We start from the raw sequence: 72,089 nt of genomic DNA, 5'->3' as shown, positions 1-72,089 counted from the left end.
TAGATAGACTACTATGTACTGATCCAATATGTATCGGAACACATCATTTATAAAATGTTGGAAGGTAGCCAGGGCATTGGTCAACCCAAAAGGCATTACCAGATATTTGTAGTGGCCATACTAGATCTAGAAGGCAGTCTTCCACTCATCCTCTTTCTGACTTGCATGAGATTGTTCCCTTGTCCCTTCCCCCAAATAGGTCCAATGTGGTGAATATACAGGCAGCCCCAATGCAGTCCAACAGCTTGGGAATCAGGAGTAGTGGGTAATGATTCCTGATCGTTTTCTAATTCAATGTGTGGTAATCCATGCAGAGTCAGAGACTGCCATCTTTCTTTTTGACAAACAGGACTGGTGTGCCTGCTGCTAAGGTTGACTTGTGGATAAATCCTCAGGCCAGATTCTCCTGGAGGTATTCTCTGAGTGCTGCCATATAAGGTTCTGACATGATATAAATTCGTCCAAATGGTATTTTGGATCCTGGCTGCAGCTCTATTGGGCAGTCATAGTCCTGGTGTAGAAGTAGGATTTCCACATTCTTCTTTTCAAAAACACTGGCATAGCCTTGGTACTTCAAAGGGAGCTCAGATGTAGCTGCAATGGAAGGGTCTACTTAGATGGTCACCTCCATCTGAATCCATTGAGGTTTGGATGCAGGAACAGGATCTGCTGATCTCCAGCAGTGCTGCCACCAAAACTCTGGTGGAAAACAGATTTCCTACGCTCATCATCAAATTGGCAGGTTGTAGAGGTCTAGCTGGGAGATACTGAAGACCAGGGGAAAGTGTGGAGAATGGATCACACCAAATTGTAACACTTCTTGGTGCCGCCGAATCACAGACTTGAGGGGAATTGTTTCCTCTGTATCTGGACCAGACAATAAAAGGGAAATGTCAATAGTCTTTACAAGGGCAGGGTGACCTTGCATTGAAGGGGGATCTGCAGGAGCTGGGCTGCCCCTGTGTTTTTCAAGCAGTCAGCTGCACTTGAGTCAAGGAGGGCCAGTAGAATGGAATTTTGTACTGGTGCCCCAGGTCTGTGAAACTGGACCGGCACCTGCAAGTGGGGAGCTCTCGGAAGGGGCTCTGGACATGTTCCAGTCAAGACCAGAGTGTGTGGGAGCTCTTTTCCTGGCTTTCTTGGAGTTCGTATGGGGCAGGCAAAGATGCAGTGACCTGACTCGCTGCAGTAGATGCAGAGATAGTGCTGACATTGTAGTTCCTTTTCTGGGGGGTGAGCCGTCAATGGTCCACATACACCAGAATTGGCTCAGCGGAAGGCCGTGGTGAAAGGGTCATAGTACCTGGATTGGAGGGTTGCCAGACTCCCACTTTGCCCTTTTAGTTCCTGTAACTGGTTTTCTATACAGACAGTAAGGTCCACAAGAGTATCCAGGCTTGTGGGAGTCTCTACCCAAACTAGTTCATCTTTACTTTGTTCTCGGAGGCCATACTGAAACTGATACATCTGTGCCGCTTCATGTGATGGAGTGGGAATTATTTATAATATTTGTCGGACTGTTGTGTTTACCTGTTTCCCCTATGTGGTGCATGATTAACAAGGTGGTGGGGAAAGGGTGTTTACTCTTTGGAGAGGCCCAAAGATACAGGTGTGACTGATACCTAGCTGCCTGGAGTCTGGGGCCCCATGCCCTTGGAGAGTCCCAGAAGACAATGGCCACTCCAATTGGCAGGACACTTGGCACCTAGCAACAAATGACCATGGATAGCCCACCCTCCTTAGGAGGCCAGTGGGGTGTGACCAGCTGGAGGACAAAGGATTGGGGAGGGGCCAGATGGGGTTGTTAAATATGAGCTGCTGAAAGCAGGACAAGCTTCTGGACTGGGACTAAAGAGGGTCAGAGCGCCCTGGGCTCTGGACTGACCCAGATGGACTATGGTGCTCCACATTGTGGCCTCCTTCCAGTGTTGGATACTGGGACTCCTAGTGATAAAGTTCATCTTTCAAAGCAAAATGCTGCTCTGATCAAGATGCCCCACTGCATACATGGACCTGCAGTCTATGCATGCTGTACCTTCTGTATTAAAGAAGTGTCTGCTGTAATCTGCTTCACTTTACATAAATTAGGTGCTAACATTGGGCTCCCGGCACAGCATGGGCACCTCTTTGCTATCTTGCTTCAGACTATCCATTTGCAGACAAAACAGCGTGAAGGCAATTTTCACAACCAGGAGGGACAACGCTGCAAGAGCGTAACTTCTGCAAAACATAGCAAAGTCTGCAGAAAACTAAAATCATCTCTATTCAGCCTCCTTATAAAAATCAGCTGCTCCTGCAGTAAAATACCATCACAAATGACCCTGGAAAAGCTGTAATTTCTTGGGTGTTTGTCTGGATTCGAATGGTGCCATCACAAGATGAAACCTTGTCATGACAAAGTGAGTCTTCCTATCATAACTGATGTGTCCCTAAATGCCTCCCAGTCAAAGAGCAAGAGAACCTGACTCATTGTTCTATCCAAGTGAATGGACATGACTTCAAAAAAACTTGTATTCAGTGTACTGCTGACATTACTGTTAATCATAAATATTACCATAGCACTGAGGAGCCCTAGTGTTTGTATAGCACCCCCATTGTACTAGGTGCTGTACAAACTCAGAACAAAAAGAGCCCCTTCCCCAGGTAGCTTACAGTCCAAGTCCTTTCTGCTCTTAAAGTTCATTATAGCTCTCTGTGTGAGCACCAAAATATGTGCCATTTGGGATTTTCTGTTTGTCAAGGGTATAGTTCTTTTCTAAAGAAGTTGTGGTTGGCTGAAAGACTGAGAAATAGATAAATGCTAGAGGCCTTTACTAAGAAAATTAATGCCTCATCCTTTAAATCTGAAAGATCATCAGGGAAAATGGTAGACACACAAACAACTACAAAGTGACCATTACCATTATATCCCAGATTTTTCCATATTTTGGGCATATTTTTGTGTGCTTGAAGCATTTATGTGCCCCTCTGTAGCGGGTTATGGACAAGTTAATAGAAAAAGGTGGCTGAAAGGTAAGACTTCTGTAGACTGTTTGGAATAGTTTGTTTTGTAATTGTTTATCCCTGGAAAAATTCTGTCTGCTTCACACAGGAACATGTCCATTTCTAATCACTGATTGACCATTTCACCTTGGAAAATTAAACCATCTCTCCTCCACAGTTCATTTTAAAAAGTGAGCCCACATAACTCAGATACCTTGATTTTGATGTGTAAAATGTCAGTCTAAAGGATTATTATTCTAGCACAAGTTACTGCAACTATTTCAATACTGTTATTGTAGCAAATGTTCCCCACTTGTGGGTACATTTTTGCTAGCTTTGGAATGATTGGTAAATGTCAATAAACATCAATTTCATTGTACATACACAAACCAACATATTTTCATCAATAATACTTTGCCTATCTATACATTTCAATTAAGAAAAATGTTGCTTTGGAACTTATTAGAGTTTGATTTAAGCTTTATTTTTCTTGGTTTGACAACATGGTAAAGGGAGAGAGTCATCCAAATCACACTAAAACCTCCCAGATACAGATAGAATGTTTAGTGGGAACAATTTTCTATTGCAATTAGGTTTATCCAGACAGAGAAGCCTATTAGCTGAACTACCCACAAGAGGGAGCTCAAATGCAAAAAGTATAGTGAAATTGATAATGCGCCTGCAACAGAACAGAAAAATCGCTAAATGAATGTGCTATTAAGTGGAACTGCAAATAATAACTTGTATTTTGACTTGTTGTAGAAATAATCTTGATTTCCTCTTCAAGGTCAACTTCATTTCTGTATAGATTGTGTTTTCTTACTAATTCAATAACTATATTACAGAGGTTAAAGTTGCATTAATTTCTTCTTTAGAGAGTGATAAAACACTTTAAAATTGGATATAAAAAGTTCCCTAATTCTGGTGAAATGTGCAATATATGCTGAAAAGCAATATTGCACAATTGATGTAATCTCTATTAGTTAAAAACAAAACACTTTTCTGAAAGTTATTTCTGATTGCTTCAGTTTCTTAGTCCTCTTTAACATAACATTGAAAATACACATTTGAAAATTCAATCTTATATCTTGTAACTCAAGATATAATCTTGTAACTCAAATTTAAGTAGTTAGGTGTAAGTACCAAGACTTAAAAATTTTAAAAAATTAAAGAATGTAATCAAACATTTTTACTCTGAGGAGCTGAACAAAATTGTCCTGATTCATCCCCCTATATCCATTCTCCAAACACAAAGGAATAACTGATCTATGCAGAGTGTGTTCTCCTAATTTCCCTGGGCTAGAGGTTTGCTTATGCCTTAAGAGTTTATATCAGGTCCAAAACTCTTGTGGTGGGTTTTTGTTTTTTTTTTAAATCATTACTATTGTCATTCTGGCTGTTCTCATTATCCATACGGATAATGTCTCAATGTCCATCTATTTCTTGGCATCAAAGATCTCGTGGCAATGAGTTCCACAAGCAAACTATGCATTGTGTGGAGTAGTTCTTCTTACTGCTTTTAAATTTGCTGCCTTTTTATTTCATTAGGTTTGTCCAACTTCAAGCTGAAGGTGTGATTTTTCAGCTCTGGTAGATGTATATGCATTGGCTTTGATCAGTTTAGTGCTCTAAAAATAGAAGTGCAACCATGGTGGCATGAGTGACAGGAGAGGTAGCTGCCCAGTACCACGGTCCCAGGAAGGTTTGTACCTGAGTGGCTAACCCATCCTGCCACCCAAACTACCACAGCTTCACTTCTGTGTTTAGTGCACTAGCACAATCAAAGCTGGTGTGTGAACATCTACCTGAGCTGGAAATTGCATCTCCAGTCTGAAATGTAGACATTCACCCAGACTGTCCCCATCTGCTTGTATTATAAGTGTCCAAGTGTATTCACTGTGCCTACCTTCTTTGTGCCACTCATTTTATATATCTTTATCCTGTTCCCTCATTCATCTCCTCTCTACTGTAAACAGTCTTCTTTTCAGAAATTCTTTTCAGTTTCATCTATAGAGTATTTTTTATGCTCATAATCGTCTTAAACATCTTCACTGTCTGATTCTGAGCCCCTTATATTTGTGCTGTATCTTTTTTGAGATAGAGTGGTAAGAACTGAACCCAGTATTTGAAGTGAGGGCGCACCATTGATATGTATAATGGTATTATCATTTCAGTGTTTCTATTCCACCCTAGCTGTTTATGCATACTAACATTTTGTTTACTCTTTTGATAGCTGGGACACATTGGACATGGTCTTCAGTGAGGTCTCAATAGCGGTGCCTATTTCTTTTTCCTGTGTTACTGTTAACTTAGAACTCAGAAAGGTGTGCGGCTCATTCAAATGGTCCCTTCCAGTGTGTATTATCCTGTATTTATTAACTGAGAATTTCACTTCCATTGTATTGCTGTTCATTGAGCTTTATTAGGTCCCTCTGAAGTTCCTCACTAAAAGATCCAAAAGTTTCTGATGAAACTGATTTTTATGGAAAATTTGATTTTTTTTAAACATTTTTTACAGAAAGTAAAATTAGACTGTTAGTTGAAAAACTGAATATCAAAAATGTTTTGGTTTTGTTTTTTTGGCAAAAAATTGAAATTGTCTGTGGTAGTAGAGGAAAACTAGGGCTGTCAATTAATTGCAGTTATCTCGTGATTAACTCAAAAAAATTAATTGCAGTTTTAATTGCATTGTTAAACAACAGAATACCATTTGAAATTTATTAAATATTTTGGATGTTTTCCTACATTTTCAAATATGATTTCAATTTACAACACAGAATACAAAGTGTATAGTGCTCACTTTATATTTTTATTACAGATATTTGCACTGTAAAAATGATAAACAAAATAAATATTTTTCAATTCACCTCATACAAGTACTGTAGTGCAATCTCTTTATCATGAAAGTGTAACATACAAATGTAGATTTTTGTTGTTGTTACATAATAACATAAATCAAAACAATGTAAAACTTCAGAGCCTACAAGTCCACTCAGTCCTACTTCTTGTTCAGTCAATCACTAAGACAAACAAGTTTGTTTATATTTACAGAAGATAATGCTGCCCGCTTCTTATTTACACTGTCACCTGAAAATGAGAACAGGTGTTCACATGGCACCAGGGCATTGCTAGGTATTTATGTGCCAGATGCGCTAAAGATTCATATGTCCCTTCATGCTTTGGCCACCATTCCAGAGGACGTGCTTCCATGCCGAAGATGCTCGTTAAACAAATAATGCATTAACTGAATTTGTGACTGAACTCCTTGGGGGAGAATTGTATGTCTCCTGCTCTGTTTTACCTGCATTCTGCCATATATTTCATGTTATGGCAATCTCGGATGACGAACCAGCACATGTTGTTTGTTTTAAGAACACTTTCACTGTAGATTTGACAAAACGCAAAGAAGGTACCAATTTGAGATTTCTAATGGTAGCTACAGCACTCCACCCAAGGTTTAAGAATCTGAAGTGCCTTCCAAAATCTGAGAGGGATGAGGTGTGGAGCATGTTTTCAGAAATCTTACAAGAGCAACAGTCTGATGTGGATACTACAGAACCCAAACCACGAAAAAAGAAAATCAACCTTGTGGTGGCATCTGACTCAGATGATGAAAACGAACATGCATCGGTCCGCACTGCTTTGAATCATTATCGAGCAGAACCTGTCATCAGCATGGAAGCATGTCCTCTGGAATGGTGGCCAAAGCATGAAGGGACATATGAATCTTTAGCGCATCTGGCATGTAAATATCTTGCGACGCTGGCTACAATATGTGCCATGCAAACGCCGTTCTCATTTTCAGGTGACATTGTAAACAAGAAGCGGGCAGCATTATCTCCTGCAAATGTAAACAAACTTGTTTGTCTGAGTGATTGGCTGAACAAGAAGTAGGATTAAGTGAACTTGTAGGCTCTAAAGTTTTGCATTATTTTATTCTAAGTGCAGTTATTTTTTGTACATAACTACATTTGTAAGTTAAATTTTCATGATAAAGAGATCGCACTACAGTACTTGTATTAGGTGAATTGAAAAATACTATTTCTCTTTTCTTTTTTACAGTGCAAATATTTGTAATAAAAAAGAACTACAAAGTGAGCACTGTAGACTTTGTATTCTGTGTTCTAATTGAAATCAATATATTTGAAAATGTAGAAAAAAATCCAAAATATTTAAATAAATGGTATTGTATTATTGTTTAACAGAGCAATTGATCGCACAGTTAATCGTGATTAATTTTTTAATCATTTGACAGCCCTAGGGAAAACCCCATTTTCTAACCAGCTCTGTTTCTCAGTCTTCTCCATTCTTGATAAACCTGAATAACTGTCATCTGCAACTTTTGCCACTCTACAGTTCACATCTTTCCCTAGACAGTAAATACATTAATCAACAGAGGTCCTCCTAACGGAACCTCGTGGAACCCTGTTTTTAACCCTCTTCTATGATGAAAACTGGCTATTTATTTCTATTGTTTGTTCGCTGTCCCTTGGTCAGTTTTCTAGTCTGACAGTACTTTGACTCTTACTCAATGGCTACTTAATTTCCTTACCAGCCTCTTGTTAAGGGACTTTGTCAATGGCTTTTGAAAAAGTCCAGATGAACATTGTCAGCTGGTTCTCTTTTAGCTTCTGTTTCCTTGATGTGTTCAAGGAATTCTAGTAGATTAGTTAGGCACAATTTTCCTTTGCAGAAGACATGATAATTAGACCATATTATAGTCAGCCTGTATTTTTACAATTTTGCTTCAAGCAATTCTGTCCTCCAGAATACTTATTGCTGTCAATGAGATTTCATCTTTTTGTTAGCTGCTCAGCCACTTCATTCTTATTTCCTTCAGAACTCCTGGGTATATACAATCTAGCCATGGACACTTGATTCTCTTTACTTTATCCATTTATTCCTTTTCTGACACATGGTCTCTGCTGGTATCCCATCTTTATTACCTGACAAGAGTGAGTCCGGAGTAGGCATTTCCTCAACATCTTCTGGGCTGAAAACAGATGCAAAGAAATCACTTACCTTCTCTGCAACATTCTTATCTTTGGTGATTCAGTGAACTGACCAGCTCTCTTGCAGGCTTCCTGTCTCTGATACATTCATTAATGTCTCAAACCTTTGACAATTTGCTCTTCAATAATCCTTCTTATCCCTCCTAGTTTCCTTCTGCTGTACTGTGGGTGAGATTTTCAAAAAGCTCCTGAGGGAAGTAGGAGTACAATTTCATTGAAAATCACACTTGTGCTCCTGAATGCTTTTGAAAATGTCTCCCAGATGATCTTTTCTGTTGGCTTCACTGGGGTTGGTTTTCTAGTTTGGGAAGGATCTCTGTTTAGCCTGAATAACCTCTTGCACTTAACCACTTCACCATACTGGCCACCTCCTTGCCTCCCTGTTTTCTCTTTTCTTATTAGGGATATCCATGCCTTCCAAGACTCTGTTACTGTATCTTTAAGTAGACTTCATGCCAAATTGAAGAAGTCTGTCTTTATTTAGATCTTAGGGCCTTTCTGACTAGTTTCTCCTCCTTTATTTTTAAGTGCCCCTTTCTAAAGTGGACTGTCAGCATGCTAGTTTTTGGTACTGTTCCTTCCTTTAGGATTTGAATCTGATAATACTGTGGCCACTGTTAGTGTGTCAGCTATCGTTATAATATAACCAACTCTTGTGAGTTTACTTATGATTAAGTTGAGACTAGAAACTCCTTTAATGTGCTCTAGAACCAGCTATTATTAAAAGTAGTCAGTTAAGGTGTCAAGAAATTCCTTCTCCAATCTTTGTCCTCCTGTAATATTTGAACTGTTTATTTATATGTGGGTAGTAGAGGGTGGGCCCGGGTTCCCCCCAAACCTCCCAATTGACCTGGACTGTGGGTTCTTCCAGAGGGGAAGGTCTCTGGGCTGTTCCCCAACCCACATGGTGAATCTCTGAGGCAAGAAAATCCGCCAATAAGCACAGGACCCACTAAGATAGAGGAGGAACTTTGTCACAGTAGTTGAAAGCCTCCATTATTACTATTAGATTTTGTTGCCTCTCTCTCTCTCTCTCTCTCTCAACACTGTGCACTCAATATCCTCTTCCTGAGCTGAAAGCTGGTGTAGTATAAGCCATGGATAAGTGTACCCTTGTCATAGGGCTTCAAGGGACCTTAAGAGTTCATCTAGTCCAGCCTCCTGAAGAGAGTCAGGACCAAGTATACCTTCTAGACCATCCCTGACAGGTGTTTGTCTAACTTGCTCATAAAATCCTCCAATGATGGAGATTCCACAACTTTCCTTGGAAGCCTATTCCAGAACTCAACTATCCTTATAGTTAAGAAGTTTCTCCTAATATCTAACCTAAATTTCCCTTGCTGCAGATTTAAATTGATTACTTCTTGTCCTATCTTCAGTAGATATGTAGAACAATTGATCACAGCTCTTAACATGTTTAAAGACTGCTATCCGGTCCCCCTCAGACTCCTTTTATCAAGGCGAAAAATACCAACTTTTTAAAATCTTTCCTCATAGGACAAGTTTTCTAAACCTTTTATCATATTTGTTGCTCTCCTTTGGACCCTCTCCAGTTTGTTCACATCTTTCTTACAGTGTAGCACCCAGAATTGGACACAGTACTGTAGCTAAGACCTCACCAGTGCCAAGTAAAGCGGGACAACTACCTCATGTGTCTTATACAAAACATTCTTGTTAATACACCTCAGAATATTAGCCATTTCACAACTGCATTACATTGTTGGCTTCCCTTCAATTTGTGATCCACTATAACCTCCAGATCCTTTTCAGCAGTACTACTGCCTAGCCACTTATTCCCCATTTTATGTTTGCGTGTTTTGCTTTTTTTCTTCCTAACTGAAGTACTTTGTACATGTCTGGATTGAATTTCATCATGTTGATTTCAGACCAATTTATCGAGACCGAATCCTGTCCTCCAAAGTGCTTGCAACCCTCCTCAGCTTGGTGTCATCCACACATTTTATAAGCACACTCTCCACTCCGTTTTCCAAATAATTAATGAAAATATTGACTAGCACTCGGACAGACCCCCAGAGGGCCCACTAGATATGCTCCCCTCCCCCAGTTTGACAATGATTAGACTGTTCTTTCTGGATGGTTAAACACAATGCAGTACTCCAGTAATCTCTTCAGTTAAGACACATCAGTTGGAAACATAGTTCGCTTGTAATGACTTATCTTTAGTAACCTTATGAGAGGAGGACTAGGCTCTACCTTTCCTAATGAATGAAGTCCATTTCTGCATAAAGCCAAAGTAATCCAACTCTTTGTGGGAGGTGAAGTGATGAAACCCACCCCATAACCCAAGGAGTGGGGGTGCAGCGTAGCCCTCCTGTCCCCACAGGTTCTATGCTGCAGAAGAGTTGCCAAATCCCCTCCACACTATTTGCAGCATGTTGGAGCAGCTAAATTCTCAACACTCACCACAACCCCTCACAACTGCCTTTGTAGATCTGTAAAAAGCAACAGAGGGTCCTGTGGCACCTTTAAGACTAACAGAAGTATTGGGAGCATAAGCTTTCGTAGGTAAGAACCTCACTTCTTCAGATGCAAGACTTGTGCCACAGAACCCTATGTTGCTTTTTACAGATTCAGACTAACACGGCTACCCCTCTGATACTTTGTAGATCTGGTTTGGGGACCACTTCCATAGCGTGCAGGAGATGTGGAGGTGCCCCTGAACTGCTATACTATATCTAGTCTCCCCACAAAGCCCCAGTGAAGGGGTTGTATGGTGCAGCAGGCCTTCAGCTGATCCTCCGCACAACAAATTAATGTCACCCTCTGAATCTACTGCAACTGCTGAGCTATTAATAGCTTTCTGTATGTTAAATTAGTATCTGTGTTTCTTTTATATTGCTATAATCCATGAAAAAAACATTTTAAATGAACTGGGCTGACCATAGGTCATAATGGTGCTCTAGCCACTCTAGTTGAAATGTCTTATTTTTATAATTTAACATCTTAAATTGGATTATTTCTTTTTAAACATTGAATGGATTGAAAGTTCAGTTCTGCAACAGGTTTGTCTAAAGAATTTCTAAATTTTATAACTTTTTTTTTTTTGCTCCTTCTCCCTTTCCTGCGTTTTCTTATCTCTTTTTCCTCTTGTACTTTGGTTATTTTAGACAGTTAAAGGCCTTATTCTGCCAGCTGCTAAACACCCTTAAATCCTATTCCATTCACTCAGCACTTTGCTAGATCAGGCTCTTAGTCTCCCGTAAAATGGATAAATGATCTATGATCATCCTCAAAGTAGACTGAAGAACCTTAGAAAAATAGGGCTGTGAGGGACTTCAAGAGGTCACCTGTAGTTAAAAATCTCCCTTGCTACAAACTAAACCAATTACTTCAGGGGACCTCAGAAATGGAAGATATTAAATATGCTGCTGGTCCTTGCTCAAGATTGCCTGTTAGCATCCTTGAATCCTGTGGCTGCCTGTAATGTCTGCATCAAAGCTGCTTTTATCAGAGGGTACATCTACACTACAGCGGGGAGTCGATTTAAGATACGCAAATTCGGCTACGTGAATAGTGTAGCTGAATTCGACGTATCGCAGCCGACTTACCCCGACTTCTGCGGCTTTCTGTCGGCGGCGCTTACTACCACCTCCACTGGTGGAGTAAGAGCGCCGATTTGGGGATCGATTGTCGCGTCCTGACGGGACGCGATAAATCGATCCCGGAGAGGTCGATTTCTACCCGCCGATTCAGGCGGGTAGTATAGACCTAGCCAAAGAAACAAAAATAATGTTGGAGCTATGTGGTGAGGAAATGGGATACCAGTGTGCTAAACACATAAGAGCAATATACAAATCAATTTTAGTCCTAGTATTTCTTTAAAATGTCCTTATGTGTAGAAATAGTGACATTTACTAGAAATTGGTTATTTGTTTTTCATTTACTATTTTATCACACTGTGTTATAGATGGTGACATTCATAACATATATTGTTTTGGGGTTGCAAATACTGCAGGGGAAAATTTTTTATTTTTAAATCTAGTAGTTCATTTATTTTTAATTTCATGGTAACTCCTTACCCATGTGAACTGGGGGTTAAAATCCATGACAGGATCTCTCTGAAGAAAGTTGATTTTATGAGAGTTCCTTAAAAAATAAATCAGTAGCTTTCTGTGCAATTTCAACAGGGCAAAAAGCAAAATGCTATTGTTGTCAGTTCCTCAGAAACTCTAGATTTGTCCAGTAGGTGGTACTAAGAGCCATTTTCTTCTCAAAAGGAGAAAATACTTGACCATAATTTAATTTACTATAAATAAGGTAAATTTAATCTTTCATAAAAGGCTCAAAATACATAAAATGCTAAAATATCAAACGTATACTATTCTGTGAAAGGATGGTAATTTATTTGGATTTCTGGTGCATTTCTTTCTCTTTGGCAAAAACAAATGTGCATAGGTAGTGATCATTGGTGGGGGGGGACAAGGGGTCCTGGACATGGAAACTGATAACCTACATTAAGGAAATGTATCTGAATTCATGAAACAGCTCAAATCAATGCCTATTGGGGGAGGGAAGTAGACAAGTGTTTCACCTGTGTTCTTTCCCAGATGAACTACTGCTTATATACTCTTGTGTGTGTATTTAAAACATTGCATATAGAGTCAGATTACCAGTGCAGATGCATTAGAGGGGTGTGTGTACAAGGTACTTCATGCCACTGCACCCCTGCATAGGTGCAAGAAAAAAAATCTGTCTTGTGTCTGAGGAGTTCAAGGACTGCTCAAAGCTAGTACCACCTGTCACTACCTTCTTGAAAGAGGAAAGGGAGGGGACTGGGTTAGTCACTTTAATGTGAGTTGAGTTCAGTCAGTATCTCCAGGGATCAGGCTCCCACTGAGAACTTTTGTTTCTGGTCCCTATTAATTTTTTTGAGAGCTTAATTCTTTCAGGCCAGATCAACTCTTGTTAGTGCAGACAGGTGTACAGCCTGGTCCCTTTGCCCCACTGTCTGCTTTTCCTCCAGTTTCCATCAGAGTGGAGCAGCTGCAAGTTATACTTGGGGCTCCATATTGCCCCATCGGCAGCTAGTGCTGAAGGGGTGGCCTAAAACAACACCCACCCAGGGAGTCTATGGGCCTGATTCTCTATTCCATTACACATCAGTGAAATTCCATTGATTTATATACAGTTCACTGGTGTAAAACTAATGTAGTGGAGAGGAGACTCAAGTCCCATGTGTTGATTCTAGCCCAACAAACATAGGAATTACTTGTCTACTGCTGAAATGCAGCTACCTCTGGAGTGCAGCTCTGCAACTATTTTTTGCCAGCAATAATTCCCATGACTTTTTTACGAAGGTAAGTACAGAGTAACTTCTGTAACTGTTCTGCTGAGTGTATTTTAAGAAGGAAAAGTTATTACTCAGATCTGAAATTTAAGCAGAAGCAGCTGGGTTGACACCTGCTACACTCACAAAAATATCACAGCAGATTTAATTTTCAAAAAGTAGTCAGGGCCTCTGTTCCATGTAATGATAAATGTGTGTATGAGTTTGGTTTGGTTTTCAGTCCCTGCTAATCTATATTTTCCTCTATTTGTTTTTTGTTTGGTTGGGTTTTTTAAACTAAAGCAGGATGTAGTGGTGTGTAAAATTTCTGATACTCTCCTTTTTGTCATCTCTTCACCAGTCCCTTTATTTCCTTTTTCTAAAAATATATATTTTTATTTCTCCGGAACACCTCTCAAAGTGGTTAAGGGCACCTAATGAGTAGCACCAAAACAACAACAGGACAACTTTGACTAAACAAAGGGGGCAACTTTCTACCAGCTTTGTACTGTGTCTGACTGTAGAGGGGGCAATTTGAAAGTCAACTTTTTTTTTTTTTTTTTTTTTTGTCAAGATCAGATTCTAGTCAGCAAACCCAAGTCCTACTTCTGAAACTCCCTGCATTTTCCAGGTAAGTCTATGGTGCAAGGAATGCTGATTAATCATGTTTTAAAAAAATTCAGAGTCTAGCAACATGTTGGGTACAAATGTAAAGATTTCTATACGGTTACCATGATTAAATTGTTCAGAGTTTCACCCACTGAATTGCTTCAGTATTTCGCAGCTGAAGGACAGTGCTTTCTTCATTACACTATCATCAAAGAAGATGACCAAACAGTTTAATTGGCTAAAGTCCAGTCAGGTTCTGACACACGTTGTAGCTTAATCCCTATAGTGGCTTTACTTGGATCACATTTACTTTCGTACCATTGTGTTTGCTGCTGTTGTCCATTTGCTGGGTGTCATCACCAGTGATGATAAAAATGATTGAGGAAGAGCTAAAAGTCACTTTCTTCTTTGGCCTGTCCCCAGCTTTCTGGGACATAACTATTGGTCTTATTGGCTTTTCATTTCCTAACACTGGTATTTCTTTCACGGTCCTCTGGAATCTTAGCAGGCGAAAGCACAAGAGCTGCAAAAGGCATCGTCGAAACTGCAAAGAGGAAAAATTAGACTCAAATTACACCTTTCAAAGCTCTCACTTTCACAATGCATCCAGTGATGACAAGTGTATCAAGTAGTTCTCAGTGAATTGTTATACTGGTTTCTGTAGTTGTCAACTGGTTTCGAATGACCAGGAGTAGTGCAATGAACTTACTGGCTCATTACTGGGTACCTTTCCTCCTTATGCACCCCACACATTCAAATGAGCTGGAGGGGACCAACTAGCCGGTTGAGATCACTGTTACTCAGTTAAATATGTTGCCAGTAGAGGGCTCCATAATCCTTAGAGAACAGGAAAAGGAGGTAACAGGGAGCTGGGTTTAGGAGAGACTGGGAGCTAACTGGAGAGGCTGCATGCAAGTATGAGCAGTAGGCCAGGCACAATAGCCTAGGAGCTGGCTATGGAGAGGGGGCAAGGCAGCCTGCAATGCTTGCCTCTAAGCTCTTTTCTACAGAGAACACTACCGAGGTGGTGTACCACAGCACTCCCAGAGCCACCCTATGGTGGGGTTGGTTACTGTGCATATGAGCATATGTTGCTGTAGAATAGTTCTAATATTTTTTTCATTAACTCAATATTGCCAACTTCAAATATTCAAAAATCTTCAGTCAGGCACCCCAAAAAATCATGAGTTTGGCTTAATCAAGATTTTAGAGCCTCTAGAGTTCATAATGCTAAGTTTTTACCCTACAACCATTTAAAAAAAATCTGAGTTTCTCCTGTGATTTGCATGGCTCCAGAAACTGGAACTTTATTAAACACCAAATTTTATGGACTTGCAATAACATCCCAATGGTCGGCAACAATGAACTAACTAATTTTCCCTTTGAGTAAAAATAGTAGTGGAAAGGAAAACTATAAATGCTTCCCTACATTAATGTAGTTAGATCTGGGATGTGATCTGCACTCGTCTGTCCCATTTTAACCACACTCACATATGATACATGCGATCTTACTTTACGGATATGTAGTGCAAGATACTCTGTGGCAACTCTCCTAATTAGATAAAATTTTAAGGCTTCTAAGAGTAGAACTGTGTTAAATGTGGCAAATATGGTTTTACTTTCACCATAACAACGTGTATAGTACTTCCAAATCTTCACAAACCTGAAAAACTCAAAGTGAACTTGATCCCTGAGAACTCATCAGTTTAACAAAACAAATTAATTTGGCAATATCTTGAGGGGATCTAAAGAAATCCCTGGAATTGTGGTTGGGCATTCCCACAAAAACCATGCTCTGAAAAAGCCCCAGCACCCCCGCTTCAATTTCAGGACTTGGGTGGGAGAGTCCTTGGTGGCCGACCCCTCAGCATTTTTAGGGGTTACCCTCTACGATCATTTTCCCCATCTTTGTGTCCCTGGGAAATACTGCCTGGTAGACAGCCTGCTTCCAATGATCCCTAGGGCTCTGCTGACAGCTCCTGGAGACCCAGCCCCAATTCAGGGGCTGGGAAGCCATCTGCTGTGGAGTGGGGCAAGCGAGCCTAACTGTACCTGGAAACATGACTCCAGCCAGGCTCTCTGCTATGGAGCTGCTCACGCTGCAACCCCAGCAGGTCTCCAACGGAAACATGCAGATTAGACAAAACTTTTGCCAAAACACAGGCAATAGTCTACCAAACATTTTGGGCTAGCGAATTGGCATTTTCCAATTAAACGTAGTTACGTTTTGTCAGAAAACTTCCCACCAGCTCTAGGCATTATGTCTGGGATGAATTAAGCTCATGTACAGATATCAACCCTACAGAATCTCACTCAGTTGATGGGTCCCCGTGAGCTTCAGTAGTTTATGTGGTTGCTATTGTATTGTACTGGGAATCAGTTTGTGATCTGGGGATTGAGTCAGAGCCGCTACATCAAAATTACTTAGTTCCAAATATTCTTTAAGTATATGACTGTAAAGCCCAAGTGGGAGATCCTGGAAAACTTCATCTCTAAAAGATAACCAAAAGTCAGGGAAGGCCATACAGAAAACAGGAGCGGCGCCAGGGTTTTTGCCGTCCTAGGCGGCAGCGCTCCTCCTCAGAGCATTCGGCGGCGGGGGTCCTTCCGCTCTGTGACTTTGGGGCGCTTCGGCGGCGGGTCCCGGAGCGAGTGAAGGACCCGCCGCAGAAGCGCACCAAAGACGCGGAGCGGAAGGACCCCCGCCGCCGAATTGCCGCTGAGGATGGCAAAATGCAGCCCCCCCAAATCCTGCCGCCCTAGGCGACCGCCTAGGGTCGGCTAGTGGAAGCGCCGGCCCTGACAGAAAATATTCATATTTCTCTTTTCTTTGTCATATTATGCTACTTTGTGTATATAGAGAAGTCTGTTGTATTGAAACTCTGCTTAAAGTAAACTAGGAAGGATGTTTAGATGGGCTGCAATGTGCAGGCTATTTCCAAATGATGCTTTGCTTCATAGTGGTGTTTAGCTTTATTATGATGCAAGTGATTTTTCATAGATGCCTAGCTTCCTCACAGGTGTAAATTTCCATTCCCTTTTGTCCTGTAGAAGCTTATTCAGATAAGTTGACTATTGCCACTAGTGAAATAGCCTAATGCTCAGAAGAGAGACTAGGAAAGACGCCTATAAAATTAAATCTCCATTTTCTCATACAAAGCAAGTGTTTTCTGTTTTGTTCCCCTGTTTCAATTGCTCCAAAATGCAATTCACTAAGATTCACAAATTATTCTGACTGAACATCCTTCCATTGGAAAAATACCAAACTGGCAAAGCAAACGTTCCATAGGAACATGTCACTTTTGACAAAATGTTCAGTTTGAAAATAATTGAAAATGGAATATTTTAAACATGTCAAAACATTCTGTTTCAACATTTTCAGAACAGAATGTTTTGATTTTTCATTCTGAAATTACTTTTAATTTAGAAATATTGTATTTTATTTGTAAAAAAATAAAGGTTGAAGTCAAAATGAATTTTTTTTTTTTTTTAACAAAACCTCTTGATTTCTTCAAGTTTCCTCTTGAAACTTCTGGAATAAACTTCATTAACAAAATTCAAAATTTTGACTCTTTGCCCCAATTTGTGATAAGACAAAATTTTAAAATCTAGAATGTTTAAGCCAAAAATCTGTTTTTTCCAGTCAGCTCTAGGGAACATCCTTATCTTAATATATTAATGGATATACCTTTGGTTACAATAATACTAATACAGTGGTTTGAGCATTGGCCTGCTAAACCCAGGGTTGTGAGTTCAATCCTTGAGGGGGCCACTTGGGGATCTGGGGCAAAATCAGTAGTTGGCCCTGCTAGTGAAGGCAGGGGGCTGGACTCGATGACCTTTCAAGGTCCCTTCCAGTTCTAGGAGATGGGATATCTCCATTATTATTATAACTGCCCTTAAATTAAGTGTTCAAGTTTGAAAACTGGACTCCACATCCAGTATAATCCTCACCGCTGTGCCATATGCTTCCTTTGACTGCTCAGGTACGTAAGTTTGTGATTAACCTACCTTTCTGCTCATGAAGATGTAGATGACTGGATTATATGCAGTGCTTGATTTGGCAAAGAAAGATGGGATAATAGCCACTGTTGGAGTTACAAGGTTGCCGTAGCCAGAAGCTACTAAAAGGGAGACCACTGCATAAGGCATCCAACAGATAAGGAATGTGGAGATCATTAAAAAACACATTTTAGCCACTTTCTTTTCATATCTTAGGAGTTTGATCACTTGAATGGTCTGAAAATCTTCAACACAGCGAAGCTGCAGGGGGGAAAAAGGGAAACGGCTGAAAACAAATGCAACAAATATCTTTTTAATTTTTAGTTTTTGTTAATTCTCAATTCCCTAGCCTATAGTTTTTTAGGAGCAGAGACTATTAATCCCATTTCAAGACACTCTAGTTCTCTTGCAACTGAACAGGTGTGTTTCCTGCTCATTTAGGATGTGTAGTAAATAAGGTGCAGATATATTTTGTGGAGATACGGGAAAATGAATGACATACAAATGACCTCACATTACTTTTTCTTCATTCAAATGAAAGTATTTTAGGGAAACTAACATGCACCCATCCATTAACATAGAAAGTTTCTAGTCTCTGGCTGATTTTTTTTTCTCAAATTTTGTATGAATATGAGAATTGCCAGTACAGTAGAACCTCAAAGATATGAACACCAGAGTTACAGACTTACCAGTCAACAGGACACCCTGTGGAACTGGAAGTAATCAATCAGGCAGCAGCACAGACAACCCCACTCCAGCAAATACTGTATTGCCTCTGGGCTTTAGCCCTGGGGTTCTGGGCTTCAGTCAAGGGGGGTTGGGACTGCACCCATGGAGGGAGGGGAGAGGAATCCCAGGCTCTGGGCAGGGGTGACTCTGGGCTTCTGACCTCAGGAGCACCATGACTCAGGGCTTTAGACCAGGGGGAGCACTCGGGCTCAGGGCTTCAGCCTCATGGCTCCACTCCCGGCTTCAGCCCTGCTGGGGACTCCAGGGCTCAGCACTTCAGTCCTGCAGCTCCATTGTTGGCTTCAGCCCCACGTGGGGCACCAGGGCTCAGGGCTTTAGTTATGAGGGGGGTGCCAGTTTCAGCCCCAGTGCTTGCCCCATAACTAGAGCCCCCGCATCTGCTGAAGCTGGGAACGGAGCCATGGAGCCTTTACACCCCCCAGGTCTAAAGCCCTGTGCTCTAGTACTCCCATGGGGCAGAAGCCCTGAGCCCTCTGTTGGGAACCCTGGCACCCCAAGGATCAGAAGCCCTGACTCCCTTTCCCCCCCCCCCTGCAGTTGCAGCCGCAACATCTCCCTTCCCCGTGGGTGAAATCCGTAACCTCTTGTTCAGAATTACAGAACATTTCCGTTATGGAAAACCTCCATTCCCGAGGTGTCTGTAACGGAGGTTCTACTGCACAAGATTCTCCATGCTGCCCTGCCAATTGATTTATAATCCTAACATGGTGGCACCACTTCTTGAGGGGAGATGATAGTTCATTCTCTATGCCACTTCAGCTCTCAGCATTAGCTGAGTGACTTTCAGGAGAGAAGTACGTGTGTAACACTCGTATCTCCCTAATTACTATCAATTATAGTTGTTTGATATAGATGCTGGTCCACTGTAAACTGGACTGAGACTACCAAACTCAAACAATAACAATTTCTAATTACTGCAGATTTGGACTGAATTAGAACTGCTGACCTAGATGTAGAATATTATCTGAACAAACATCCCTGATAGTAACTGTGTTTTACAAAAAGAGGTGTTTGGGCTATTGCCTCAAAAGACTGATGGCTCACAAAGTAAAAGGGATGCACTGGATATAAAAACAATGCATACCTACCCCAGGTCTCTAGATTACTGAACAATAAATCGTCAAAGGGAAATTCCTATTGTTCCAATCAATGCTAGCATTAATATTTTATGTTATTGCTTTATCAAATTTGTATTGTAGGATTATTTTTAGAGTCTCATGAGACTTTTTTTATCTCACACTCTCCTCCCATCTCAGAAGTATTATCTTTTTTATCTCTAGGTAATTTTTCTAATAGCATTCAAAATGAGATTCTGCTTTTCATGAAAGGGAACAGGAAAAAATGAGGCACATTAATGGAAAGTAAAGATACTACATGAGATAAGGAGCACTGTACTCTAGGCTGAAATTGTCAAAGTTGCCAAAGGGATTAGGATATCTTATCAATAAAACCTTGGACTATGTACATCTCCAAGACCAATTACTCCTTTACCTTTTCATTGAAATTATTCATTGCATATGCTGCTTGCTTGTTTCAACTCACCATTCTTATTGTATATAGAATATGGCCATAGCAATAGGCCATGATCCCCACAGGTGCCACTAGGCAACCAAGAAAGAAAAAGAGCACAAAGGAGGCATCACGGGGGTTTTTTGACTGCCAGTCCACTGAACAACCCAGTCCATGTATCTCCAGTGTATATCTGTTCCAGCCTAGAAGGGGCGCTCCTGTCCAAGCTAACGAGTACAACCAGATGTAGGTGATGGCCCTCCAGGACCAAGAGAAATCAATCACTTTTGCATGAACGACTCGAATGTAGCGCTCGTAGGCAAGAACGGTGAGGGTCATGATGGAAACAATTCCTGTAAGGAGAAATAAAGGAAAGAAAGCAAATTGTTATCAATAAGTAGAGAGTCATGAACATATTGTCACCCCACTAGTAGTCTGTCAGCAGGGGAAGCTTACCATCTCTAATCGACATTGCAAAATTACACGTTATGGGTCCAATTCTGACATCTTTAAGCCTATTGAGGGCACCTCCCTCTACAAATAATTCCACCAATTTCATAGGGACTATTCAAAGCGAGTAAGGGTCTCAGAATCTGATTGCTGTGCAACTTTTGAACTTCACAGCCTATGTGTGGCATATGGAAGAGGAAGAAGGGTCCAGGTTAATCTGTATAGTCCTAAATACAGCTTGGTTAAGCAGGGGTTAATGTTGCAGGTACATTTAAGGGTAAAACATTGTAAAAGAATGCTGTCGTAAACCACAGCACCTATTAGAAACCCAGGAAATTCAGAGCGAAGACTAAATTTAAAAGCAATTAAAACATTTGAATGTTCTGAAAGGCACAATTAAATCTCCCAAACAACATGAATTAGTAGAATTCCAACTTTTGACAGCTGAACTGTCACAGAAGCTACAGTGGGAGTTTCAATACCATATTTTTCTTTTGAAGTGCTGGCACATTTCAAGCCCACACTTCTAATGAATACAGCATGACAGGAGCCTTAAATTAAGGTCAGTACTGAACAGTACATCCTACCAGCACTTTTTATTGTGACTCATTCTCTTCAATGGGAGTTTTGCCTGAATTAGGACTGCAGGATTTGAATCTACATGAGTTGTGGAAATTAATGATCAGTGTCTATTTTGTTAACATAGTGAAAACTTCAGTCAACAGAAGCCCTGTGCTACCACTGCTGATTTATCAAGAGTGTCTCTTCTCTTAACAACAAAGCCTAAACACAAATGTATTTATTTCATAGCACTCAGCATGGGTTGGATGCAAATCTCTCTAATAGAATTTGCATATGTCCTTTTTAATAGGAAGAATGGATATTTTGTCATGCACATAAAATGTTTGATTTCTGCATGGAGATTTGTATTTATCAAAATCATGCTTTTATTTTGCTGTGAGACTGTTGAACATATAGGTCTTATTCCCTGAAATGGGAACATTCATTGTGCCCTGAAGAAAATCTTCAAAGTCAATCATAGACAACTGAAGCTTTTTTCACTTTGGGATGCCTTAAGGATGACAAATATAACACATGTTAACAGTAGTCGCAGTAGGCACTATATAAAAATTAATTTTAGAGGAGCAAATAAGCATGTTTGAAGGTAGATGTAATTTGTTGTCTCTGCCTTTGTGTATCCTGTGTTAAAGTATCCATCAGTAAAATATGTATAATTGGTTACCTCACAGAAGCACTGGGGGGCTTAATAAATGTTAGTAAGATGTTGTTTTAAGATCTCTGTAAGAAAGGTGCACAATCAATGCAGGTGGTGGTAGTAGAATACCTCCCTTAGAAGTAACAAGAGATTCATGAACATGAACTGTTTAAAGCATGGTGGGAAGAAGAAAGCACCAGATACTCTGTAGCTCTCTTTGATGTGAAACAAGGTAGCTCTCTTTTAGTATGAGCACTTCCTTTCTATGCTGGTATCTGCAAACTCATCATGAAGAAAATGAAGATGGTAGCTGGGACTAGACAGTCATGTCTAGCACGTAGAAAACCGGGTATGTGGCCTTGACCCTGAATCCTGCATAATTTGTTTCTTCTTCTTCTTTGCAAGAAGAGTAGCTTTTATGAGAGCAGGGGAGCGAAGTGATTCTGGAAGATACAGAAGGTTCTCTGGACAACTAGGAAGAAAGCTCTTTAATGACAGGTTCTTCAGGGCAGCGTACTTAATTTGGGATCAGGAACAAATTACACTGAAGAGCATGGGCTTCAAAAGAGCTTATCAGGAATTAGAAAGGGATTGTATGCTAATATCATATGGATTTTAGTTGCTGGGTTGAGCTTTGTAACCCTTCCCAACCAGCAGCCTATAAGCCCTGTTGCTAAGATACAGATAACATTTATAGAGTGGATACAATAGCTTCAAGTTATGCCTGTGTTCGTCATATCTGTCACAGCCTCATCTTCTGCTGATAGGACACAGCACCAAGAAGGCATAGCGGACTGTAGCGAAGCGACGACTCACCGGGACGGCACCTCCTGCAGGTTGTCTCGGGAATTAGCTCTCCAGCTCCGGAGCGCACTCTGCCGGCTGATGCCCCACTTGCCGCAGGCCCCCCATGTCCCTCCCAGACCCCGGTGCCTCTTCCCTCGTGGTCTGCCCTCTGCAATACCCCTGCAGTTTCTTGGTATCCCCTCCCAGGAGAACCCCCAACCCTCTATCCCCACCTTGCCTCAGTGGCGACTGCCAGTCATCGTCTAGCCCCCGCTCACTGGGGCAGACTGCAGTCTATAAACTACTCCTCATCGGCAAGGGGGGTTTAGACCTGCTGCCTTTCCTAACCCTGGGCTGCACCTCTGCAACCCCAGTACCTGCTTTGGGCCTTTAGCCAGGTCTGCAGCCTGGGGAATTGCTAGGCTGGAGCTCCCCCGCTCCTTTGCCTTTCCCCAGCCCTACTCTACCTCAGGCACCCAGCTCACCTCCCAGGCAGCCAAGTCCTTCTCTCTCCACCACTAGAGAGAGTCTGTCTGAGCTGCTGCCTCACAGCCCTTTTTATAGGGCCAGCTGTGGCTGTTTGCCCAATCAGCCTAGCCTTTAACCCAGTGGTGGATTAATGATTTTGCCGCCCCTAGGCCCTGAAATAATTGCCGCCCGCCCCTGGCCTTGCCTTGACTCCACCCTTTCCCCGCCCCTATTCCAACCCCTTCCCCAAAGCCCTGCCCCAGCCCCGCCTCTTCCCCCAGCGGGCCACGTTCCCCCTCCTCCCCCTTCCCTTCCTGCCCCACAAAACAGCTGTTTTGCAGCACAAGCACTGGGAGGGAGGAGAGAGAAATAGGACGCGGAAGTGGAGGCAGAGGTGAGCTGGAGCAGGGAAGGTGGGGCAGGGAGGGGTGCTTCTCCATGGGTGCTCAAATTTGCCGCCCTAGGCCTAGGCCTTGTTGGCCTAGGCGATAATACGCCGCTGCTTTAACCCCTTCAGGGCTGGAGCAGGGTAACCACCCCACTACAGGGATACACACAATTTACATCCCCAAGCAGGACCAGAGCCAGCCAAATGAAACCATGGGTGCCAGATTCTTCACTGCTTGTACATTGTGCAGCTACTCACACCAGCCCAACATGGGTGTCAATTTAAAGATTATCAAATCAGCATGGTAACTATTGGCACTCACTTTGCTGTGCTGTAAGTGATGACACAAGGTGCAGGGAAACGTGTAATAATCTGATCGCCCATGTATAGCTTGACCCTGGTGATCCGTACTCCCATTTCTGTGAAGTCTGGCATTTAGTTTTGATGAGGATGGAAAAGCCACTATCAAAACAAACAAAAATGATGGGGGGATGCTGTTCTTTAAGTGCCTTCCCCAGAAAATGTTGAAATACCTGCTGCAACTTTCTGCATTTTAGATTATTAAGTAATTCTAGAAGAGGCTTTGAGTAAAGTTTTCAAAGTCACCTAAGTGATTGAGGAGTAGATCCGGGCAACAAAAATTTGGCAAATAGTAAATTTGCTAAAAAAAATCATTTTTCAGAGCATGGAAATTATTTGGGTTGAATTTGGCAAATATTTTTGGCTGAAAAAACAAACATTTCAGAAATGTCAGAATGTTTCAAATCAACATTTGCACACAGAACCAGTTTGTTTTGTTTTGAATCTGTTTTGTTTTGAAATGAAATGTTTCAAATTAACATTCAAAAAGTTTTGTTTGACCTGGGAAAAATTTTTTTTTTCATTTTGTTGATTGGAAAAAATTAACCGAGCAAAAAAATTCAGCTTAAGGGCAAATGAACCATTTTTATTTTATTTTATTTTTTGGTTCAGCCACTGAACAGAAAATATCAATTATTCATTCAGCTCTACTTTGGAGCCTAAGGCCCATTTTCAGAAATGAATGAGGCACTTAGGAGCCTTGGACAACTAAGTCACATAGGTGTTTTTGAAAATGTTACCTCGTGTCGTTGTCGTGCTCTTCTCAGTGCTCCAATGGGGTTCCCTAACTGTGGTGGGGCAATACACGGAAGGCATATCCCTGTCTTGGCACCGGACCACCTTGCCAATGAGTATGTAAACCGGAAGGGGTACTTCTCAATGGTGCTGCTAGCACTGGTGGATCACAAGGGACGTTTCACCGACATCAACATAGGATGGCCGGGAAAGGTGCATGACGCTCGCATCTTTAGGAACTCCGGGCTGTTCGAGCAGCTGCAAGAAGGGACTTACTTCCCATACCAGAAAATTACTGTTGGGGATGTTGAAATGCCAATAGTTATCCTTGGGGACCCAGCCTATTCCTTGCTCCCATGGCTCATGAAGCCTTACACAGGCAGTCTGGACAGTAGTAAGGAGCAGTTCAACTATAGGCTGAGCAAGTGCAGAATGATGGTAGAATGTGCCTTTGGACATTTAAAAGTTCGCTGGCGCTGTTTGCTGATGAGGTCAGACCTCAGCGCAACCAACATTCCCATTGTTATTGCTGCTTGCTGTGTGCTCCATAATATCTGTGAGAGTAAGAGGGAGACGTTTATGGCAGGGTGGAAGGTTGAGGAAAATCGCCTGGCATACGATTATGAGCAACAAGACACCAGGGCGATTAGAAGTGCACAGCTAGGTGCACTGCGCATCAGAGAGGCTTTGAAAACCAATTTCCATGACTGGCCAGGCTTCGGTGTGACAGTTGTGTTTGTTTCTCCTTGATGCAAACCCGCCCCTTTTGTTGATTTTAATTCCCTGTAAGCCAACCACCCTCCCACCTTCGAAATAAAGTAGCTATTGTTTTGAAACCATGCATTCTTTCTTTAATAATTACAAAAAAAAGAAATTAGATAACGGATAAGGGAGCCCTGGTGGGGTGGGGGAGGAGGGAAGGACAAGGCCACATGGTTTATTGTAGCCACACTACAAATCAAACTGCTTGCACGACAGCCTTCTGTTGCTTGGGCCATCCTCTGGAGTGGAGTGGCTGGGTGCCCAGAGCCTCCCCCACCCCACGTTCTTGGGCGTCTGGGTGAGGAGGCTATGGAATTTGGGGAGGAGGGTTGGCGGTTATACAGTTGATGCTGTGGGGGTCTGTGCTCTTGTTGACTTTCCTGCAGCTCCAACACACGCTTCATCATGTCAGTTTGCTCCCCCAACAAATGCCTCTGCATGTCCATTTCCTACCCCATTAGCCTCAGCATCGCGTCCTGCCTCCGCTCTTCACACTCACTCAATTCTTTCCTGGCCTCTGCCACTGAATGCCTCCATGCATTGAGCTGTGCCTTATTAGTGCGGGAGGACTGCATCAGCTCAGAAAACATGTCATCGCAAGTGTGTTTTTTCCGCCTTCTAATCTGCGATAACCGCAGAGACGGAGATGATAGGGGGAGCGTAGAAACATTTGCACCTGGGGGGAGATAAAAAGGGAGAGTAAAATTGGGTTGGCTTCTTATGCCTTCATAACATAAGGGAATGTTTTCAAACTCCAGCGCCCCCCTTTCCCAGAGCAAACAATGGATTGGGTTTCATATTTAAAAGGAGGGGCTGCAGTATTCGGGTAGATGTGCAGCACACACCTACCCCCACCCCACCGCGTGGCTATTCTCTGGGATGATCCCTTCCTCCCGCCCCCTGTTGCATGGCTATTCTCCGGAATGATCCCTTTTAGCCAAAAGCAAACAGCCCAGCATGAACGGGGTCCTTTTATTGTTCCCTTACAAAAATTCCCCTATTTCAACCAGGTGACCATGAACACTATTGCTTGTAAACCTTGTACTGTAGTTACAAATGTGCACTCACCAGAGATGCCTTCTCCGGCCTCAGGGTCGGGGATCCCGCCTTGGGAAGGTATTGGCTCCAGGTTGATGAAAAGTTCCTGGCTGCCAGGGAGAATGGATTCACCACTTGCCTGCTGCTCATTCTCCTCCTCCTCTTCCTCATCCACAAAATCCTCCTCCCTGTTGCGTGAGACGCCCCCCTTGCAGGTGTCCATGGACAGTGGTGGGATAGTGGTAGGGTCCCCACCTAGAATGCCATGAGCTGGTCATAGAAGTGGCATGTGTGGGGCTCTGACCCGGAGTGACTGTTTGCCTCCTTTGTCTTTTGGTAGGCTGGCCTGAGCTCCATAACTTTCACCCGGCAGTGCTGTGTGTCTCTGGTGTAGCCTCTGTCCAACATGTCCTGTGAGATCTTGGCAAATATATTTGCATTTCTTCTTTTGGATCGTAGTTCGGCTTGCACAGATTCTTCTCCCCATACAGCAATCAGATCCAGTGTCTCCCTTTCAGTCCATGCTGGAGCTTGTTTTTGATTCTGGGACTGCATGGTCACCTGTGCTGCTGAGTGCAGCTGAGCTCACCAGGCTGACCAAACAGGAAATGAAATTCAAAAGTTCCCGGGGCTTTTCCTGTGTACCTGGCTAATGCATCAGAGTTGAAAGTGCTGTCCAGAGCGGTCACATTGGAGCACTCTGGGATAGCTCCCGGAGGCCAATATCATCAATTTGTGTCCATACTACCCCAAATTCGACCCAGCAAGGTCGATTTTAGTGCTACTCCCCTTGCCAGGGAGGAGTACAGAAGTCAATTTTAAGAGCCCTTTAGTTCGACAGAACGGGGTTGGTTGTGTGGATGCGGTCATTTTTAAATCGACCTAACACGGCTAAATTCGACCTAACCCCATAGTGTAGACCAGGGCCAAGGTATTCCCCAAGAGAGAAGAGGCTATAAAATGGCTGGGAAAACTTTCTAGTTTTTCTCCTCACTCTAGTGTAGGAGACCATAAAGCCCTAACTTGTAATATTTACTTGGCAGTTCACTTTTAACAAACTGGTCTACTTAGAACAGATTTCAGTTTTCAAGGAATGTCATTTGTATCTGCTACAGCTCAGGAATCCAATTATCTGTGAAGCTAATGAGCCATAATTTAGCTATTGCATACACTATGATCTCTCCAACAGTGTGGGGAGAATATTTTCAGTCAAATGGCTATTAAGAGCTGGACGTTTAAAATATGTTCCAATATATATCTTTACAAAAAAAAATAGCATGCTGTTAGGAAGGACATGGCTTTCCATTCATAACACTGGTCTACAATTTTTGAGAAGTCGTCTGCTTCAGAGATAAAATGTGCTATTTATTATGTATTTTGATGTGCTGAATTCAAATATGACAATTAAAACAACTGATTGGCTACTGTTTCTAAGATATTTAAGTTTTTACATTTTATGTCTATGTATATTGTGTAGATAGTAGAGTTATATTCATAAATTGTAAACCTAGGTCTTTTCATGTGTTTATGGTAGCTTTACATGATAATATTTCACCTGTCCTGTTTATGTAACACTTTAAAAATCAGCAAAAGGGTTATATAAATAAAATTTATTATGAAACAAAAGGCAAAAAACTATTATGTACATAGTTTAGTCCTATTCAGTGTCTACTCGGAGCTTCTTGGCTTGTTTCTTGTATTCATTAAATGGAGCATCTCTTATCACTGTCCAGCAATAGTCTGCAAGCATTGATGGGCTCCATTTGCCCTGATAGCGTTTCTCCATTGTTGCAATGTCCTGGTGAAATCGTTCGCCGTGCTTGTTGCTCACTGCTCTGCAGTTCGGTGGAAAAAAATCTAGATGAGAGTGCAAAAAATGTATCTTTAGTGACATGTTGCAACCAAGGCTTTTGTATGCCTTGAGGAGGTTTTCCACCAACAACCTGTAGTTGTCTGCCTTGTTGTTTCCGAGAAAATTTATTGCCACTAACTGGAAGGCTTTCCATGCCGTCTTTTCCTTGCCATGCAGTGCATGGTCAAATGCATCATCTCGAAGAAGTTCACGAGTCTGAGGACCAACAAAGACACCTTCCTTTATCTTAGCTTCACTTAACCTTGGAAATTTTCCACGGAGGTACTTGAAAGCTGCTTGTGTTTTGTCAATGGCCTTGACAAAGTTCTTCATCAGATCCAGCTTGATGTGTAAGGGTGTGTAGTGAGCCGGTGTGGCACCGCTCCGTCTCTGACAGGGCCGAGCTTCCTCCAACCTCAGCGTGGGCAGAGCCACCGGGTCCGGGGCCCGCCCCTCCAAGGTCACAGCCCCGGCCCGGAAGTATAAAAGCCCGCCAGCAGAGCTCAGTGAGGCCCAGACCGCCAGAGAGAGCAGACGTCCCGGGCCAAGCTCCCGCTTGGGAGACAGCTGCAGGCCGCGAGCCGCCTACTAACCTCCCGCGCCGGTCAAGCCTACCTCTCGCCAGGTACCCCGAGGAGGACTGGCCCAGCCTGCCCCGGACCCGTTACCCCGAGGAGGACTGGCCAAGCCTGCCCCGGACCAGCTGCCCCGAGGAGGACTGGCCAAGCCTGCCCCGGACCAGCTGCCCCGAGGAGGACTGGCCAAGCGTGCCCCGGACCAGCTGCCCCGAGGAGGACTGGCCAAGCGTGCCCCGGACCAGCTGCCCCGAGGAGGAGTCAAGCCTGCCCCGTGCCAGCTACCCTGGGGGAGAGCTGCCGGACCGGCCCCCAAGCCCCGCACCCGAGGAACCGATGCTGCTGGACTGGCCCGAACCCGGCATCGCCAACGAGGTAGGCCCCGAGGGGGAACATGGAAGTAGCCCGGGGGTAGCTGACCCCGGTCAGGCTGCAGAAGCCTGTGAGCCGATGTCAGTGTGTTTCAGTCAGGATACCCCACTGACCAGCAGCGGCAGTAACTGCTGCTAGGGCCCCGGGCTGGAACGCAGTGGAGTGGGTGGGCCTGCATTCCCCCCTGCCATCCCACACGGGTGGCAGGCTTCCCCTTCACCCAACGCTCAGGTGTAGGAGCCTGGGCTTACCTTAACTGCTTGTCTGCTCAGCCCCTGCACAAGGGGGCCTGAGCTCCTTAACTTCTTGTTTGCTCAGCTCCTGCATCCAAGGGCCTGAGCTGTGACTGTTTGTGCCCCGCCCTGATCCAGGGCCTGGGCCTGCTTAAACTGGTAATTAGCGCTCAGCCCCTGCCTAAGGGCCTGAGCTCCTGAACTGTGGGCCACTCAGCCCCTGCGTAAAGGGACCTGAGCTTGGACTGTCTGCGCTTTAGTGAGCCGGTGTGGTACCCCTCCGTCTTGGAGGGTAGAGCCCCGGCGCAACCCTACTACAGGGTGGTAACAAAATCTTCCTTGATTCAACAAGTGGTGGATGCTGAACACTTTTCCTCCAAGAGAGGAAGAGAGCAACAACCTTCAAATCGCCACAAAGCTGCCACTGATGTTGGTCATAGTTTATGCACCTCAAAAGTTGTTTCATGTTGTCATAGGTTTCCTTCATATGGACTGCATGACCAACTGGAATTGATGGCAAAACATTGCCATTATGCAGTAAAACAGCTTGAAGACTAGTCTTCGGTGAATCAATGAACAGTCTCCACTCATCTGGATCGTGAATGATGTTGAGGGCTGCCATCATACCATCGATGTTGTTGCAGGCTGCAAGATCACCTTCCATGAAGAAGAATGGGACAAGATCCTTTTGACGGTCAAGAACATGGAAACCCTAACATCACCTGCCAGGAGATTCCACCGCGTAGTCTGGAGCCCAACAGCTCTGCCTTACTCTTGGGTAGTTCCAAATCCCTGACAAGGTCATTCAGTTCACCTTGTGTTATGAGGTGTGGTTCAGAGGAGGAGGATGGGAGAAAATGTGGGTCCTGTGACATTGATGGTTCAGGACCAGAAGTTTCATCCTGTTCCTCTTCCTTGTCTGACTCAAGTGAGAATTATTCTGGGGCATCAGGAACCGGCAGTCCTTCTCCGTGCGGTACTGGGCGTATAGATGATGGAATGTTTGGATAATGCACAGTCCACTTTTTCTTCTTTGACACACCTTTCCCAACTGGAGGCACCATGCAGAAGTAACAATTGCTGGTATGATCTGTTGGCTCTCTCCAAATCATTGGCACTGCAAAAGGCATAGATCTCCTTTTCCTGTTCAACCTCTGGCGAAGATTTGTTGCACAAGTGTTGCAGCATATGGGTGGGGCCCACCTCTTGTCCTGATCTCCCATTTTGCAGCCAAAATAAAGGTGATAGGTTTTCTTAACCATAGTGGTTATACTGCGCTTTTGTGATGCAAAAGTCACTTCACCACAAACATAACAGAAGTTATCTGCACTGTTCACACAAGTACGAGGCATCTCTGCTCACTTTGGCTAAACAGAAATGTGTCCCTTTGCAAAATCAAACACTGACAAATAAGAGAGCACGACACTGTATGATTTCTAGAGCTGATATAGGGCAATTTGTTCAGCAGAGTGATGTAAGCTTCGTTATGATTGCATCATCCATGACTTCTAGGAATAACATGATGCAATTCATATCATGTATGATGCAATACCAGCTTCAGATTGCATCATTCATTGTTTTGCCTAAAAAGCAAGTACTGTCCAAACCCAGTCATAGATTTATTCATAGATCCAGTCAAAGATGTATTTTAGTCATTTCTGGTTTAAATTGAGATCCCTTCCCTTTATAACTCACTCATCCTCCACCATTCCCAAGTCAAGGGTCGTATATACTGACCCAATAGTATATCTTGAAAACTAGAGCCAATCAACAATTTTAAGCATCATTTTCGTTCTCAGTGACCCAGAATTAGTAAAGTTTGACTACATTTATTTCAGAAGCATTTTGGCTGTAGAGCAGTATAATTAGAGTACTGTTCCTACAAACTGATTACATGAACTTCCTAAAATCACTAGGAGTATGAGACAGTGAAATCTGTGCAAGTTAACACGCTTGCCTCAGAAATACCTTTCTTAAGATAATTTCTGTATGCAACCAATTCAGCATTCTTTTGACAGCTTGCTTAAGACAAATTTCAATGTATTTGCAAACGTTTATGAAAATAGTATTTTTGATAGGTGGAATAACCCTCATCAGTGTTAGCTGAAATTGTGTATGTAGCAAGAGAACAATATGCTCCTTGGAGTCAATCAGGCATTTTTCTGAAACCTCAGGAAATATTATCACGTGTACAGGACTAATCCTATGCCTGATAATAAAGCATGGCCCTATGGCATACATTGGGATTCAAAACAGCCTGATATGCAGTTGCAAATTTGTCTGCGGATGGTCACTACTAGCTATAGATTTTTTAGATTCATGACAAGCTACCAGATGCACATCTAATGGTTTAATTCTCTGATTCTGTGGTCCTTAGGCAAAATTCCTGCTTTAGTTAATGGGAACTGAGTCTGTTTAAAAAGGTTTGTGTTTTAGCTATCAGGTATCCTCTCTAGCACGTGGATAGATAAATGTATCCTAGACAGGAAATCTTCCAGATAGATTCAGCAATATAGCTCTTGTTACTAAACATAATTAAGATGCCAGCTGCTACCAAATTGGCTCTCATAGGTTGGGAGGAGGGGAAGGAGGTTCATATTCTCATAGGCAGAGGAGCTCACCAGGACAAGTACAGAGCTCCTACAAAGCCATCAGAATGGAGACCTCCTTATATATTGAAATACACCTATTAATTGGAGTACCTATCTCTTCCCATCATATTGGAACCACTGTGGCTCCACACAATTGAATGGACTAGATGGGGGCTACAATCTGGGAAAGCTAATTTCCTTTATTTTCCAAACCAATAACCACCCTTCCTGGTTCCAAAGATAATAGCAGACTGAGAGCCTGGCAGAGTGAACAGCAGGCCCCGAGCAACCTATTACTGCCTGGGGAGTAGCCACTGCTACATGGTCTTGTCAGCTAATGAACCAAAATTAATGCAAAAGTAGAGTACTGCAGGAAATGCATAAGAAATCGCTCTGTATATCCCTGGATCAGATTGGACCCTGAGTCACTCAACTTTCACTGGAGTTGAGTTCCAAGCCCTGTTACTTTTCCCCTGACTGAAAAACCTTAGAATGAGGAGTTTGCTGACAAAGACTAAGTTTTGGAGCTAAGATACCTGCAATCTGTCAAAACAGTTCTCAAAAAGAGAGGCTCTTTTAAACAGGAACTTTTAAAAGTGCACTGTTCCAAAATCCCAACAGAAATAAGTATCCTTATATTTGTGAAATAACCTCTCAGAAATTACATGGTAAACTAGAATATGCCATACAAAATGCAGATGCTGTCTCAATGTCTTTTTTGTACATGCCATAGCTATCATGTACTACTGATATGCTCTAGTTGAACACAGAAGCATTTTGATATCTATCTTCAAAGTACAGTATAACCAATAGCAGTTTTGTAAAAACAACTTTGTTTAAAATAAGACTGAAAACTAGTGATTTTGGATGCCCATCCTTAAAAGGATCTGGTTTTCAGAAACGGTCACGAACCCACTTTCAGAAAATCAGACCCACTGTCTTAAAATGGCTTAAATTGGCATCCAAAAATCACTCATCACTTTTGAAAATCTTAGCCTATAGTACTTAGCTGACTTGTGCAAAAGTGGTGTGTGAAGAAATAAGTGAAGAATATAACTCTGATATCTAAGATTGTCTCCACCCTAGAATGTGGGCCTTTCAACTGAAGACCGTTCAAGTTTACAATGGGAAAATCTGTGAGCACAAGAGGTGAAGAATGAGAAAAGAGGATTTATATGTAACTATGTCTTAGTAGAAAGCCACAGAGCAGGCATAGATAGAGTGGGCTGATGTTCTGCAGTCTGCTTGGTTAATATAACTCAATCCCAAATGCTTAACTATAATATCCTATTTGTAGGTCAGCCCTAAGTTTGTGTGGTGGTTTTGTGATGGTAGTAAATTCTTCTAGAGGATATAATGAGATCACTATAGTTGAAACCTGGCCTTTGTAGGGGATAAGATAATGCAATAAGCCTCTATTCTGCCAGGGAGGAATGCCTGGGTCTATATTTAAGATGTGAGCACAAACAATAGTGATCACAGCTAAATGTCTTTTCGTCAGTCAGTGTGAAATGAGTCAAGTTCTCAGTGGACAGGTGTCAACAACACAAAAACTAATTGGTACTTGCGAGGCCAAGAATTCAATATCTGTGATGATTGAACTACCTGTTCACTCTAGAAATGACTCTGTTAGGCCACTATGCCATGGCATAGTGAGAGAATGGAATGTGCAAGGCTGCACCTGGTCTATTTACAAAAGGACATGAACTTCAGAAAATTTAGAACTGTCAATTTTCAACTTCTTTTTGAGCACTAAATTCACATTTAGACAGATGCCATGGTGGACATGACAAAGTCAGAATTCCACTTTAGAAGTCACTAACATGCAATGTGTAAGTGAAACTCTTCCTATTCAATAATTTTGGAAGTCTGGAATGCACCTGTTTTTAAAGTGGCAGGTATTTGTAAACATACAGCCTGGCTATTCTGTTCTTTTTCATGTGTGTCTAGATTATACAGTCTTCTTTCTACAGTTATGGGGTGGGGGGAGATAATAGTATGTGCAAAATTCAGATTAGCTGTAATTTAGAGTACCTTCAGATTAAGATAGTCAGTCAGGTTTTATTTATATATACATATAGTTAAATGATTTTGTTTTTATGTGGAAATTGAACAAAATGCATTAAAATATCAGATTCCATCAGGCAATGCAATAGGCAATTCAAGGAGGAAGAAAATTCTAGGGGAAAGTAATTATGTGCATCAGTGATTCTGTGGTGTAAACACTGGCCCAGCTTCTAGATGCAGCCTTAAAAGTATTTCTTAATTTCTGGAACAACTCTATGTGGGCGTGTGGTTGTATTTGTGTGAATGGTGTGTGTGTGTGTGTGCGTTGTTTTTGTATTTTTAAAGCGCAGAAAATTTAGCAGTCATAATTGAATGGATATATTAAAAAAGACAAGCCATTAACACTTCCAGAAAGGAAATGAAAATGATTTCAACTATAGATAATAGTGCATTTATCCTGGCAATGTATACTTATGGTTTTAATGTGTGGTGTTTTTTGAAGATGATGATCTGATTATAGCTTTTTCACATAGATCTCTACAGTGTATTTTATATTTTGGAAATGTATTTAAATACAAAAAATGTAAAAAGTTGTAGCCATTGGAAGTCAGTGCAATATGTGAGAAAAAGGATGGTAAATTGAATGGAATTTTTAAATTGCTTAAGTAAATGTAATGGTAAACTCTCTGGATGAGGTCACATGCAAAACAAACACTGGCAGATGCATAGGGTTTTTTTTTAAGTGTCTGAAATACCTGACTGATGTAGATAACATTATGCTAGTAGGGTTCTGTCCTATCATGGCAAGCACTGGGTTTACTTTTAAGACCCTGATAATGTGCCTAGCATCATACAAAACAAGTACCGGTAAATAGTTCCTATTCTAGTGAGTTTGCAGTCTAATTGCATCTTGCACCCACAACATCCCTCCATTGCACAAGCATTTCCACTGTTAATAGCATTAGTGAAATCAGTCATAAGTGATCAGCTAATCCACCACCAAATGGGTTGTCTACTAAAGGTGAACTATAGCTGAAGATAAAATAAAATAATATTGGGAAGTTTGGAAATCTTATAAAGGGGTTGCTTATTGGAGGTAGACTGTAGAGCAGATGCATATTTTTTTGTGCACACACCTACCTATATCTCTGTATTTTATAAGTGTGTCAAAGAATTTCTGATAAGAATTTGAAATATGGTTATTGGCTTTCTAACTACTTCTATGATTGTTTACAGTAATTGCTGTATCTTTTTACAACATTATTAAATCACCAAAGAAAAACTCTGTCTTCTTTCCAGCAGCTTGCACTGATAGAATACATCCTGTGTTTTATCAGACTTCCATAAACTGTCTCTAAAAATTACTTAACATCTTTCATATTTTACTTTGTCTTTTTAAAAAATGTAAATACTAGTTTCAGAAACACTTATCACTACAAAAAATCGTACTTCATAATAATACTTGTTTCTCATGTGGGTGAAGTGAACATTCAAGATAAGAGCAGCATCAAAAATTACACTTCTGTTACTAATGCTATTTTTTTAATAAATCAGACAAATCAAGAATACTGGTGTGTCTTCAGAATTAATAAAGAGAGTGGAAAAAACATGTTTTGGATGTTCCATCTTTTGGATAACTTCCTAGACAAAGACCTAGCTGACTTCTAAATTTCCTGATATTGTGATGTGGCCCCCATGCTATTCAGATTTCTCGGATGTCTGGATGGTCACAGATGCCTCCAGTGTGTCATTAAAGCTATAATTTTCCCTTCTCTGTAAGGTTTTGTTTTTCCTTACAAATTAGGAGTGATGACACACAATGTTCAAATAAGTCAAGGCCTTTCTTTGAAGATGTTTCTATATTTTCTAAACAGCTTGCTTAGACCCTTCTGGCAGCAGGGAGGGGATGTTGAGACACATTTCTCTGATTCCTTTATAGCTTTCCTGATTAATTGTCAAGAGTTTTCTTTCTGATAATAAAAGTTACCGAAAAGGGGTATAGGCTATAATAACTACCCTACACAAGTAAATTTCCACGCAGAAGGTCCCAGTCTTTGAGCTTGCTTTTGGTAAATGTTATAATCACTTCAGGAAACAAACTTTCTACTTTCAAGCATTAACATCTGACATACTAAAAGCACAGTAAGCAGAGACTGCAGGTTTTCCCCTATTCCCTTTTCATGGAAACCATCTTTTTGGCCAGGACTTCACACTAAAACTGCCTTTCTGGACATGATTGATACTTAATAAGGGGAAAAGGTGCTGGAGGAAAAAGGGACTAGTATCAATAAGAGGATGAAATTGGTGGGATATGGTAGTGGAGAGATAAAATGGCATAAGGTCAGTAGTGATGTGGGGAAAATACATTGATGCTAGTTTGAGATGGTCCCTGGGTGTGGTATAAAGACAAGGTTATGCAGATGGGGGAGCTGGAGATGGTGAGGTGGAGATAAGGTAGAGCATGTTATAGAAGTAGGTGGTAAGGGGATTGAGATGGGGAGGATGATGGTGGAAGGAGATAAAGTGGTGTGGGTGGAGGTTTGAGTTAGGAAGTGAAATGAGGGGAAAGATGATTGTAGGTAGGTGGATGGTAGCAGGCTTGTGGGGAATGGAAGTGGGGTGAGGTGGGTCAGGTGGAGAATGGGGGTGGGGAATAGGGGCGAGGGGTGGGGAATGAGTGGGGGTGAGGTGGGGAACGGGGGTGTTAGTGGAGGGTGGAGGGCGGTGAGGTGGATGGGGAATGTGGGGGGAGGCGGTGATGGGGGAGCTGGGGGCGTGCGGTCTCCTCCCCTTCCCCTTACCGAAGAGGCTGTTGCTGAACCCGTCCCAGACGCAGCCGGGCGCGTCCCAGACCCAGCGGCTGCGGAGGCAGGACACGAAGGTGAGGGTCCCCCCGCAGAGCGAGACCAGCAGGTCGCTGAGGCTGATGTTGAGCAGGAAGAGGTTGGTGGGGGTGCGCAGCCGCTGGAAGCGGTAGTACAGCACCAGCACCAGCAGGTTGTTGCACAAGCCCAGGATGCCGATGGTGGCGATGAGCAGCGCCAGGAGCTCGTAGGTGCTGGGGCTGAAGAGGGGCAGGTCCTCCCGCTGCTCCTGCTGCCCCGGGCCGGGCGCCTGGCTGCTGCTGGCGCTGCTGCTGTTCCCGGAGTACATGGCTCCGGGGCTGGCCGCCGGCTCCCCGCTCACATGCGGAGGCTGCCCACGCCCAGCGCGGCCCCGGGTCCAGCAGCAGTTCCCTGTCGACTCCTCATCCCACCGCCGGCTGCTGCCGCTGCTGCAGGCACCAATGAGAGCGAGAGGAGGAGCTGCCACCTCCCCCCGCCCCAGGCCGGTCCCTAGTGGCCCCCCAGCCAGCGCCGAGCCCCGTGCGCTGCGGGGTCAGACTGGGGAGTGCGGGCTGCGGGGCGGTGTTTGCTAGGGGCGGGTCAGCGGGGCTCCCTTAGCTGTAGGCACGCACAGTACGAGCAGGGCTAGGCACCGCTGGCAGCGCATGAAAACCGCCCGGCGCTGCCGCCCAGACCCAGCTCCCCGTTCAAACACGCGGCAAAATCTGGCCTTCTGAGCGGGGTTTTAAAGCTACTCAGCGCGGATGCTAATACTTCTCGCTTGCCGGTCCTGCAAACACCTCCCACCTGCCCAGCTTTCTGATTTCACTGGGGGGACTGGCCAGGGCAGTCAAGTGAGGTGCACGCAGGGGCGGGAGCTATTTTATAGCTGGGTCAATGGGTCCAGTTCTCTTTGTGCCTTCCGTGTGGAAAACATGAACTGCTTGGAGAGAAATTCATTCTGTCTGCTGGGGGGAGAGAAATGCTTTATGCCATTGGCCCTTGCCTTTGAAAATCTAGGGAGCACCTCATTTTATTTAATTTTCGTTAGAAGTGCAGGCAAACGGAAACAATTGTTTAAGCAGTATAGATGTCATGCCAAATATGTCCTATCACAATGGAGGAAAGAAAAAATGAGACAGAGAAAAGGAACTTCACAAATAATGTAGTGTTTAGGTATAATTCTGGGCTTTAGGAGGTAATGCAGGGTCTCATTGGCATACCTCTGGTAACTCTGTTAGGTCCTGATCCTGCAAAGGCCGAGGAAGGTGTTTAGGATTTTGCACTGTGAGTAGTTTGGTTGAAGTCAATAGAACTACTCAGTGCATAAAGCCAAATGTGTAAGTCTTTCCTGGTTCTGGGTCTTGTGTAGCACGTGGGTATGTCTATTTGAGTCGTCTGTAGAACTCATACTCATCCATTTAGTCTTTATATTATAGATGTGGTATATCTGTCTAACTGGTGCTTTATAATGGCACTGTGTTATCTGAAAGCCACTTCCTTTCCTCATTCATATTTATAGTATTTTGTAAGAGATTTCTGCTTTTGTAGGATTTATTTTAAAAAAATAAAGGTAGTAATTGAAATCTCCTTTGTGAATAATCAGCTTGAGGGAACATCCGTCTAAATAAATGAGATTGGGTAGGTGAATTTCACTTTGATTATATTATCCTGCCTTTCAATTTTCCAGTGTCACAAGCAAGAGTCCAGTTTGGTCACCCCATATGTCAACCAGCTCCCTCCAAAATGTAAAATTTATTGTTTTGCATGTACAAACATTGGGGCTGATTTGTACTCCATCATGCAAAATTTCTGTTGGGGGAAGGAATGTGGGATTAAGCATGTTTTCTATAGACCTCTGTTATACAGTTCACAATTTTTTTTCTGTCAATTTTAGAGTAGCAAACAGAGAAAATAGTAGGTGTGTGCTGTATAGAGGTAAATTGGGCTGAGCCAGTCTGCCTTTCTCTAGGGCATGATTTTAAACTCATTTCTTTAACGGGGTTCTGATTCATAACTCATTTGTGGAATAGCCCTGGCTGCATGTCCTGGGAAACAAGCCATACCTGGATTATTTTTCCATTTAAATATATGCAGCCTTATTACTGAGGGGGGTAGACTGAGAACTTGGTTCTTCAAGGGACTGGCCATATTTATAAATGACATTGTGTTTGTGGGGTGGTTGCCTTAGAAATACATACAAAATATTAATGAGGATTCTTGGTTTGTCATGGCAAATTATATGGAGCAGAAAAGGCAATCATTTTAATAGTAGACAGTGCTAAGAATCACAGGTCACATTATTTTAATTAAAATAGCTTACAATTTGCAAACAAAAAGTGTTCAAAGCCCATTAAATAACATTTAGTCATTAGCTAGGTGGGAGGGATAGCTCAGTGGTTTGCACATTGGCCTGCTATACCTACCGTTGTGAGTTCAGCCCTTAAAGGGGCCACTTAGGGATCTGGGGCAAAATCAGTACTTAGTCCTGCTAGTGAAGGCAGGGGGCTGGACTCAATGACCTTTCCTGGTCCCTTCCAGTTCTAGGAGATCCCCATTAATTTATTTAGCTGAAAACAATTTAAACCATCTATACCAGTCCCTGCTAGTTCAGGCCCCACCTTCATCTCTACTTTCCTAATTCAGCCTTGGCAAAGGCAGCAGCAGTAGCTGTCTTTTTAATATCAACTATATACATGTGCCATGATTTTTTCCTAAAAGCAGGATTCATGATCTCTTTCTGCTCCTCCAGTAATGGACAACTAGCCCTAATTATGAATTGTCTTGTTCCCTTTTAAACTCTGGACTTTGTGCAGGGTGTAACTTGTCAGCTTTGAAAATTCTGATCTTCAGTTACCACAGAGCATGTGTAAAAATAGCAATGACAGTATGAAATCATGGGATCCATGGGTCTTGTGACAGCCATGTTGAAAATGCAGACGTAATAGTACAAATGTTGGTGTAGCTAGTATAGAACAGATGTAAGTCAGAGAGCAAAATAGTCCATGTAATGCTGGGCACTGTCCAAGTGCTGGATTCTGGGATGCACTTAGGGGTTTTTTATCCCACTGAACAGGTTTTTATTATCAAACACCTGGGAATGAGCAACAGGAAGCTCCCTGGGGAGGCCTTCTGGATTTCCAGAAAATGAGAGCGAGCAAGAAAACTAATAAGTGGAACTGGACAAAGATCACATCTCAACACACATAATTTTGCAATTCTTCCTTCCAAATTGAAATAGATCCACAGATATGCAGCTGGGCTAAGGTTTGACCTGATAATGCCTAAATTATTAATCTTGTCAAACAGGGAATAATTTGTAATTGTTCTATAATGCTGCTTCTGTAGGTCTCCATGTTATTTACAAAGGAATGAAGTTATCATCATTATCTTCATTTTGCAGAGGGGGAAGACTGGGGCACAAAGAAGAGAAGTGACTTCCCTGGGTGTTACAGCAGGTCTGTACACAGAACAGAACACACACTCCTGACTCTCAGTCCAATGTCCTATTTACTAGAGCATATAAAGCCTCACCAGAAAGCAGATCCAAGGCAATTACAATATGGATCATCTCATTAACTCTTTAGCCAATCCCATTCACAAACTTTCAGGCTGTTGTAAAGCTACAAGAAATATATTTTAGAAGAGATACATCCATTTTCATTACCCTGCTCTCTTTCCTATTAATTTATTTGTTGGCCAACCTCTGCTTGTCTTACTCGTGAGCAAGTAAATGGGAATACAGCAGAAAGACTTCACCCTGAATGTTATAGTTGCAGGAAGGGAGAAACGACACATTATTTGGAGCTCCGGAAATGAATTGGTGTGTAGTATTATTGCAATGATTATTAATTGAATTCCACTGAAAACAGCTAGGGATTACAACATCCTGAATGTGAACTCAGAGAACAAATATGTGTACAGTTGAGCTTTTAGTCAGATGGAAACAGTTGAAGATGAGATACAAGCTCTCTGGGCCTCAATTATAAACAGGGTCCCTGAAATTCACCAGTGTTTCATGGATCATTTCTGCAGCAGTGTTTTTATAGATTTGTTGTCAGTTATGCATCACTTGCATGTGCTGGCAGAATCCACTGACTATAAATTTTCAGAAAACCCCACATGTTATGTGCATGTAAAGAAAGTTACACAGTTCCAGCCAACTAGCACATAAGCAACATTTAATGATTGTAATGTCAGCAGGTGGTTTGAAATATGTTTCGGAATCTCAGTGCTGCATGTTTGGTTCTGCAGCTGAGGAAGCTGAGGTTGCAACAGTGAAGTCACTGTATGACCTTTGGCATGCTGGGAAATATAAGCCAAGACTCCCGATTCCCAGACCTCTACTTTAGACACAAAGCAATAATGGTTATCCCCAAAACAGAATGGGATTCTGTGATTCTCAGTTGGGGGCTGGGAGTGGAGAGAGGCATGTTTTAAAACAGACTTCCCTGTTTGTTCATTCTCCTGCACTCTGCTTTCTGTCTTCATCACCCTCTTCTCTTCCATTTCTTCTTCCCCTTCATTTTCCTCCCAACAGTCTTCTAGTTTTGCAGACTCTCACTTGTTCTTCTCCCCATTTCAGAAACACTGGATAAGCCAGCGGTAAGAAGAGCCACAGTTAAGAGATTGCTGTCAGTGTTTCATACATTCCATTTCAGGAATCAGACGAAGCTGGTTTCTGAAGCCTGCTCTGAATTCTGAAAATCCAGGGGACTCTGGTTATAACAAAGTAGTCATAGCATTCTGTGCAGCCAGCCCATAGTACTGTTTAAAAATGATTACCATCTTCAGCTTCTTAACTAGGATTGTTACAGCCGTCTCTTAGCATTTGTTTTCTTCCTTGTTCTCTTAGCCATTCTTTAGCCTGAAAGGCAGATGAAAGCCCAGTGATTATTCACCGTGTCTATATATAGCTACAACATATATCAATAGAGCAGGGGAGAAACTTAAGGACAGAGGAAACTTTTTGTCTATTCACTACCACTGGGAAGTAAAACAGTGTTTTTAAGCAGCTATATACATGTTGCTAATGCATAACATTAATGTACATTTTTATTAGTAAAAGGTACAATTTTATGGCTTACTCCTGCATAACTGTAATCCCTAATCATGTAAACAAATCCCATTTTAAGGGTTTGCAGAATCAGGTCTTAATTTTTAAATAATAATCTGTGTAAAGTGGGCACATTTAAAGAACATTCAGAAGTCAGGATACGCAACACTAGTAATCCAAAATACTCAAGGTAGTGACAAGGCTGAGAAAAGAATTTGGTGTCAGCCCTATTCATTTAAATGACCATATCCTTGCACAGCTGAAAGGGGCTTCTGGACCCCTGTGTTCAGAGTGCGTAGGTGAAAGATAGCTCAGCCCCCAAATGTTGGTTTAGTAAAAAACAAGCCAGTGAAGTATGGCCTAGATGTTGTTTCGATAGAAATTATTTATTTTTAAAGGAATAAAGTTCCTTAGCCATTTTTTCAACCCCACATTCTTGCTAATGTGACAATTAGGAAATCAAAATGATTAGAAATGGACTCATCTGTCTTCATTGCGCAAACAGAGTGAAACACACAATAGAAGGTGACAGCATAAATAGTGCATAAGAAACAAGATTTTTTTAAAATTGTCCTTTAATAATTCAAGGCATCATTAGTGACACAGGGAAGAACCTGCATTTAAAGAACAAGGAGCCCAATATTGCTGCCATAAACATATACATTGAAATCAATGGGCAGGAAAGTGAGCCCATGTGAATTTTAACTTAATAGTATCCCCTTAGGGTTAGTGTAAAACCCTTAAGTTTGCATTTCCTAACTCTTGACTGTTTTCGAATGGTGTAGAATCTCACAGTAATGATGGAGAATGCCAGTGAGAGCAATTGATTTTTTGCAAATAACCCAGACCCTAATCCTGCAATTGCATTCTTTGGGGCAAACCTTTGTACATGTACTAAGAGCCATTGACTTCTGTCCTACCCCCAGAAGACACCAGATGTGACTAAATATTGAGAAACTAAGAAGATGGTTGTCTGGAAGCTCAAAGGCAGAGGTTCCTGAAATGACATTAACTCTGCCATATTCTACATCTTGTGTATTTTATTTATTCATTTCACAGTACAAAAAAGGGAGAGTAATAAAAAATACTCTGCAATGTGGCCAAGTTAACATTACTGCCTTCTCAGTGTTACAGGGCTCAGACTATTAAGTTGTATACAAACTTAGGCTATGGAACAACATATTCTTGTTTGTCTCCCCCTTCTATTACTTGTTCCACTTAATCATTATGTCTTGCCTTAAATTGGACTATAAATTTCTCAGAGCTTCTCAGTATCTTCCTATGTATTTGTACGGCGCCTAGCACAATGGGGTCCCATCTGGGGCTTCTGAGCACTACCATAATGCTATATAGAGCTATATCTTAAACAATAAATCCCTTCTGTGGAAGAAGGCAAGAGAATAACAAAGCTTAACTCTTTTATAGAGAACTTGTCGTCCAAGGCTGTTCAAATTCTTTACAAAGACATGTAACATTTTGCGTATATTACAAATGGGGAAACAAAGGCTCAGCCCAAGGCCACACATGAGTCAGTGGCAGGACTGGAAACATAACTCGGGAGTCATGAAGTCTTAATGCAAAGCAATATACAAGATGCACAATCCTAAAAGCCACTGTAATTCAGGTACAACAGGCAAGAATTCCAATGAAAAAGGGAGAGCCCAGTTGTTCTCTGGTGTGGTTCCTGCCCAGAGAACTGTGTGCAATAGAATCTGGGGTACAGTAACCCAGAATTGTGCCACAGCATCACAGCTGGAGAACTATTGATGGGAATAGCGGGTAGGTTTCCTGGATCACTTCTTACCTCTTGCAGGTGCTGATGTTATCTGCCTCCCCAGTGCCAAACACTCTCCCTTCTTACATTTAACCTCCACTTCCATTTTCCATTTGCAAAGCCATCTCTAGCAATGATATTGCTCAAGTAGAGATAGCACAAGTCAATGTCAGTAAGCTTCCGACGTCCTTTGAGGGTGCAGGTGGGTGCTAAACTACCAACACTATTCAGTACAACCGTCCATCTTAAATATGTGATGCAGTCAACAAGTTCTGTTGATGAGAAAGCCAAAAGGGACAGGCTTGTGTAGAACATTCAGAGGAAGTGTACAGGAGGGGGTTACAATAGTTGAATGATTTTTTAAAAAGTGGTAGGTGACCCTCTGCGTATTTTGAGATATGTAAACTATGAAGTTGTTGTTAACATCTACCCTTAGTAAAATCACTAGTATTTGTAGCCCATCAGTTTGACTGAGATTACTATGTGGTTTAAAAGTTATGGCAAGAATGGGCATTCAGATATGATGTGATTCTGCAAAGTAACAAGTGCCTTTCAGCTTTCCGGGCATTCAGATTGCTCAGCACCTCACAGAATCAGACCTATGACTACTAAGGTCGAGAGGAACGCAGTGTGATCATGGCAAGCCTGGATGCAATGTGACAGTTTACAAAGTCAGGGACAAATCCTGCTCTCCCATGTAGTTCTGCTGATTTCAGTGAAACTGTTCACATGAGTAAAATGAGCAGGATTGGGTCCCCAACATATTCTTTCCAATTTACCAGTTGGTTCATGCATGTTGCCTCCATGAAATTGTGTAGTCACTTGCTTGACATTAAATTGTTTCCTTCATTGTAAGATTCAAAACTGCCACCAGGCTGATTTTCGCAAAGTTTTTTTTTTTCAAGTTAATTTAATGTTCCAGATTTAGAACAATGGGGACTGAAATCTGTTATAGCCTGTAGCCATAGAACGGGTAGCAACAGAATGAACTTTGCTGCACTGTTAATCATTGTACCTCAACCCTGACCTGGAAAGACCACTTTGATGGGGCACTGTCCATGCACATCAATCCCAGTAAAATAAGCCAGTTAGCCTGAATAAATAATGGAAAAGCAATGGAAAAGATGATACAGGATTAAACTGATAAAGAATCAAAGGAGAGGTATATAGTTAATACCAGTCAGCATGGTTTTATAAAAAATAGGTTTTTGTCAAACAAACCTGATTTCATTCTTTGAGATTGCAAGTTTGGTTGATAAAAAGTAATTATGTCAATGTAATAGACTTAGACTTTTGAAAGCTGTTTGATTTAATATTACATAACATTCTGACTAAAAAATTAACACTATACAATATTGATAGAACACATGTTAAATGGATTAGGAACTGACTACTGACAGATCTGAAAGTAGTTGTCATTGGGGAAAAGAAACATCACTAAATGGGGATGTTTCTGGTGGGGTTCCATAGGAACTGGTACTACACCCAATGCAATTCAGCATTTTCAACAATGATCTGGAATTAAACATAAAATCACTGGTACTAAAATTTGAAGATGACACAAAGACTGGCATAAAGGTAAATAATGATGAGACCAAGGGCAGTCATACATAGTGTCCTGGATTGCTCTGCAAACTGGCCCGTTCAAACAAAATGCATTTTAATACAGCCAAATGCAAAGTTATTCATCTAGGAACAAGGAATGGAGGTGTGTATCCTGGAAAACACTGACCCTGAAAAGGATTTGGGGCGTCATAGTGGCCAAGCAACTCAGCATGAGCTCCCAGTGTGATACTGTGGGGGGAAAAAAGGATTAATGTGATTCTTGGATGTACAAACAGGGAAGTAGTGAATGGGAGTAGGGAGGTGATTTTTACTTCTGTCTGTGGCATTGGTAAGACTGATAATAGAATACTGCATACAATTCTGGTGTCCACATTTAAAAAAAAACATGGAAAATTTGGAGAGGGTGAAGAAAAAGCCACAAGTTATTCAAGGACTAGAGAAAATGCCTTACAGTAAGAGACTTACCTAAATCTGTTTAGATTCAATCTAAAAAAGATTGAGGGGTACCTTGGTTAGTATCTATGCACCTTCATGGGAAGACAATAGTGGGTATTAAAGGGTTCTTTAAGATAGAGGCTTTAAAAGTGCACAATATCGTATTACTTAATCTGCAAATACATTTTATTTTTAAACTAGAATAGAAAAAAATTACACTTAAGATATTATGGTAGTTTTGTTAATACTTTTGTGCATGGTTGTTTTGTGTGTGTTACCCACATAAGGCAAGGTATGTTCTGTCTTCAGAATTTGCAAAGAGTCTGTTTCAATGACGTTACACCTCTTTTGTATTATGTCTTGCTGTTCCTTAAATCTCACTTGAATGGATTAAAGGTATCTGAAAAGCCCATTTAATGTTTGTACAGCACTTGGAAAATGCAAAGCATTGTAAATGCTAAATAGGATTAATACAGCAGAACCTCTGTACTATTGCACTAATGAATGATGACTCAATGCATTCCATAACTGGCAAGTAAGTCAACAAACAAATAATTTTTTAAACAAAGCTAATGCCTCACAATGTACTTTGCTATAATTGAGTTATAGTTCAGTTTTATGTATGATCTCTACTATTATATATTATGTGTACGATGAGTATAATAGTCAAGTAAATGTAAAGCAGCATTTTGTAAAAATAAATCTTAGTAACGCAAGACTTGTCAAAGATTTAGCAGTGTGCTGTACAGAAGTGGACAGGAACTGCTGCTTTGGTACACATTATAAAGTGCAAAGATGACTGAGTAAGGATGAATGAGGTTTTACTGTAACTGTTTCATAGGTGGGATGTTATTCTGTTTTATAGATAAGTTTAGCAACTTGATAAGTTCATACAAGAAGTAAGTGGCAGAGCCAGGAATGGACCTCACTCCCCTGACTAACCATTGGACCATGCTGTGTCCCTTAGCACCATTGAGAAAATGGTAAGACTTTGCAATGTATACATGTGGTCAAACACTAAGTCTTTTGACTATTTCATATTAACATTGTAGTGGGGGAAAAACAACACTTAATTTACTCTACCCCAGGGGGAAATAGAAAGGAAGATCTTTTTTTTTTTAAGTCTAGAAGGGGCTCAGAAGCTACCATGGTGGTGGGTGCAGTGTGAGACCCTGAATAGAATGCAATACAGTCTAAAGCACCAAACCTGCCTCGAAGTGGGGAGCCACACTGAAGTCAATGGGGCTCCATTTGGGAGCAAAGTGGTGACCATATGCAACCAGTTGCAGGAAAGGCCTATGGGCCCAGTCATGCTCCACTGAAGAAAATAACAAAGGTCCTATTGACTTCAGCAGGAGTAGTACAGGATCCCAAAGGCACAAACCAGTACAATAATATAATAATACCTAGCTCTCATGTAGCACTTTGGTTTGAGATCAGCTGATGAAAATCAATTAACAAACAGAATGGCTTATGGGTGTTACCCCTGGTATATGTCCTGGAACATTAGGTGCATGTGATGGAGGTGTTAAACCCCACAATGTCAGTGATAAGGTTAAGTGGAGCTGGACAGCCCACTTAGCCCATTCTGAGACCTGGAAGGGAAAGAGGTAATTAAGGATTAGACCCAGGTGGGGAGAATCAGACTGGATGGTGTCTATAGAGGAAGAACAAATATAAAGGGAAGGACTGAGAGCGGAGAGCTACAGTGAGGTACATATCTTGGGGCTGGCTCTGAGAGAAGAAGGGTGAAAAGGTTCCAGGAAAATGACAGCGAGGCTGGAAACTGTCAAGAAGAGGCTTCTCAGCAATAGACTGTCGAGAAGCCGCACAAGAAGTCAGGCTTCCCAAGAGAGAGGCTTGGAAAGCATAATTCTGGGAAAGGGGCCTGTAGACAAACGTAGGAAGGAGCAGGTCTTAGTTGGTTAAACACAGATTCCCAGGACTGAAACCAAGAGGAGAGAGTGGCCTGGGTTCCCCTACCATCTCCAGAAAAGGGGGATAGGAACCCTGAGAAGAGGAAGCAAAAACTATAGAGCCCAGGCTGGGGCTCTGACTGGTGACCTGATACGGGGCCATGGGACTCTTTACTACCTTGCAAGGAGTAAAATTATGAACAAACTGGCTGGAGTTGTGAGAAGAGACCAACTGTCATACTGCCAAATTGATGTCTGGGGTGGGGGGAAACTGAAGTGGAGTCACTGTAATGTCATGCCCCGCCATGAGGGGATGCAGTGGCCAATAAGTTCACTCCATTACAGTGCTGAATTAAAAATACTTTGCAGAATGTGGTGGCTTGGCACACATTTGCTGAGAGTCTGTTCCCAGCATAAAGGGGTGACACTCCTGTGGTGGGCATTAGGCAAAAGGTGTGCAGCTCAGCTCAAGGCCCATTTAGTTGGCAGTTGCAGCAGAGGCCAAGAACAAGTGGGCTAATTAAAAGGAGTGTCAGCAGTGGTATTTGAGCTCACTACAAATTGCACTTAGGCCTCCAAACCGCTGTCCAGTCCTGACAATGTTGGATCACTACTGACCAGATCTGAACCAGTGACCTAGAATCAAATGTGTAATTGAGAAGCAGGTTTCAGGTACAGCTGGGTTTACAGATGAGGAAAGATAGTAAATACTATGACTATCGAACCTCAGAAGGAGAAGATTTACAAGGGAAGGAAATAATTAAGCGTATGAAGTCTGCGATGGCTACCACTCAGTACCATCGTTTTACTATATCCCATAGAACCAGGACCAGGGGTTCTCCTCAAGTCCACAGGAATATTTATGACAAATAAAAGGAATACTGCATCTGAACTTAGACATGAGCAATCTGAGTTTAGTACAGCAGAGAAATTTAAAAGAGTATCTGAATAATGTAACAACCAATACCATGTGTAGGTAGGGGGAAGCTGATTGCTATGTGTCTGGAGGGTATCTTCCCCTCACCTCCTTCCCCTCCCTGACCAATGATATCACTGCACAAATAATTAGGTGGATTATATATTTTTTTCACATTCTGCTAGATCATCTGATATAAACCAGTGCTAGAGATAGGAGAGAGAGCATGATGTCCCATTGGTCTAATTTGAGACAGAAAATCTTGTTTTCCTGTGTATGTTTGTAACAGGGTGACTTGCCCTGGTGCTGGAGAGCCTGAGGCCAAGCCAATCCTGATTACAGAGCCCCACCTCAGGGGAATTGGGTGATTTCCTATAAAGAGTAGAAGGTGGCTGTGATAAGGGAGGGAACTAGAGGGAGGGGGCTTCTGCAGGGAAGACCATGAGAATTGCTCCAGCTGGAAAGGGCTGGGAGTAGCTTGCTAAGGCAGGAAGGACTGTGACCAGACCAGGGGATTGTGGGCTGTACCCAGCTGGAGGGAAGATTTTTGTGTTGAGTTTTGAACTTTAATAAATCAACCCCTAAGGAGGGCTTTTGTAGGTGAAGTGGAAAAGCCCTCTGTGGAGTTTATTTGGAGATCCAAGAAGGGAAACTGAGGTGAAGAGCTGCATGCAGGGCTGCCATGAGGCTGCCAGGGGGCACCATGAGATGGCCACTCATCTACAATGGTATAAAACAAAATAGGTGAAAAGGCATTTCAAAGAAAAATGCCCCAGTCCATTTGAAAAAAGCCCTGCTCTCCTATGAGGCTCAGGGCTTCTGTACTGTGGGGACTGCTGGATGGAAGAGAGAGCTAATAGGGAGCTGCTGCATGTCATTTTCTCCACCCCACTAGTGAACTGTCCTTAGATAAAACAAGGAAAGTTTTGCCTCTTCTCTAAAAAATGACATGACATTTTGGTTTTAAAAACATCCTTCCCCCTGTATGAAAAGCCACCTGCAAGTCACTCGTCCCCTCCTTTTCCCAAATGGAGAAAGGCTCTTCCTTAGCTCAGTTACTCTGTGCTCTGCACATGAGCTTGTGCAGCTGAAGTGTGAAATTAATACCCACCAGAAGGAAGAAGGAAGGGAAGCTCTGCTCACAGGGGTTGGAAGGAAGCCCTAGAACCCCTAGAGGGAGAGAGGATCCTGACCAGGTAGCGAGAAGGGCAGAGAGTCCCTAGGTGCCCAGGAGAAGATGACCTCTGTCTGATACTGAGTGACTAGCAAAATCTGTCTTTATAAGCTCCTTGTGTATACACCTCTACCCCGATATAACGCGACCCGATATAACACAAATTCGGATATTACGCGGTAAAGTAGTGCTCCGGGGGGGGCGGGGCTGCGCATTCCGGCAGATCAAAGCAAGTTCAATATAACGCGGTTTCACCTATAACATGGTAAGATTGTTTGGCTCCTGAGGACAGCGTTATATCGAGGTAGAGGTGTATATGTTTTCTGCAAAGGAGGGAAGTGGGAGAGAAACTGCCATTCACCAACTGATCATTGACGTTGGCTCATGACCTAGGCTGGCTTAGTGATCAATAGAGACTCTGTGATGTAATGAAGGGTTATGACATCAGGAGTTTGCTGATAGGCTTGCCAGCAGGAAGTGCTTGTCAAGCCAATCATTGCTCACTTATTTAAGTGACACCTGGAATTAGGGTCATGCAGCTGCACCTCACACACCCTTGCATGCCAGTTTAAGATTTCAGGACCCAAAACAAGGATTGGGGGTGCTGTGAGGAGGAGGATTCTCCAAGCTGTCCTTCCCGCATGACGCACCTCCATGCCATCAATCGAAGATGTCTGACAGGCGGGATTCAGAAAAAGAAAAACTCAGTACTCTTTCTGATGTGGCAAAATTCAACTATGCCTTGAAGCAGTTTCAGACACTGATTGGAAAAACAGTCGCCCAGAAGAGGGAGGAAAGATTAGGGATGTACGTTAAAGATCAGGGTAAGAGGCATTGTCTTTCTGATTGAAAGGCTGTGTAATTTGGGAGTGGAGACTGGGTAGCTATGTGGGATGGCCAGGATTCTACAGAAGACCCAAACTGGCATACTGGCTAGGGCTCGCCTTCCCCATTTTTAAGGGAAATATGCAGATTGCTCTAAGAAAATATTTTCCCTGATAAGCTAAAACCTACAGCAGTCTTATTATGGCCAGATTCTGTAACTGAGCCATTTACCCACAAAAACATATTCTTCCTGACAGCATCCCCTCATAGTGATTCCCCATAATAGTACTTGATTAATCCTTACGTAGCGCTTTGTGCGTTGAATGAATCAAACACATGAACCAATTGTCCAAGTCAGTCCATTTATATTATCATAAGTAACTCAACGTCGTGTAGGTTGTTACCACTGCAGGCCAGCAACTTTAGGTGCACAAAAAAGTCAGCTTTATCACAGAACTCTCTTTGACCAAAGAATACTCCTGGGTGGTAGGTTAGCAGAATGCTCTCTTAACCCATGAGATTTTTGGAAATTAAGAAGGTTGACATTTTTTGGGCCAGGATGCTAGAACGAATTCAACAAGAAGATAGAGAAATTGAACATTAATGATGCTGAAGGTGAAATCAAACCAGGAACCAAATGTAGTATCATAGAAATGTAGGGCTGGAATGGACCTCAAGAGGTCATCTAGTCCAGCACCCTCTACTGAGGCAGGCTCAAGTAAATCTAGACAATCCCTGACAGGTGTTTATCTAACCTGTTCTTAAAACCTCCACTGATGGAGATGCCAACCTTCCTTGGAAGCCTATTCCAGAGCTTAACTACCCTTGTAGTTGGAAAGTTTTTCATAATATGTAACTTAAATCTCCTTTGCTGCAGATTACACCCATTGCTTCTTGTCCTACTTTCAGTGGACAAGGAGAACAATTCATCACCATCCTCTTTATTACAGCCCCTAATATATTTAAAGAATGTTATCAGGGCCCCCCTTTCCCCCAGTCTTCTTTCCTCAAGATTGAACAAGCCGATTTTTTTTAACCTTTCCTCAGATGTCTGGTTTTCTAAACCTTTTATCATTTTTGTTGCTCTCTTCTTGATGCTCTCCAATTTGTCCACATCTTTCCTAAAGTGTGGCACCCAGAATTGGGCACAGTACTCCAGCTTAGGCCTCACCTGTGCTGAGTAATGCTGGGAAATTGCCTCCTGTGTCTTATCCAAAACATTTTTGTTAATACACCTCAGAATGGTATTAGCCTTTTCACAACTGCATTACATTGTTAGCTTATGTTTAATTGGTGATCCACCATAACCCTCAGATCCTTTTCAGCAGTCCTGCCTAGCCAGTTATTCCCCAATTTGTAGTTGTTCATTTAATTTTTCCTTTCTAAATTAAGTATTTTTGTTTGTCTTTATTGAATTCCATCTTGTTGAATTCAGACCAATTCTCCAATTTGTCAAGGTAGTTTTGAATTCTAATCCTGTCTCCAAAGTGCTTGCAATCCCTCCCAGTTTTGTGTCATCTGCAAATTTTATAAGCATACTCTCTACTCCATTATTCCAAATCATTAATGAAAATATTGGCTAGTACTGGACCCAGGACTGACTCCTGCAGGACCCCACTAGGTACACCCTCCCAGTTTGACAGTAAACCTTTGAGTATGGTCTTTCAAGGAGTTGTGCACCCATCTTATAGTATTTTCCACTAGACCACATTTCCCTAGTTTGCCTATGAGAATGTCATGTGGGACTGTGTCAAAAGTCTTCCTAAAATCAAGATCTATCTCATCTACTGCTTCCCTCCTCCCTCCCACAATCCACTGGGCCAATAACCTTGTCAAAGAAGGAAATATGAGAAGAAACAATTTGCTAGTGTTCAACTCTGATGGATTTTTGTTTTGTTTTGTTATTTTTCTTCCAATACAGATGAAATAGATTATGATAAATTCTATGAGACAGTACAAACCCTCTTTGGTCCAGAAGTGAAGGATCAAGATGTTAAGACCTTTTTCAGGAAGATTAGCAACAATCCTGATGGAAGAATAGAATGGTGTGAGGTAAGGTTTATATATAATCTGAAATAGTGAAATGCCAGGTTAATTTATGCAAGTATGTAATCATTGACGGCATGGAATGAGAATGGATTCACAGAGAATGCACATAATCAAAGTGACATTTCCATGTCATTTATTACTGCTTCTATAAATCTTTCATCTGCTACAGGCCAAAACACTTTAAAAAAGGGATCTTGCTTTGAGGCTAGATGGAAAATTAGCTAAAACTATTGTTCTGGTTGGTTAGAGAATAAGTGAGCGGTAAAATGTGAAGGACTGGCTTAGGGCATCTCGTTTCTAATAATATGAGCCTTTATCCAAGATGTTAACAAAACCCAATAATAAATACAATTTTGACAAGCTGAGAAAGAAAGAGGAAGCATTTATTTTTAGTTTGGTGGTGAACAGTTAAAAATACATGTACAGCCAACAATCTTAGGGACAAATTTTGCCTTTGGATGCACACGTCTCCAATGAAAGTATGCACATTACAGGAGAGGGGAGCTAAATTTGTCCCTTGGACTTTTTCCTCTGTACAATCTGCTCTCACTTGGGGAGCAATTAAACATATCAGGGTCATATCTTCCAAAATGCTGAGCACCTGTTGCAGGATACCGACCTGCTAGCTCACATTGATTGGGAAAGGTAGTGGGATGGATCAGTGCCTTGCAAGATGTGACCCTTTTGATGCTGTGTGTTAGGTGTACAATAATCATTGTTCAATAACCAACAAATTACCATGCTCCTAGGTGCAAAAAATAGCATATAAGGCCTGGCTCTGCCCTCAGGAAAACTCTCACATTTAGGCACCTGAATGAGCATGTAGGTGCTCAAGTACCTTCTGTAAAGGACTGGCTGCCTCGCGGGTGTGTCGTGAGGATTCATTAACTCTTATAGCAGGGACGAATTTGGCTCTATAATTTGTAAATGGAAAGTGTTATAGAAGTGGTGGCATTTTAACTGAAAGATGCTTAATCATTGAATTGTCATGGTTATTACTGAGCCTATACCAAAGAAGTATATGATTCTAAATAAAAATATTCATGGAAAATAGCTTTACAAGTAGCCATTCTGTGTAGGATGTCTAGCTGTATGCTGTAGCCAACCTATGCCAACTGAACCCATGACATCCTATTGCCATAAGATTTTTATCTTCCACTTGGACAACTTCCAGAGCTGGGCACTGGGGACCTGATAACACCTACAGCGCAGTGCCTTTCCTAGGATTGCACTGTCAGAATTGGCTATATGGGCGTAGACTTATTTGACTGCCTTTGTGGCCCAGAGGGACAGTGTTACTAACTAAACCATGTTATAAATTCAAGAGGCAGACTTCCTCATTACTCTGGAACTCCAAATGATGTTTAGTGATCTCTGAGTTACCCAGCTCTTAGCCTTTGATAATCCATACAGAACATCTTCATATAATTTTCTAGCACCACTGCAGTGGCAATGCATTTGGTCCTGACTGTCTGGCAAAAGAGCTTCCATCCTAGAGTGATTCTATCAAGTCCCCGACTTAAATATTTTTGCTTGTGATTTTGTTCTTTATGATACCACTCTACTAACAAATTATTCTCAGATCAACTGTGTGTGTCAAGACAAAAAAATGCTTCACATTATCTGTGGGGCTTGGATGAAAGCTGTGATATGGTTGGCTGAAGAGGCTTTCAAACATCATGTCGTTAACTTCCAGTCAATGTACTTGAATCTATAGGGCCTTTTTATCAGCTAGATCTTTAAATCATGACCAACCTTTTTGTTACAGCATTCACCTAGTGAAAGCTAAACGTAAAACTTTTCTCCCTTCATGTCCTCCCCTTACATTTCTTCCTTGTTCCTTCTTGCCTCCTCTCTTAAGATGAGACTTGAAAGGAGAAGCTGTTGCTAACCACCTCTCTTCAGCTTTCCTTTGAAACTCTGCTAGTAATAGAAAAGAAGAAAATGGGCATTTTCAGTGTTACAAGGACATGGTGCACAAGAGACGGGTTCTTGAAATAGCCAATGGTGTTAAGAAATATACCAGCTACACTATAGGATTAGCCAAATTCTAGTCCTTGCAAGAACCTCAGCATCATTTCAATCTTGTAGTATCCCTTTGCATGGAGGTGGGATGCAGGCAGAGTGACTAAACAGAGGGGCTTCTGCACCTCCTGTATACTGCTGAGGCAGGCTCCACACCTATGCTAAATAGAGCAGCATGGAAAGAACCAGATGGCAGCAAACTGGGAAGGATGTACTAAATCCAAGGTTTAAAAGACTGTGAGCCTAGCACAGAGAATAGCAGTGGCTATTCAGGCCCAGCAGCTGAGATAGTGGCTGCGTAAGAGGGGTTGTGTTGGGGAGGAGGGTGAATTCCAGCTTTCCCAATCCTCCCAAACCTTAGCTTGATCACCACTTAGAATACTTTCCTGGGAGGGGTGAATTTTGCCCTGAGAGTTTAATGCAGCTGATAATTGGGTTAAGGCTGTTGTAAAAGAGTACAGGGGAAATGAAAATGACAAAATGACAGCCAGCATTATCCACGTACGTTAGGGAAAAGATTTAAAATTACTCAGAGCATCTTCATTAGTTCCCTTTACAACAGCACTGAGAAAAAAATGGTTTGATGTATAATTTTTGGCACATTGTGCACAAGAGGGGAAAGCAGCTGTTAATGTACTCACCACCGTTATTAAAAGGTGGGCGCAGGGGGACTAAAAGAAACAAAAGAACATAGGGATTTTATGGAAGGCTGCTCTTCATCAGCCAAATCATGCTTCAGGTGGTAAAAAAGACCAGACCTGCTGGATGATGTTGTGCATTTATATGGAAGTGTGGCATTATTATTTCTGAAGGGTATATACAGTGGAATAAATCCTCCCCAGCCTCCCAAAAAGGAATATACCATCCAGCTAGCATTTTATGTAGATCTGGTTGAAATCTGTCAAAATATTTAAAAAAAAAAAAAACAAATGGTTTTTCAACCAAAATGAACTTGGTCAAATTTTCTGGGTTTTATTGTTTTGTTTTTGAAAACCAAAATTTGTTTTGGCTGTCATTGGGAAAAAATGGGGGAAAAAATAGAGAAATATTTGAGAAAAAAAGAAACATTTTCACATTTTTCTGCAAAAAATAATAAGCATTTTTCAACCAGCTGTAGTTGTAAGTGCTTGGAAAAGAAACCAGGTTAAAGCTGGCTGGAGGACTCTCTTCTCACCACTGAGAAGTATCAAAGGACTGGTTAGTATCTGTAAATGACCATTAACAAGGGGCAGCAGCCTGGTGGCATGACGTATATTAATAGAGTTTAAGGCCAGAAGGGACCATTACCTCATGTAGCTTGACTTCCTGCATAACTCAGGCTGTTAAATTTCCCCTAGCTACCTCTGTATTGAGCTCAGTAACTTGTGGTTTAGCCCTCCACAGTTATGTCTTTGCTGTACACCATAGCAGCTGGTGGCAGTGTGGACTAGCACTTGGAACTTCCTGCTCCAGAAAGCACAGGCTCTTTACCACTTCAGCTGAAGGAGAATCTCTGTAGTCTTTTGGCAGCAGAAGGTCTCTAACACAGCTGAGCAGTTCTGATTCCATCCCAGTAAAGGGCAGTGGTATACATAATACTTGCCAGTTTATTACAACATATTGGGGTTACCAAAGCAACATGAGACTGTGACAAACTTGGGAAAATACATCAAAACTGCTTCCAACTGCAACCTGGGATAGAGGGTAGGGTACATTTTGTTGTGATTGCCTATCAGTTTACAATTGTTTACCTGATCAGGGAAACTCTTAAAGGACACCTGGCCCTCTGGCTGCTTTAGAAGCAGGAGTACAAAAACCCTTGCTGGAGGAGGATTTTAAACATCTATGCTACCCAATTAGTGTGCCACCAGCACAAATGCTGTCTGAAGGTCCCAGGTCCCAGACCTATAAGCGTTCTTCAGGAATATAATAGTAAATGCCAGCATTTGAATTCATTGTGTTAGAGCAGAGATTGAGTAAAAACTATCAATTGGGGAGCACATGAACTGGTGAATTTTATATTTGTATGTAGGGTGCTTAAGATGCCTATTAATATGGAGGAAAGTAGTGTAATGTAAAATTGCATTAACAGCTCTCTTCATAGACAGCTCTTGGAAATGGAGGTCACAAATTGTACAGGATACTGTGGGAGGGAAATTTGAGATTTTAAAACATCTCCACTCTACAAATAAATGTTAATTTCTTGCAAGGAAAAATAATGTAATGACTAATAATACAGAATAGTTAGAAAGTCACCCAAGCAATCATTCTGAAAATGGCAATGCTTAATTATGTGATGACTAGAAATAGAAGGAATTAAAGAAATGAAAGTTCTATTGAAGCTATTTCATCTAGGTTTAGCCATAACCATCATTCTTTGAAATATGACACTGCAAAAAAAAGTTGTAGAGGTTTTTTTTTAGTGTGAAATCTGCTGATAATGTGAATTAGAAGCTATCTGTACACCTTCGATGACTTGATAAATGACCATACCTACCAGGACATTAATCTAGGAAATGTATCATGTGGAGACTGGGTAATAAATGGAAACGGAAGCAAGAGCTGGAAACTGAACTACAAAAACCTGCAGAGTCCTGAAATTGTCCAGATTTTACTTATACTAAAACAGGGCAACCATTGTTTTCAAGGAGGGGGAGAAAACAATAACAGAAAATGTGGAAAAGTCAGAAATGCTAAATGACTTTGTTTCAATTTTCATCAAAAAGATTAGTAGCGATTGGATGTCTAACATAGTGAATGCCAGTGAAAATGAGGTAGAATCAGAGGCTAAAATAGGGAAAGAACAAGTTAAAAATTACTTAGACAAGTTAAATGTCTTCAAGTCACCAGGGCCTGATGAAATACATCCTAGAATACTCAAGGAGCTGACTGAGGAGATATGTGAGCCCATTAGCGATTATCTTCGAGAAGTAATGGAAAACAGGAGAGATTCCAGAGGACTGGAAAAGGGCAAATATAGTGCTAATCTATAAAAAGGGAAATAATGACAACGTGGGGAACTATAGACCAATCAGCTTAATTTCAGTACCCAGAAAGATAACGAAGCATATAATTAAGCAATCAATTTGCAAACACCTAGAAAATAATAAGGTGATAAGTAACAGTCAGTATGGATTTGTTGGATTTCAACAAATTGAGTCAAACCAACCTAATAGCTTTCTATTACAGGGTAACAAGCCTTGTGCATGGGAGGAAGCAATAGATATGTTATATCTTGACTTTAGTAAGTCTTTTGATACTGTCTTGCATGACCCTCTCATAAACAAACTAGGGAAATACAACCTAGATGGAACAACTATCAGGGGGGTGCATAACTGGTTGGAAAACCATTCCCAGAGAGTAGTTATTAGTGGTTCACAGTCAAGCTGGAAGGATATATCGAGTGGGGTCCTGCAAGGATTAATTCTGGGTCCAGTTCTGTTCAATATCTTCATCAATGATTTTGATAATGGCACAGAGAGTACACTCATAAAGTTTGCAGACGATACCAGCTGGGAGTGATTGTAGGTGTTTTGGAGGATAGGATTAAAATTCATAATGATCTGGACAAACTGGAGAAATGGTCTGAAGTAAATAGGATGAAATTCAATAAGGACAAATGCAAAGTACTGCACTTAGGAAGGAACAATCAGTTACACACATACAAAATAGGAAATGACTACCTAGGAAGGAGTACTGCGGAAAGGGATCTGGGGATCATAGTGGACCACAAGCTAAATACGAGCCAACAGTGTAACAACTGTTGCAAAAAACCCAAACATCAATCTGGGATGTATTAGCAGGTGTGTTGTAAGCAAGACATGAGAAGTAATTCTTCTGCTCTACTTTGCACTGATTAGGCCTCAACTGGAGTAATGTGTCCAGTTCTGGGTGTCACGTTTCAGGAAAGATGTGGACAAATTGGAGAAAGTCCAGAGAAGAGCAACAAAAATGATTAAGGGTCTAGAAAACATGACTTATGAGGAAAGATTGAAAAAACTGGGTTTGTCCAGTCTGGAAAAGAGAAGACTGAGCAGGGACATGATAACAATTTTCAAGTACGTAAAAGGTTGTTACAAGGAGGAGGGAGAAAATTGTTCTTAACTTCTGAAGAAAGGACAAGAATCAATGCGCTTAAATTACAGCAAGGGTGGTTTAGGTTGGACATTAGGAAAAACTTCCTAACTGTCAGGGTGGTTAAGCACTGGAATAAATTGCCTAGGGAGGTTGTGGAATCTCCATCAATGGAGATTTTGAAGAGCAGGTTAGACAAACACCTGTCAGGGATGACCTAGATAATACTTAATCCTGCTATGAGTGCAGGGGACTGAATTAGATTACCTCTCAAGGTCCCCTCCAGTCCTACAATTTTGTGATTGTAATGACCTTCAGTTTATTGTCTGAGCCCAACAAACATTATGTCCACTGTCATAGGTGATGTGTGGGATGGCAGGTGGGTGGGGGCATGCGGGCTCAAGTGCACAGCCTCCAGATTCCTACTTGGCCTGCCAGGGGGGAGGGAGTGGGGATCTGTCCTTCTCTCACTGCACCTCCCCCTCCTCCCCCCAGCATGCTTGGCCCCTGTCCCTGGAAGTTGAGCCCGGGCAGGGAGAAGAAGAGGCGGGACCAGCCACTTCTCACACCGACCACTCAAGGTGGCTGCTTTGTGCAGCACAGCAGCTGCCTGCGAGAGAATCTGGCTGGGGCGGTGGCAGCAGCAGGCCGCCCTCCACCCAGGCCTGGCTGCCAGGGATGGGCCGAGTGAGCTAGAGTCCCCTCTTCCCCCTGGCACATTTCCGGGTTGCTCGGCTCCTGTCCCCAGCATCCGGGCTTAGGCTGGGGGTTGGCAGGCCACCACCTCCAGAGCCAGGCTTTCTCTCAGGCAACTGCTACACTGCACAGAGCAGCGACCGGGAGCAACCAGCTTCAGCTGCATGAGAAGCAGCTCCGTTCTGCTCCCCACCAGGACCTGGCTGCCAGGGAGAACAGATGAACATGCTGGTATGGGGAGGCACAGTGGGAGAAGGACAGAGCCCCCTGCACCTCCACGCTCAGGTAACTCCGGGAGGGCAGGGAGAGCACGGTAGCCCCAGGCTGGGTGTAGGGTGCGGGGGGGGGGGGAGGGTGGGTGTTACTGGGCAAAGGAGACACGTGGGGCAGTAATGTGTCCTCCCCTTTAGATTGTGCCCCCCCCCACACCCATATGGAGAGGCATGAGTCATCTAGGTCCACTGTAACTCATTCTTAGCTAAATTGAGCCAAACCAGCATTGTACCCAACACGGCCAAAGGAATCCACAGCCATTTTTGATCTCTCATAACCATGCATAAAATGATAGGACCAAATCATAAACATTTGTAGGTTGAGTTAAGCTGGTTAGATATGGCTCTAATAAGGTCAAATGGGGTTGACACCATTCCAAGAATTAGGCACAGGAGGAGATGTTTGTTTTGTTTTATTTTGGTTGATAGCAATGGTTTAGTGGTGGCTGCAAGACAGGCAATTTTGGAGAGAGGCAGTGTTCTCTAGTGATTAGAGCAGGGGACTGGAAACCAACTCTTGGGCTCTCCTCCTAGTTCTACCACTAGTTTGCTCTGTGACCTTTCACAAGCCTGGCTCCTATTCTGTCTCCACTCTGTCCACCTCCCCCACCTTTCACAGCCATCCCTCCATCCTTTTGGACTCTCCCCTTCAAGCCTCACATTCATCCCCAGCTTTCCCCTCTTCCTTCTATAGCTGCTTTGTCTCTTTCGCCCTGCAGTTTCTTTCTCTCACTGAAATATGGATGGCCCTCTGCTGCCATCCAGGGTCAGAGGGACCACCATTCTTTGCACCCTCTCTGTCAGCAGTGATCTCACACATTCACACAGTCTCTACTATCAATGACTCTCCGGTCTGTGTCTGCACTTCTGACCTGTCTCTGACATCCCCTCCTGGTTGCCTTGCCATCAGCTTCAATTTTGCCTGGCCAAAACAGACCGCCTTCCCTCCCAACTCCTTCCTTTCTCAGTCACTGACAACCTCACCTCCCTCCGTGTCACTCAGGCCCACAGTCGGAGATTCTGTCTTTGACTCCCCCACTCTCCCTCAGGTTGAGAGGCAGAACAGTTGTGAATGTTTATACTAATTGTAGGTATGAGATTTTTTCTCTTCTTGCACTCTTTATATTTCTCTTGCATGCACTTCGGGGTGAGCACTGGGCCTTTGTCCATGTTTGGACGGCATCTTACCACAAAAGGTACGTCTACACTGCAATCCTAAGTGTGACTGCAGCAGAGGTAGACATACCCATGCTAGCACAGATAAACATAGCAGTGAAGACACAGCGGCATGGGCTTCAGTGAGGGCTAGAAATGTGAGTATGTACTCACTGTCCCCAGTGTGTTTGTACAGACTGAGCTGCTGCATCTATGCTAATATAGGTAACCATGCTAGCCTAGGTAAAGCCACCGTGGGTATGTCTACCTGTGCTGTAATCAGGCCTCGGACTGCAGTGTAGACATACCTAAAAGGAGCCCCAGCCTGGATTGGGGCCTCTGGGAGCTACCGCCATGTAAATATTAAATAACAATCGACAAATTCAATTATAGCTCTTCAGCCCGAAACAAATCTTTCAATGTTTCCTGAAAAGGTTGGATGCTAGTACTAGCAATAATCAAGGGATTTAATCAACTTTTAAAAGGGGCAAGAATCAACCATTTGCCATGTTTTAGCATCATCAGCTTATATAAGAATTATTGGCAATGTTAAGGTTGATTTACATCAGAGACCAAAGGAAGATGGTGATGCTGTGACATTGCAAAAGGAATCAATAGGGTGTGACTGCAAAATGTCACTTAAGAAAACTGTACAGGTAAGAGGAACTCTAATTCATGTGTATTTACAAGGAGAGGCAACTGCAGAGCAGCAGTAAGAGGGGTCAGAAGGAAGAATGTAAAGGGCTGTGATTGACAGTTGATTGCAGTATCATTTAGAGTGTGAATGACTGAGGTCACAGCAATGCCATGAAAGATGAGAGCACTAAAGCTGCCCTGCAAGACTATGCAGAATGTTCTGTACATGGCACTAAAGGGCATAAATTGGAACTGTCAGGATGGATAATAGACGTAATAAAAGAGAAAATGACTAGGCGAGACAAATGTGCAAAGATTTGACTTGCATCCTAATACATTATTTTTAAAACTAGTGAGAGAAAAATAAATGAAGAGACTTTGATGGGGTATGTGACCTATTTGGATCTTGGGAGCCCATGTGGCTGCTAAGGTAGAGTCAAGACTTCCAATCTCATTTTTTTCCTGTCAGATTTAGAGATTTTTTTCAAACCACACAGGAAGGGATTAGGTGGCTGAGTAGCAGAGGCAACTGGGTCTTCTTAACCAGGTCCCGGTGACATGTATAATGAGGAGAGGAGGAAAAGAGTGAAAAGTTTTGCAACACAGTGAGATGGGAGTCACTTCATGAGGAAACATCTGCTCTGCTTTTGGACCCAGAGCATGGAGGGCTTTCCATTTTGGAACCTCACATGCCCCTGTTTTCCACTAACATTGTATGGAGGGAAACCTCAAAGCTTCAAAACAGTGTATGATACAAATCCAGAAGTTCAAATGTTCAGCTTTTCTCACGAGGATACTAAGTAATATATTTCTATTGTTTCAGTATTTCTTCCAATCCTATCCTGTACCAGGAAGTGCGGAAGTGTGAAAATGTTAAAAATGTAAGACTTTTGCATGTAAAATATTAACTTGAGTACTACACTAATAGTTTTTTTGCATTTTAATAGAATTATTATTTGCAGTAGCACCCACTAAGTGCTCAGTGTTTTCCAAACACTTTAGAAGAACACAGAATCTAAGAACAAACAAGTAGACAGTGCTCAGGGGAAGCGGAATAACAGTAGTTGATTATATATATATAATTGTATAGATAGGTAATTATTTAAAGAAAAGATGTTAAATAATACTGAGCAGAGTCAGCTGAATGTTTATCTTTATGCATATATTCATATTTTTTAGAATTTTTTTCTTATGGGTTTTCCTCAGATCTTTGGCTATTTTATAGTAGAAGGTGATGCCCTCGCTTCCCAGCTAGATGAAGAAAACATGGTTTTCCTGGTGTCCCGAAGACAGCGGATTACAAAAGCAGGTGCCATCTTTTAATATTCATTCCAAAATCTACTCTAGTGCACACTTTTTTGAGGCTACAATTATGAGGTCACATGGCTGTTTGTTATGCACACTTCTTGTTCTACCACGTTTATAATATACCCCCTTTTTTTAATCTGAGGCCCCTATCCTGTTTGTACCTGAAGATTTCTCACCCAACACATTGAGCACACAGGTCTTGCCTATTCACCCACTTTCTTAAATTCTTCCTGTTTTCTTCTTTTCTTCTTATTTTTAAATGACTAGATCACCTGACTCAAACTTCCTCTTAACAAACCTCTTCTGCTCCCCCCACCCATCCCCACATTCCTCTGCAACTTGCTGTATGGGACCAGCCCCATCCTCAAGATTTTAATATTTGAAAATTCAGTATGATTATTTAAAGCCAGTATAGAATAGTCTGCATGCTCATCCATTACATCTCTGAACTCAGTCCCTGTATATTTGGGAGTGAGGGAAGTGCTCCTATCACCTTGTTCTTAGTTATGTATTTTGCCTAGTCTCCTTAGCTGTTTATACTTGTGAGATAAAGAAAAATATTATTTCACTGACAGGTGTCAAGAGACGAGATGTGATTAAGTGTATAGCAAAGGTGCCACAATTGGATTTCATGGTAACAGCATCTCAGAAAGGAACGTTAACCATTTTTAACAGTCAGGTAATTCTGATTCATGCTAGATTTTTCTTTAGCCCATTGGTTAGTATATTATGAACTGAAGAAGTATGAAACAGAAGTGCATGCTTATATGTAAAAGCTACATGTCTTTTTAACAAGGTTAATTTTGCTACAATTTTAAGTACTGAGGGAAATAGTCACTGGATTTATTTTTAGTGAATCTTGCCCGCTTTCAAGCTTGCAACAATTGTCTGAAAGTGCAGACACTTAAAATTTCAAAAGGTGGTTCTTCAGGAACTGTCTAGCTTTTTCTAAAAACTCATGTGGCTTTTTGGGGGGGGGGGTATTTATTTTTATTTTTTTTGAGACAGGATATTGGACTAGCTGGGTCCTCGAGTCCTCCAAAAATTCACTCAGGCACTAGCGGGTTCTATGATCCCATATCTGCCACTGACTGGCTTTACTTCTTAGAACTTTTTCTATTATCATCATGAAATTATGCCTCTGTTGTATACTAAAACAGAAAAGATGTAGCTGTCACAGCATATTTCTGTCACTGAGCAACTTAACTTATACTGATGTCTAAATGCTTTCATGGAGGTAACCTGTTGACTGCATGTTCGAAGAGTCAGTCATTGGAAGTGAACTCACATGCTGAAACTCAGATAAATGGGCTTTGTTCAGAACTCCACAGGGACCTGCTCACAGACCACAGGCCTGCATCACAGCTGCTCCAAAGCCACTTCTCTAGGCTGTGGGCTACAAGAACAGCTGCAGCCCCTCCTTACCCCTTTATGCAGGCGTTCTGTGTTTGTGCATTGATATAAGCAGTCCTCTCTTCAAGGCAATGGGGAGCCCACTTCTGCAATGTCTGAGGGCACCTGATGCAGTTGCATCACCTCCTCACCCCCAAGCACAGGTAACACAGGGTTTATGTGGGTGTGGAAGGTCTATTATGAAATTCTCCCAGATGTGCAATATTTGACATTTTAAAGTTTTGGGGCCAAATTCAGCCCTGGTGTAAAAAGACACAGCTCCTCTCAAGTTAATGGCATTGTGTCAGGGTGGAATTTCCACCTTTTGAGGAATTTCTGATGTAAAAGGCCTATGAATCTTGAAGGGTTAGAACAGTGTACTCGCTTAGTACTCTCCAATAACCAGCTTAATAGCAGTTCAGACTCCAAATATTATTAAAGCAACATTTGTTAAGGAGTCTAAGATACTCTATGAATGGTTAAAGAAATATACTGTAGCCAGGCTATAAAATGCAGTGGACATAAATCACACATCCGTGCAGATTGTCACTTCTGTGATCAGAATGCAACTTGTCTATCACAACATTGTAAAAATGCAGTTAGGTTTTAAAGCAGCAATAACATAGTCCAGGTGTTTCAACTAATTAGGACATAATGCTCATGGAAGGAGTGAACTAGGCAACCAAAGATTCATGTGGGTAATTAAATGCCAAAGCAAAACTGAGGCATTTGGTAATTACTAAAATAATTTATTTGAAAGCCCAGGCCTCTGTCTTCAGGAACATTATCCCCCTTACACACCAAGGCAAAAGAATTCCACCCTGCACGGCAATAAAAAATAAATTTTTCCCTGTGCTATTTAGAAAGTTCTGCGCTGCTGCCTCCTCCAAGTTTCCATTGATGTCACTTTGACATCAGTGTCTCTATTTTGTTTCCAGAGTTTAAATGATTTTACATCTTGCTCTTTGAAGCTGTGCATGGAGATTTTGAGTCATGCTGGTATAACTATGCATGCTGTTTGGAAAATGATGAAGGCATTACAAAGTGGGTCACATTCTGATTTCACTTACCGTGGATTTAAACAGGGGTAATACCATTGGCTTCATTGGAATAGCTCTGAGTTTACACCAGAACCAGTATATGTCTACCCTGCTGTCGAAGATGCGATTGCAGCACATGTGCACATACACACACTAGCTTTAATCTAGCTGGCAAGAGTACCAATAGCTGTGAAACCACAACAGCAGGGGCTTCAGAATAGGCTGTACAAGCCCACTTGAGACCCTGAGTACTTACTCACATGGCTAGGCTGCACTGGAGCTCATGCTGCCATGGCTTCACTGCATGCTATCAGTATGCATGCTAGCTAGATCAAAGCTAGCCCCGGTATGTCTGTGTGTGCTGCAATCATACTTCCAACTGCAGTGTAGACAGAACCCAAGTGAGAGCAGAATTTGTCTCTTTAGCTGTGAAATCAGTTGGTCTGATTCCAGTTACTAGCAGAAGAGCCCACATCAAAGCCAACAATGGTGTTAGCATCTTTTTCAGCAGTCTGTTGTCCAGAGACCAAGATGCAAAAGGTCTCCTGTCTCATCTTTAGTGGTATTTCCTCCAGGTCAGCTCTTCAGCATATTGGCAGGGTCATATGATATGAGGAAGCTTGCCTTGTAACTAAACTTATGGGTCTTGCAATGTGCATATAGAGGCCATTTCTCTCCTGGGTTGTCAGTTCATGAGCTCTGCCTTTCATGAATAGACTCAGGTTTTATTTATTTTAAGGTTCCGATTGTACTTGATTAGATACTTGAATTGGTGCTGGGTTTTGGTTGCACATATTTCCCACTTGAGTCAGTGGCTCTGAATGAATCCATGGACAATGCCTGGTCTGATGTGAGTAGTGAATTTCTGGATCTTTATCATGCCATTTTTGTGTGCCCATCTAAGTGGAAACATTCCTCCTGGTATAATAGACTTAAGGACAAATTCTGCATTCTATACTAGTGTAAATCCAACATGCCTCCATCAAAGTCAATACACTGGTATGCACAAGCAACATATGGTTTGATTTAGTATTCTCCTGGAACCACTAACCTTACACAAAGTAGCTTTCAGGAGTCAAATTTGACTAAGCAATTGTATGGGACCCTGTAGCCCTTCCAAGTCAATTCCTTCAAAAAGTGTGTTCTCATGTGGAGATTTTGGGACATGGGGGGCGGGGGCTGGAATTGAGAATAATTGGAAGCCAGGGGAGGTGGAAATAGCAAGGAAGAAAAAAATTGTTTTACAAATGAAAACAGAAATAGTAAAGAGGATTCTAGTCATCCCACAGTGTATCTGTTTGCCTCATTCTACACTAATCAAAGAGTGGAAAATAAATGATTTCCAGCAAATTATTGCTTTGACAGCTGCATGTGTTATTTACATTACACAACTCTCCGAATGACTGATTCAGATTGGATGGGTTAGGACAGCTTTCAGCATCATCACTTAACTTATCAAGTGACACACTTCCATCATCCAAGTGTGCTGTGTAAATTGTTCAGATGTAATTATCTTCCAATGTAAATACAGCATAGAGGCTTTTCTAGACTGAGTGCTGTAATGTAAATCCCGCACATGCTCCCACATGTCTTCAGCTATTAAAGCTTAAATTAGAGGCAAAGGAAAATTAATTATTAATTTCTAACCCAGTACATTCCTCTCTAAGGGCAAAATTCTACCTTCTTTCTAAGATGTATGTGGCTCTCTCAGGCTGGCAGTGTTTGCCTGAAGCACTCTAGATTGACAGCAAATGTTGAGCCCACTGGGAAAGGGTTAAATTTAAGGCCAAGATCTCATTACCCATCCCATCAGGTATAAGGGAGGGGCTTTCTAGAGAGGGAGGATCTAGTGTGTGGTCTGATGAAGAGTGGTAGGAGCAGCCAGGCCTGGGCAGAACCCTAGAGGTGAAATCTGTTTTTAATGTTTTTGTCAATAAAGCCAAACCTCAGAAAGCCAGTGGATTGTTAACTCCACACAGCATGTGGAGTTTGTTTTAGGGAAGACTTGAAAACGCAGCTTCCTGCTCAGTCTCCCACTGCAGCCGACAAGTGTTCCATACTTGCATCTCCAAAGGCAGAATTTGATCCTAGATTTTCTATGTATGATTGAAGCTGCCAGTAGAGGGTTTGGGGCACATCTGAGAGGAACCAGTGGCAAACGGATGATGGTGAGATCCTGGTAGGAAGAGGTGGCTGCCTGCCTGTGGGGATGCAGGAGAGAAAAGGTTGGTCCAGGATTCTCACTCTTGCAAGCTGAATAGTTCCATGTATAAAGAAAGAAACTAACTGATCTTGGGAGTCAGGAGCCTTGCATCAGGGCACGACTTAACGTGAATGCCATTATAAAAATGGACATATTGCACTTCTCTCTTTCCCTCAAGGATCTCAAAGTGCAGACAGATGGCAGTTATTGATTCCCATTTTACAGATACTGCATCTCTCTCTTTGTTGCTCTAAGTCACTGGCAGGACTCCAGTAACTCCGACAGGGGGTATGGGCTTATTACAGGAGTGGGTGGGTGAAGTTCTGTGGCCTGACACGTGCAGGAGGTCAGACTAGATGACCATGATGGTCCCTTCTGGTCTATGAGACATGGTTGGTTATTCCATTAGGTTTCAGATCCTAGAAAAAGCAGTGACTAACTCTCTGTCTGTGGTGATTGTTGAACTGACTGTGCTCAGATTTTTAATTCCATTGCCAGCTACTGATTATCTTTTTCTGTTTTTGTTTTGTTTTCAGATGAGGGTTCTGACAAGCACAAACATTGCAGTAAGTTTGTTTTTTTTACCCCCTTCTAATTAGATAGAATAATGTTTACTTTCTAATTATTTCACTTCATTAACTGTTGATTTTTAATTGAAAATTCTAACATTCTTTTTCTCCTTGAGTCTCCTACATAATTGTGCATAGTGCTGCATGTCAGGACATTCTGGTTCAATTCTTTCCTCTCAATTACAGAGAAGTTTGGGTATTTGTTTCCCTGGGTGGAAGGATGCTTCAGATAAGTATTTCTTCCACCAAATGCCTCTTCCCTCCCACCCCCTGCACCCAGCCCCAACCCTCTTGTATATCTTTCCAACATCTTTTCTGGAGCTGTAGGGTAAGAGGTGACATTCAGTTGACACTACAATTTTAGTAAGAAAAACTGTCATGCTGAGTAGGGAAATACAGTTCTATAGATTCCTAATTGCATCGTATGGTTGATTGACTGACATACATGAATACACCCTGAAGGCTAAATTTTACCCTGAGAATAGCACTGCAGATCTTAGGAAAGCACATTACCTCAGAGGATTTGAGGACCAAAGTCTGTCATCAATCCAAACAGCTGATGTGACCCCTTGCTGCAGTCAATACAGATATCCTGTCCCTCAGGGCCAGTGCATTTATGCTGACGGATCCGCCAAAGCAGGTGTCGCTTAAGAGGAAATAAAGGTATTTTAGGCCACGCACCCAACTTCTCCAACTACCACCCACCGAAAAAGGCAGCTCAGTAGCCAGTTTGTGCATCAAAACTTATAACTGATGTTGCAAGGACTAATTTGACCTTTGTAGTCACTACAGGGATGTATTTTAAAATAGACACACATGATTCTGAAGAGATAGCAGAAACACCCTCCCATGCACAAGCAGGTGTGTATTATTTTGGTTAGGCTATGGAAGCCAGCTATGGCTTGTGTTATCTGCTACTGTTTGAGCATTGGCACCTTCCTAACTTAATAGATCTCTGTATTAATATCCTTATATCAGATCACCCATAACATTCTGCGGTTTTTATAGATGTTGTCAGAAGTGGTTAAAACAGTCTGTGGTATGCATGTCAATGAAGTGGAAATCGCACCAAATGTCTGGCTGTGCCAACCCACAAGCTAGTATTAAGGTGTCACAACCAAACACAGGGGTTAAATGCCTTGCATAAATACTATGCTTGTCTGACATGGGCCTCAAAATTCTGTAGTCCCCAGTGCTTTGCTGAAGGATTCATCCTGTGAATGTAAATGTGATTTGAAGGAACGTTCCAACAGGAGCAAGGTGTTCTTTGACTCTTTTTAAATGTAACAATTGTGGAAAATATTGTTTAGGAAAGGGGATACTGCTGCATCACGGCACAGCTTTTTTGTTGTTGTTGTTGTTGTTGTTTTCATTGCTTGTTTGTTTTTTGTGGGTTTTTTTTAGTAGTGACCCTGATTTTCCTAAACAAACATGAATGAACTTTCAGTATTTTGGAAACATTTAGGATGATTTTGTTGCCTGCTGGTTGGAGAATATACCATTGGGTATTTTGCAGTGATAATGAGTTACTTTGTTGTGTAGACCTGGCGTTAGTGTTAACCCTTTGTTTTGGTTTAAAGTTGTGCTGGCATAGCTATGTCAGGCATGTGAAAAACATCACTCTCCTTATTAATGTAGTTAGGCTGGCAAAAGCCCCCATGTAGACACAGTTTATACAGGCAAAATATTCCATTTACCAGCACAGGTTATGCCATTTGGGGAGGTGGTTTAACCTGTGTAAGTAGTGTCCCCACTAGGAGCCTGTGTCAGTATAGCTATGCTAGCAAAGTCTTTGTAGTGTAGATTAGCCCTAATCTTGGATCTCTGGGATTAGCTATTGGTCACTGTCTTTTGAATACAAATATTAACAATAACTTTTAACAATGTTTGTTTGTTTTTGGGTTCAATAAACCAACAAGATTTAAGGAGCTAAAGCTAAGGGGTAAATCCCCTTAAGCTTCTTCCTCCTCCTCCTCTACTTCCATATGAGCAGCAGGCTGGTGGCTGAGGCTACAGCCTGGCTGAGCAATGGCTGTGTAGCCTTGGCCCTCCACTTGAGGAATGCCTCATGCTGCTCCATGTATCAGGTGTGGAGGCACACTTGTGCTTACACCCCTCTTTTGTCAGCCATTCCCATAGCACCCCAGTGCAAGCCGACACAGCTCCTCCCTCTGCCATCCCACAGAGGAGAGGACAGTTTGGTAGCCTGCTCCCTCGTGGTTTGCAGACATGCCTGGTCCTGCTCTGCAAGGACAAGACCAAGATTAGGTGTTAGGGAATGCACCTGGGGATGCCAGAGAGCAGGGGCTGGGAAGCGAAGCCAATGTTGCATTGGGAAATAGGTAGCTGTTGCCTCCAGGTTAGGGCGCTTGGTGTATCCCCCAACACCTCGGGTGTCTCCTCCAGAGATGGCATACCAGGGTACTGATTCTGGACTGCTTTCCCCTGGGGATAAGGAACCACCCTTCACCGGGGTGGCAATCAGCCACCAAAATGTGCTCTCAGATGTTGGAGCACCTCCTGGACTACTAAGGGATCCCTCCCTTCTACCCCTCATCTCCCATCCTAGGGACAATACGTTTTTATTTATCTGTGTATGTATGTCAGACAGTCCACCCCTCACTATTCAACTAGCCCTCCTCTTGCCCTTCTCCTGACTCACTGACGCACCGCAAATTGAAATCAAAATGGTCACTATTGGACTTCCTGTTCTGGGTTAGAAAAGGTCAAAATGATTTCATTTCAGTAATGTTGAAACCAGTGTTTTGATATGTCAGGAATGAACTGTTGCTGAATAGTTCATTCTGCAAAAGACTTCAAGATTTTGACTTTTCATCCTGAATCAGGATGAAAGAAAATTTCAAAATACTTTTCATGGGACAGAAACTCCATTTTCCAGCCAGCTCGAATATGTGCTGTTATAAAGTTAGTCTTTCTGGAACTCCTTAGGAACCAAAGATATGTTTTAAAAAATAAAGAGTGCATATTAAAATTGTAGTTTTCCTTTCAGTTGTCTGTATCTGAACTCTTAGTAAAATTTCAGGGACAGCTACTCAGCTGATATAAATCTCTGCATCTCCAGTAACTTTAGGAGTGCTGTGTCAAATTACACAAATTGAGGTCATAGCCCAAGCAGCTAAATTAGTGTTAGAATGAAGAGCTGTGAATAATGTGTTGCCATATCTCCTACTTAATTTCTGGATAGCTGGACAGCTTTGCTTTGCAGGACTTATATTTCTGTTCCCAGATCTTCAGAAACAGCATGGTAAAATTAACAATCCGTTCTTTTCTGTCTGAAATTAAGACATTTTCATCTGATTTAATATGGTCTGTGATGCCACTTTTAGATCATCCATCAATCTGTATCTTTTATGAACATGAAGTGAGGTTGGATGCCAAGTTAAGTGAGAAAATCTCTCCATCTGCTGATAGATAAATCTCAGCAGCAGTGCTCTTGCCATTGTATTGCAGAATAACATCTTGTGCTCCTTCCAGTCTAAGTTCTCATAGCATTTAAAAAAACTGAGATTCATGAAACCATGATAGGAAAGGAATGGTCCCATTTAAAAGACAGGAAAGTCAAGGCAAAGGGAGGGTGTGAGTTTGACCAATATAACACAGCAACTGTGTGGCAGATCCAGGACTAAAAGCCAAGTCTCCTGGAATACTTGTACAATCTGAACCTTTCCAAATACCAGATAGTTAAGAAGAACCTGAGTTGTCAATAGATCCTTTCCTATTTTGCTTTATGGTTTTATGGACAAACAAACCTGATTTCATTCTTTGATGAGATTACAAGTTTGGTTGATAAAGATAACTACATAAATGTAATATATCTTGACTTGTGTATGGCATTTGACTTAGTACTGCCCAACATGCTGGTTTAAACCTTAGCATTGTACAACAGCAATAAAATGCATGTTAAATGGCTTAGGATCTGGCTAATGGACATGTCTCAAAGTAGTTGTAAATTGGAATCATCAGCGAATGTGGGTGTTTCTAGTGGGATTCCACAGGGATCTGTACTAGGTCTGATGCTAGTCAACTTTTTCATCAGTAATCCTGAAGTAAATATAAATTCACTGGTGATAAAAGCTGTGGATGACACAAAAGATTGGTGGAGTGGTAAATAATGATGAGGACAGGACAGTCATACAGAGCGATCTGGGTTGCTTGGTAAACTGGGCCCATTCAAACAAAATGCATTTTAATATAGCCAA

The 72,089-nt window shown here is 42.1% G+C and overlaps 1 protein-coding gene and 1 long non-coding RNA gene across 2 annotated transcripts; one reads left to right on the top strand and one right to left on the bottom strand.

Moving 5' to 3' along the window:
* Nucleotides 1–12,135: 12,135 nt before the first annotated feature.
* On the bottom strand, nt 12,136–37,160 carry OPN3 (opsin 3). The gene is made up of 4 exons (XM_054024503.1): nt 36,786–37,160; nt 20,185–20,504; nt 17,902–18,153; nt 12,136–14,434 (listed from the first exon to the last, which is right to left on the bottom strand). Exons 1-4 carry the CDS (start codon nt 37,135–37,137, stop codon nt 14,171–14,173), a joined length of 1,188 nt encoding a protein of 395 aa, XP_053880478.1. The 5' UTR covers nt 37,138–37,160; the 3' UTR covers nt 12,136–14,170.
* Nucleotides 36,790–52,470, top strand: LOC128835119 (uncharacterized). The gene is made up of 3 exons (XR_008444576.1): nt 36,790–36,865; nt 46,506–46,623; nt 52,393–52,470. It is a non-coding gene; the product is annotated as an uncharacterized LOC128835119 (long non-coding RNA).
* Nucleotides 52,471–72,089: the final 19,619 nt, after the last annotated feature.

This window comes from Malaclemys terrapin, chromosome 3 (genome assembly GCF_027887155.1).
Source record: "Malaclemys terrapin pileata isolate rMalTer1 chromosome 3, rMalTer1.hap1, whole genome shotgun sequence".
NCBI lineage: Eukaryota > Metazoa > Chordata > Testudines > Emydidae > Malaclemys > Malaclemys terrapin.
This window is presented reverse-complemented; position numbering and strand designations above follow the sequence as displayed.

Bases quoted from the DNA above. Each gene is read 5' to 3' on its own strand.
- OPN3 (XM_054024503.1), bottom strand. From the start codon at position 37,137: ATGTACTCCGGGAACAGCAGCAGCGCCAGCAGCAGCCAGGCGCCCGGC. The intron at 20,505-36,785 runs GTAAGGGGAAGG...TTCTCCTTACAG, and splicing joins GTTCAGCAACAGCCTCTTCG to GAATTGTTTCCATCATGACC. The intron at 18,154-20,184 runs GTGAGTTGAAAC...TCCCCCCTGCAG, and splicing joins TTCTATATACAATAAGAATG to CTTCGCTGTGTTGAAGATTT.